The 69447-nt window shown below is 46.6% G+C and overlaps 6 protein-coding genes, 2 long non-coding RNA genes and 1 other non-coding gene across 10 annotated transcripts in view; 2 read left to right on the top strand and 7 right to left on the bottom strand.

Moving 5' to 3' along the window:
* Nucleotides 1-1580, bottom strand: part of LOC120640808 (nudix hydrolase 13, mitochondrial-like) — a 2682-nt gene extending 1102 nt beyond the window's left edge. The window contains exons 1-3 of one of the 2 annotated variants that reach the window (XM_039916726.1): nucleotides 1420-1580; nucleotides 1086-1282; nucleotides 898-981 (exon numbers count right to left, since the gene is read on the bottom strand). In XM_039916726.1, coding sequence (XP_039772660.1) covers nucleotides 898-981; nucleotides 1086-1259 — 258 coding nt within the window. In that variant the 5' untranslated portion in view covers nucleotides 1260-1282; nucleotides 1420-1580. The remainder of the gene's footprint in view (nucleotides 1-897; nucleotides 982-1085; nucleotides 1283-1419) is intronic. The other variant, XM_039916727.1, reaches the window with a different exon arrangement.
* A 22788-nt stretch (nucleotides 1581-24368) lies between these two features.
* LOC120643001 lies at nucleotides 24369-25432 on the bottom strand. The gene is made up of 3 exons (XR_005662826.1): nucleotides 25332-25432; nucleotides 25127-25225; nucleotides 24369-24390 (listed from the first exon to the last, which is right to left on the bottom strand). It is a non-coding gene; the product is annotated as an uncharacterized LOC120643001 (long non-coding RNA).
* A 5868-nt stretch (nucleotides 25433-31300) lies between these two features.
* Nucleotides 31301-34051, bottom strand: LOC120640807 (40S ribosomal protein S27-like). Its single transcript, XM_039916725.1, has 4 exons — nucleotides 33880-34051; nucleotides 33675-33776; nucleotides 33098-33126; nucleotides 31301-31670 (listed from the first exon to the last, which is right to left on the bottom strand). The coding sequence occupies exons 1-4, from the start codon at nucleotides 33880-33882 to the stop codon at nucleotides 31544-31546; spliced, it is 261 nt and encodes an 86-aa protein (XP_039772659.1). The 5' UTR covers nucleotides 33883-34051; the 3' UTR covers nucleotides 31301-31543.
* A 5192-nt stretch (nucleotides 34052-39243) lies between these two features.
* LOC120642999 lies at nucleotides 39244-40551 on the top strand. Its single transcript, XR_005662825.1, has 3 exons — nucleotides 39244-39432; nucleotides 39964-40081; nucleotides 40176-40551. It is a non-coding gene; the product is annotated as an uncharacterized LOC120642999 (long non-coding RNA).
* A 750-nt stretch (nucleotides 40552-41301) lies between these two features.
* On the bottom strand, nucleotides 41302-41382 carry TRNAL-AAG. The gene has a single exon. It is a non-coding gene; the product is annotated as a tRNA-Leu (tRNA).
* A 3089-nt stretch (nucleotides 41383-44471) lies between these two features.
* LOC120640805 (pollen-specific protein C13-like) lies at nucleotides 44472-45603 on the top strand. Its single transcript, XM_039916723.1, has 2 exons — nucleotides 44472-44984; nucleotides 45082-45603. The coding sequence occupies exons 1-2, from the start codon at nucleotides 44483-44485 to the stop codon at nucleotides 45411-45413; spliced, it is 834 nt and encodes a 277-aa protein (XP_039772657.1). The 5' UTR covers nucleotides 44472-44482; the 3' UTR covers nucleotides 45414-45603.
* Nucleotides 45604-45718: 115 nt separating this feature from the next.
* On the bottom strand, nucleotides 45719-48363 carry LOC120640804 (probable glucuronosyltransferase Os04g0398600). The gene is made up of 4 exons (XM_039916722.1): nucleotides 48072-48363; nucleotides 46871-47259; nucleotides 46516-46757; nucleotides 45719-46429 (listed from the first exon to the last, which is right to left on the bottom strand). The coding sequence occupies exons 1-4, from the start codon at nucleotides 48211-48213 to the stop codon at nucleotides 45916-45918; spliced, it is 1287 nt and encodes a 428-aa protein (XP_039772656.1). The 5' UTR covers nucleotides 48214-48363; the 3' UTR covers nucleotides 45719-45915.
* A 2756-nt stretch (nucleotides 48364-51119) lies between these two features.
* On the bottom strand, nucleotides 51120-54859 carry LOC120640806 (cytochrome b-c1 complex subunit Rieske, mitochondrial). The gene is made up of 2 exons (XM_039916724.1): nucleotides 54553-54859; nucleotides 51120-52094 (listed from the first exon to the last, which is right to left on the bottom strand). The coding sequence occupies exons 1-2, from the start codon at nucleotides 54725-54727 to the stop codon at nucleotides 51448-51450; spliced, it is 822 nt and encodes a 273-aa protein (XP_039772658.1). The 5' UTR covers nucleotides 54728-54859; the 3' UTR covers nucleotides 51120-51447.
* A 221-nt stretch (nucleotides 54860-55080) lies between these two features.
* Nucleotides 55081-60587, bottom strand: LOC120640803 (glycine--tRNA ligase, mitochondrial 1-like). Its single transcript, XM_039916721.1, has 9 exons — nucleotides 60243-60587; nucleotides 58225-58607; nucleotides 58026-58143; nucleotides 57568-57762; nucleotides 57236-57460; nucleotides 56770-56829; nucleotides 56531-56611; nucleotides 56055-56460; nucleotides 55081-55588 (listed from the first exon to the last, which is right to left on the bottom strand). Exons 1-9 carry the CDS (start codon nucleotides 60558-60560, stop codon nucleotides 55341-55343), a joined length of 2034 nt encoding a protein of 677 aa, XP_039772655.1. The 5' UTR covers nucleotides 60561-60587; the 3' UTR covers nucleotides 55081-55340.
* Nucleotides 60588-69447: the final 8860 nt, after the last annotated feature.

The following is a 69447-nucleotide window of genomic DNA, read 5'->3' as shown; positions in this document are numbered from 1 at the left end:
GAAGCTGTCCCAAGTCCCAACAGACAGTGTTCTGACGACGAGCCAGCCGGAGCCAAAGCCGAATAAACTAGAAAGCAAACCAATCATTCACAAATCACACAATCTGGGCTCCCCAACTCGATGATAAGGCTGTAAAATAAACAGCATGCCATTGCACAATTGCCGTGCTTATCCTGAACTCGTATGTGTAATTCAGAAAGTGTTTTTATCCATCAACAAGTCAACGCCCAAGTCGTCTCTCCTCTCTCCTGTAGCTTACGACTAATGACAATCCACCATGGCAAGGCAACCTTGTCAACAGGGAAATTTCCCTGTCGCTTTCCCCCATCGAGCGTCGAGTCGCTGTCGTGTTCGAGTGTTCTTGCTGTCGGCTTGTTCAAGTGTACATGTCTGAACGAAGGCCAATTCAGCCACTAGCTAGTTTCCTTCTTTTATCATCATCAGTAGGAAGCCGGTTCAGCTAACAAGAGACGACGAGCGAGCAAGCAAAGCTGCGCCCTGAGCTTTCATCAAGTGAAAATTTTTTTGATCGGGTGACGAAGGGGGTGGATAATCTCGCAACGAATCAGCAGCAGGTTGGTTGCTGTTCGCCCACGTAACGACGCGGGCAGCAGGCGCCCGTCGCCGTCAGGGGTGCGGTTTTGTTTTCAGGGTGTCGAGACTCGAGAGCTAGCTAGCTAGTAGATTGCTTTCTCAGCTCTCACATGGCGACGAACACAAGCAGCCATGAGCAGCCAGTAGACGGCTGGGAACGTGATCCACGCACGCTTTGGCATGTCGTGTGTCACCAGTGGTCGCTCTCGTCTCGTCGCCATGGCGGCCTTATTATCTACTGTCTGAATAATTAAGAGAGAATTCATGAGGAGGAGGGGAGGATCACTGGACACGGATGCTTACGTTGATGGCGCCCTTGACCCCGGCCTCCTCCAGCGCCTCGCGGCAGGCCGCCTCGTGCACGTCCTCGTCGTCCTCCCACCCGCCCTGCCAGTGCCAGAGGAGGAAGAAGGCGATGCGATCCCGTCAAGCTGAGCTGCTGATGACCTGAGAACCCATCGTGCTAGCTTGGATGGTCGTCGGTTACGTACCTTGGGGAAGACGAGGTCGTCCCTGTTGGGCGTGGAGACCATGAGCAGCTCGGGGTGGCCGTCGGCGCCAACGCGGTACGGCACGCACCCGGCCACGAGGCGGTGCTCGCCGTCGTAGCGCTGCCGCAGCCGGCCCTTCCTCGCCACCAGGATCTTCTTCTCCCCCGGCGCCATTACACACTACCGCTGCAACCAAGCTAATTAACCAGAGCAACCAAGCAAGCAGTCAAGCCGAGTTCTAGCCTTGCGAAGAGCTAGGAAGCTGACACGGAACCCCCATGTTCATCAAGCACGCCCAAGGAATGAAGGATGCCAAGAGCGAGCGAGCAATCACCTTAGGAAGGACGGGCGAGGTTGCTCGTGATGGTTCTGAAGATCAAGAACACTAGAAGAGAGGGTCGAGAAAGAAACAGAAGCTTTTTCAGTGGCTCGCGAAGAACGTCGTGTCGCCATGGACGGTTCCGGTCGGATTTTAAAGGCGCGAGGGGGAGGCCGGGTCAGGGTGCGGTGCGGTCAACCGCCATTAACGCAGCTGCACCGGCCAACCGGCCGGAGAGACAAGGCCACTATTCTTTCCTCCTTACCAGAGACAAAACAAGAATTAAAATTAAGCTAAGGCCGTGTTTAGATGTTTTGCAAAAAAAATTTGCGATGAAATCTTACTAATTTCAAGTACTAAATGAAGTCTATTTACAAAACTTTTTGCACAGATGGGTTGTAAATCACGAGATGAATCTAATGATACTAATTAATCCATGGTTAATTAATAATTAGCGGATGTTTCCTGTAGCATCACTGTTACAAATTATGGATTAAATAGGCTCATTAGATTCGTCTCGCGATTTACAGCCCATCCATGCAAAAAGTTTTGTAAATAGACTTCATTTAGTACTTCAAATTAACAAAATTCTTTGGCAAAATTTTGTGTTTTTGCGTTTACGGGTGGAAACTAAACATGGCCTAAGCTACTAAAGAATCGCGGCCGAGCCAAACCACTGCAACTAGTATACAATAATTATCGGTACCTCTGGACTAGGGTACCCTCTCTTGCTGTGTCTAGGCGAGAGCCTCGTAGTTATCCTTGACTACGCGCTGACGGCCTGAGCAGCCGGACCCCCGCGGTCTGGCGCCCTTCTCACCCGGTCAGCGGCCCCAGACCCATTCCTTGCTAGGGAAGGGTCCGGTGGCGCCGCGTGTCCCGGAGAAGGGAGCCCTCAGCCAAAAAAGCCGGGGGCTCCGGACCTCTCACGGGGTCCCGAACCCCAATATACTATTCGGACCCCTCAGCGGGGAGGGAACAGACACCCCGCTTGGGGCAGGTCCGGAGCCGCCACGTGTCCGCAGGCGCAGGCACGCGCGCAGCCGCGAAGCTTCCTCGGGAAGACTCGCCCACCTACCGCATTCAATACGGAAGACGTAAGTGCGCTCTGCCACAGCAGAGCCCGAGGTGACTTTTGCCAGGCTGCACTGTTGATCGCGCGTTACCAAGGCACACAGTGCAGCCGCTGGCGCCGCCCACGCCACGCATGTCAGTCTGCTACGCCAGTTGGACACGACGACTCGCCTTCGCCCATCGTGACGCCTACGCAGTAGACCCAACAGTATATGCCGCAACCTACACTACCTCAAACTGGCGCCTCACCGACGGGACAGGTGAATCCACTCCTCGGTCAGAGAGTCCACAGGGCAATGAAGCGTATCCGGGAAGAGCTTCTCAACCACTGTAGCACCATTAATGCCTTCTGCGCAATATACTATACATCCGCGTTGGACCCACCTGTCGGGGTCTCAACGCCTGTGTACGCGTCCCCTTGGGCTATAAATAGGAGATGCCCGATTAGAGAAAAAAAAGGGGGCCGAAGAAGTCCCGGCAGAGGCCAGTACCCAGCATGGGTAGAGGATAGATTCATTCATATGCAAGAGCAATACAACTCACTGTGAATGTAGGGTATTACGCTCCGGCGGCCCGAACCACTCTAAATCCTCGAGTGTTCTTGTGTTCTTTCTCCCTAGGTAGACCTGATGAATCGCTTAGCGCTTCCCCGAGTACTCACCCTCTGGGATTAGACGGGTGCACTACGCCACTCAGCTGTGGGTCTCCACAAACCACGACATTTCCTCTGTCGGTACCCTGCAACTGGGGTACCCACTCCTACTATGCTGTTGGCGCTCCTTAAGTATTCATTTTATCCCCTGTTTAATCTTGATAATGGCATGAATTTAATATCAAAATCACTAACCATCCTAATCTTGGCCTAATTATTGGTCGTTTTCGCGTTTGCACATATATTTTGGAGGTACTTTGTTTTTGCAAGTTTTTGACCAATTTTGGAGCATGAAATGACAAGGCCCACGATCACGCGATGACACGAAGAAAGACGAAGGCCAAAGCCCGAACAAAGGACCGAAGGCCATGATGATTAGAGGCCCGTTCGTGCACATCCACCCTCCAATGAAGCCCACAAGATAAGATCAAGATACTTCGGGGCTAAGTAAAGCAAAGAGAGATTTAAGGAAGGATTTTCCATCCTATCATTTTCCTCGAAGAAATCTCGAAGATAACGACGTCTAATGGGGTGCAATCGTGAAAGGCATAAACTCTAGAAGACTCCAGGAGACTTGGGGAGAAAGGAGGACACGAGGCGGCGAAGAAATGGGCCAGGACGGCCTGCCTGGGTCCATTGGGCCGGCCGGCCGGCCCAGCCCCTTTTTGAGGCGGTTCGGCCTCCCCTTTGACCTAGGGTTTCCTGAGGCTATTTAAAGACCCCTCCCCAAGGTTCACGCAGAGATCAATTCGGGAGACAACGCCAAGGAGCAGAGAAGATAGAGGGACACCTCTCGGAGAGCCGAGGGTCATGCTAGTTGTCTAGGGGCTTCCCTAGCCGACGTGGGAACCTTGCAAGGAAGACCACGTCGGAGTTCTGGAGCTAGGATCATCATGATCAAGGTAGGGCCCCGGTTGTGATCTTGTGATGTACAATCATTCATGGTGAAGTTATTTGTGATTTCGAATGTTTAGCGACCATGTTCTCTCTTTCGATTTCGTTCTTTTCTTTGGGTTTGCTTCATCCTAGATCTATTATCGAGATAGATCGCTTAGCATGATCTTGTAGTCATGGTGGCTAGAGGTTAATGGCGGAACTACCTAAGGGGGTTCGACTTGCTTCAGGGTACTTTCATCCAAAGGGGGGCGTCGTGACAGGGCGGTGCCACTGTGTAGGTGGGGTATCGAGGGATCGGATTGGAGATTTTGTGTTTAAAGATGCTTTTCATTGAGATTCACATCTATCTTACTTCACTACATCTATCTAGAACTACAACATATGCATGATCTAGGTGATCTAGATTTGTTATCTCTAACTTTCTCTTGCTACCTTCGGTGTTTGTCGTTTTTAGTAGATTAGATTCGTTTTTCACCATCTCAACACAAAGGAATCTCTATGCTAGAAGATTGTTTTTTGTATCTTTGGTTCCGTGGATTGATAAATCTTGGGGGAATACTCTAAGTGAAAAGCTACACGAATCGTGCGCTTGTGGTATACAAATCGGGGGCGCTAAGGAGCGTCAACAAGCTTTTCTGGCGCCGTTGCCGGGGAACCATCGATTTAAGATCCAATCTTACTTGCATTCGTAAATATTTCTTTTTCTTGATTTTTCTTTTTGACCTTTTTAGATCTCTTATTTTTTTGCTAACTAAAAAAACAGATCTATTCCACGAAAATCAATCTAATCTAGAGTTTGCTTTATTTTTTCTTTTATGTTTTAGATCTTGTATATTCATCTTTTAGATCTGGTATATATTTTTCTTTTTCACTAACCCCTAACAGGAGATGGACGGGAGCCTCTCCAACAAACCCGAAAATTTTGTGGATGATCCAGAAAAAATTTACAGGCAAAGGAGACGAGAAGCACGATCAAAAAAGCCGGAACTAGTAGATCCAAAAGTCGAAGCCGATGGTTCATCGTCTTCACCTCAAGCAACTCCACCAACAAGTCCAAAGGAGGTGCCGCTTCACCAAGGGATGGCGCTACCGGAGCAGGAGCGTACGATCGGAGAGCTATGCACTCCAGACATTCGGGACTTGCCGATCCAAAATCTCGACAACATCGGAGTTCCGTTCGAGATCAAGACTTCAATCATAAGGATGGTGCAAAGCTCGCCCTTCACTGGAAAAGAAGACGCTAATCTACATCTTCAAGCGTTCCTCCAACTATGTCGCACCTTCGGCATGCAAGGGATGACTCAAGATCAAATAAGAGCGTGGCTCTTTCCGTTCTCTCAACTTGGGAGAGCGTTGCAATGGTTTCATTCTCTACCACCGCGCACGGTGTAAAATTGGGAGTCCTTGATGAAGGAGTTCATGACGGAGTTCTACTCGCCGGGCAAGACCCAGATTCTGCGCAACAAAATTGCAACATTCGCGCAAGCCCCGACGGAGACTATTGCGGAAGCCTATGAGCGCTTCAACGACTACATCCGCGTCGTACCTCATCACAAGTTCTCAAGGGAGGATGTGGTCCAGAAGTTCTATCAAGGCCTCACTACTGCATCAAGGGGGATCATTGACGCATCGGCCGGAGGTTCTATCATTGAGCTCACGCCTACTCAAGTTTTCAAGCTATTCAAGAAGGTGGCAGACAATGACGCATGGGCATCATCGGGGCACTTACAACCACTCTAAGCCGTGGGTGCCGCGAAGAGTGTATTGCATGTGGAACATGAAGAAGTGCTACAAAGGAAGATCGACTCGCTCATGAGAAGGTTGGAGAAGATGGAAGTGGAAAAGAGAGAAGCCCAAGCTATTGATTTGAAGGCGGCCGAAGCAAGGTCTACATGTGAAGAATGTGGAGAGTACGGCCATATCCAAAAGAATTATCCAGAGGAAGCCAAGATGCTCGACTAAATGAAGAAGGGAGAATGGATTCTGCCACCCAACTTCCGCTACGGGCAAGGTAGACCCCAATTTAATGCAAGCTCTTCCATTCAAAACTCGGTGCCTCTTCGTATACAATTGAAGGAGTTCATGGAGGAGCAAGGCAAGATCAACAAGGACACCGTCACCAAGTTCAAGGCTATGGACAAGATCTTGGAGAACATTGATGGCAAGGTGACGGAGGTCGGGAGCTCTAACCTTCAAGTACTCAACATGATGAAGATGCTAGAGACGCAAGTAGCCCAGCTCGCCGGACGCCTATCTAGCAATGAAGGAAAATTGCCCGGGCAACCTCAAAGTCCGGAGACGACAAAGGCAATTCAAACTCGCTCGGGAAAGGAGACCGAAGAACCCGAACATGCGGCGGGAGCAAGGAAGCCTAAGCCAAGGGTTGAAGTGGAGACCATCATCAAGGAGAAGGCACCTACTGCTATGCCAGAGATAGTCACCGAAGAGCCGGAGTTTGAGCTAGATGATATAGACACCAAGATTCTACCGCCAAGGCCACGATACCGCAAAGGTAAACATGAAGATGAGCAATTCAACAAATTTGTTAACATGGTACGCAGGTTGAGCATCAATATGCTGCTCTTGGACGCTCTACAAGTTCCGACGTATTCTCGCTACTTCAAAGACATCATGGGAAACAAGCGCGAGATACCGCCAAGCACTGTCAAGCTAACCGAGGAATGTAGCGCGGCCATCGCTAATGAAGCTCCTGAAAAGAAGAGGGACCCCGGATGTCCTACCATCCCGTGTTCCATTGGATCTCTTATGTTCGAGAGAGCACTTTGTGATATCGGTGCAAGTGTGAGCGTCATGCCAAAGAATGTGTTCGAGAAGCTACGCTTACCGGAGTCGGAGCCCACCGCCATGTGCCTAGAGTTAGCGGACAATTCCGTTCGCTATCCTTTGGGAATCGCCGAAGACGTGCTCGTGAAGATTGGAGAACACTTAGTCCCCGTTGACTTTGTGATTCTCGATATGGGAGAAGGGAGCAAGGTGCCTCTCATACTTGGGAGGCCTTTCCTCAAGACCGCAAGGGCGAACATCGACGTTGGCAATGGGGAGATAAAGTTCGACATCAATGGCACCACAAGCGAATTCAACTTTTGTCCACGCCTCGAGGTATGCAACATGATCAATGTCAAATATGTTCCGCCTCATCGCCGTGTCACAGAGGAGAAGCCAAAGAAATAAGAGGAGCCAAACAAGAAGGAAGCGAAGAAGGAGATAGAAGTCATCGCGTCCATCGCGACAAAGAAGATCGCTGCACCCGTCAAGAAGAAAGCTAAAAGCCCGCCTGTGAAGACCAAAAAGACGACTAACCTAGAAGACAAACCCGCACCACGGATTGTGCGGAAGTGGGTACCCAAGACTGCAGCGCCATCATCGAGCGTTGGTCCGAAGTGAAGACGAAGAAAGTCTAGCTATAGACTATAAACGAAGCGCTTTGCGGGAGGCAACCCGTTCGTCGAGTCAAGAATAAAGCTGCCGGGAGTTCAACCCGTTTGTCGAGTCAAGAATAAGCTGCCGGGAGGACAACCCGCGAAAGGTTTAGGTAAGTGAGTTGAGAATTTTGCTACGCAAGGACATGATATACTTTTGAACAATTGGTCGTTCAGTCGAACAATTAGATTTGTATTTTATTCACTCGGTCATTTCGATGTTGTTTCTTATTTTAAACCAATGACATGAGCCATCCTATGATTTATTTGCCTCTTCTTGAGAAAGCCACATCCAAAATTCCATACCCATTTTTGGCGACCGTCCTGTCCATGACAGCCGGACCAAGTTGAGATAAAACACACGAGTAGAGCCGCGCTATGTTTATATTATTTAAATTCTTGATGCGTAGGTTCGCACAAACATAGAGAGAATTTTCAGTTTCATTACCATAGGACTAGAATTTTCCTAACCTTAATTATTCTCTTTTTCAAAAATCTCTCTCTCATTTTGGCAAAAATTAGAACCTAAACCCAAGACCCACGGTTGAATTCGAGATTGTTCGCTATCAATTCGTGAAAGTGAACGATTCCGGTGCAACCAAAATTAATGTAGTCGGGAAATATTTTTCGACTTACAAATGTAAAGATGTTTCAATTCCCCTCTGATCATTCATTTAAACTCATTGCATGCTTTGAGTCAAATCTGAAATTTCGAAGTTAGAGGAGGATTAAACATATAAGCATGATTTGGAGAGGATTTATGTGCTTGATTAACATCTATTGATCAAAGTGAGTTCACGGGAAGGAATTGTGCTCTCTACCTACCACCACATGCAAATGATCCAAAGAAGGGAGCAGCCATACATGGGAAGGATATGTGAATTTCAGCAAAGATGGCACCATGTGATGAATGATGAAGCATGGGATAAGGTGAATGACACAAAGTGAAGAAATAATGTTGCAAGTGGACATCAAAGGCAAAGAAGGAGTGGTTCACAAGATTTGGACGGTGCAAAGCATGAAAGATGTACTGGACAGAAGCAAATAATTGCACCAGAAAGCCACCAGAGAAAATTGAAGTGGAGGAGAGCCAAAAATGCCCTAGGCCGAGTGCTCTGGTGCTCCCCTTTCACAGGTACGCTCCTCACTCAGTTCCTTGATTATGTTCTTCAAGTTCTTCACCCAGAAACATAAGTTAGAGCTCTGAAAAATTCGTCCACCAAAATCAACTCCAAAAATCTCCGAAAATTCGCCACAAATCTTAGTTTGCTCCATTCTTCGATATATTGTTCTCCCGCCGGCAAGAAACCCCCGGTGTGTTTGTTTTTGAGTGTGTGTAGCAAGGAGTCACCATGAGTGGCATCATGAGGTTCGTCACCGGGAGGAGAAGGACGCGTTCATCAACATCTGACGCATCGGCAAGTTCTTCGCGGAGGCACTCGGTCTCCGAGTCTCCGCGGAGCATGGAGGAAGACAACCCTGCACCAAGGAGCGACATGTTGCTCTTTGGTGGGATGAGAGACCCGAGAAGCTCCTCCATGAGATTCACCGAAGGGATGCCACCTCCTCCATGGCTTTCGACAAGGTCATCCGCACCACCACCATACAAGCCCAAGAATTCAGAATATGAGTTTATTATCTTGTCGAAGGAAGAAGAAAAAAGGCTCAAGTTCATGAAGGGAAGGCTGCGAGCAAACTATGATTTTGATGATGAAGCATTGGAGAAGTTGGAATTTCATCATGACATCTATCAACTCTTGGAGAACATCGGTTGGAAGTTATTTTCCGACGGTGTCACGGTAGACATGCAAGATTGGAGATGTTCATGACATTGGAGAAAACAACGGAAGTGGTGGATAATGAAGAAGTTCCATGTCTGAAATTTCGGATCAAGAATGAAGAAAAAGTCATCACCTATGGAGAAATAGGGAGTTTGCTCGGATTCAAAAGTAATGCATATGAAATGGTGCAAGTTAAAGATGGAGAGATTGATGAATTTTGGACAAAGATAACAAAAGATGTCAACCGCCAAAGGAAGAATATAAGTAATGTGACCCTCAAAATATTCCACTCTTGGTTGAGCAAAAGAATTCTCGGGAGGATGAGAGAATCGAAGGTCACCGACCAAGAATTAAATTGGATGTATGCTGCATTGGTGAAGAAGCAAGTGATTAATCCCACCTACATCATGGTAGAAAGGTGGATTTGTGAAGCATCATCTGGTACGGGAGAAGTTGGTTCGGGGTGTTATCTCACAATGATAGCCCGAGCCATGAATTCGGGGTTACGAGTGATCCAAAAATATTATGTCCCGGGAAGAGATATTGGGATTGAACATTGGAGGCAAGGCCATTATATCGGAGAGGGAGGACTGATTGGCGAGTTAAAAATATTGGAAAAAAGGTGAAGAAATCAAAAAGAGGAAGGTTAATTGAAGGAACATCGGCATCGGCACAACAAGAAGACTTGGAAGTAGACCTTCCACCGCCAAGTTCCGCTTATTGGAGGAATGAATTTTAAGGTGCATCAAGTGGACAAGGATACCCGCAAGGATGGACGAGTCAATGGGAAGGGAACCAAGATCAAGCATGGGGGCATGCTGCAGCGGCGCCCCCACCATTTAGCAACTACGGCTACCCACCCCCATCACACCATGGAGAGATGCCCGACCCGTCATTTGGAGCACAATTTTTTGACCTCCCTCAACTAGAACAAGGAATGAGAATCATAGGTGCCTATGCAAGAAGAAACATGGAAGACATAGACGCCATCCGGAGGCACACAAGCCAACTAGAAGATGGAACCGCAGGAATTGCATATCAAATGGGATTTCTAGGCCTGGCTCCACCGGAACATTTTGATGGAGGAGCATTTCAGCAGTATTATGACCAAGGATACAACGCAAGAGCCAATCAAAGAGAGTGATCGACGACAAGACCATGAATAAAATACTCGCAGTGTGGTTTGGATTTTTCTATTTCTTTTCATTTATTTTCAGCATGTGTGCAAGCTTGTGTGTGCGTAGTAATTTTCTGTTTTATTTATTTTTCAGCATGTGTGCAATTTGCTTTCTTTTGTTTTCATGACCATGATAAATAAATGCATCACCCACGCTTTAATGTTATGGTTAGTAATGATGATAGAAAGTTTGTGCCATGATAAAATATGATGATCGTTGCCGCCTTGTCTACTTTCTTGTGCTTGGTTTATGCATGATTAAACTAATACTCTCTCTAACATGATCTGAAAATTAATTAAATGCCAGCTAATTCAATTGTGGAGGTTATGATAAATTAAGACCCATATCTTTTATTCTTACTCTCTTACTTAAGCTTGTTAAGGAAAATTTAATTTGGATTTAATTTTAAGCTAACCTTGTCAATGATACCTTTTGCAATTGTTCTACTCTTCTACAAGCCTAAATGATACATCATAACAAACCATAGAGCAAGAATTATTTTCAGGTGAATTAATTCAGGATTTATCTTCTTTGGTACGAGACTAAGAAGCTGACCATTTTCTATTTTTGCGTACCTCTCTTTTGCTAGCCGTTCTATTCATGCATTGTGAGTTTCTATACCGGGAACATTGCAAACATCGCTGGATATCCACCCTTAACCAAAAATATCTTTTTGTGAAACACCTCTTTGACCGCAACCTATATATTGAGTATATATTTTTATTTCGACGGCAAAACAGTGGAATCAAGAGCAAAATTCAGTAAAACATAAGCTTGGGAAGCATCAAAGAGTTCACAGAAGAAAAATCCAAAGAATTGGAGGCCTACAGATAGTAGGCCGGTCGGCCCAACACCCCTAGGCCGGCCGGCCTGCCCCTTTTCCTCCTCTGTTGGCTTCAATCTTTCACGAGGAGATGCTCCCCTGAATTCCAAAGTTGAGTCCAGAGAATTGATAAAGGTTTTGTGCATTCACTTCATCAAGTTATCATCACTTCATTGCTTGAGGACAAGCAAACGTTCAAGCATAGGGGGAGGTGGAGTAAGTGCATTGTGTTGCCAACGGTTCTGAGGAGCAAAAAGAAAGAAAGAAAAATAAAATAAAATAAATAAATGATGATGAAAAGCTCCTCGGTCCCGTTTGCTTCATTAAACTCCAAGTACTTTGAAGATTATTCTATACTCAATTATTCCAACCATATGCAATCCGATAACAAGGACTTCAGTTGTGCCTTGGGATCAACCGTTGCCATTTGCACATGTCCACCATCTAAAGTGTGTGTTCCATTCTCTCCCTCTCCATAAAGAAATTATTTTCCAATGGTCTTTTTGACGAGTCTCGGTAAATCCATAAGAAGTATTTCTTGTTTTGATAATATCTTAATTATAATATCTTTTGTTAGGACTAACTTTTCCAGAGCTCCAGATAAAGCCTCACACATACATATGAGAGAAAGAAAGGAGAAAGTTCTAGCAAGTTTGAGAGACAAGATGAGCTGAGAGTTTCCAGGAGCAAATTGCAATGAGGTTTAAATTATTGATCTTAGTTTAGCATTACTTATGGAACTTACTTTCTTATTTCTGAGACTTATTTAATTTTGAGAGCATGTGCTTAATAATTGTGGGGAAGCATTTAACTTGTATCTACCTTCCACATTGAAAAAGCTGGTTACAACTTGAACTATTAACTGCAAAATATTTTTGGGAGCATTGTGTTTTCTCGTGTATGATCAAGTGCAGGGATTGGACACTGAAAGGCAACGCTGATTTTTATCAAAGACTTACTCGAGGACGAGCAAGGTTTAAGCATGGGGGGAATGTTGGCGCTCTTTAAGTATCCATTTTATCCCCTGTTTAACTTTGATAATGGCATGAATTTAATATCAAAATCACTAACCATCCTAACTTCGGCCCAATTATTGGTCGTTTTCGCGCTTGCACATATATTTTGGAGGTACTTCGTTTTTGCAGGTTTTTGACAAATTTTGGAGCATTAAATGACAAGGCCCATGATCACGCGATGACACGAAGAAAGACGAAGGCCAAAGCCCGAACAAAGGACCGAAGGCCATGATGATTAGAGGCCCGTTCGTGCACATCCACCCTCCAATGAAGCCCACAAGATAAGATCAAGATACTTCGGGGCTAAGTAAAGCAAAGAGAGATTTAAGGAAGGATTTTCTATCCTATCATTTTCCTCGAAGAAATCTCGAAGATAACGACGTCTAATGGGGTGCAATCATGAAAGGCATAAACTCTAGAAGACTCCAGGAGACTTGGGGAGAAAGGAGGACACGAAGCGGCGAAGAAATGGGCCAGGCTGGCCGGCCTGGGTCCATTGGGCCGGCCGGCCCAGCCCCTTTTTGAGGCGGTTCGGCGTCCCCTTTGACCTAGGGTTTCTTGAGGCTATTTAAAGACCCCTCCCCAAGGTTCACGCAGAGATCAATTCGGGAGACGACGCCAAGGAGCAGAGAAGATAGAGGGACACCTCTCGGAGAGCCGAGGGTCGTGCTAGTTGTCTAGGGGCTTCCCTAGCCGACGTGGGAACCTTGCAAGGAAGACCACGTCGGAGTTCTGGAGCTAGGATCATCAAGATCAAGGTAGGGCCCCGGTTGTGATCTTGTGATGTACAATCATTCATGGTGAAGTTATTTGTGATTCCGAATGTTTAGCGACCATGTTCTCTCTTTCGATTTCGTTCTTTTCTTTGGGTTTGCTTCATCCTGGATCTATTATCGAGATAGATCGCTTAGCATGATCTTGTAGTCATGGTGGCTAGAGGTTCATGGCGGAACTACCAAAGGGGGTTCGACTTGCTTCAGGGTACTTTCATCCAAAGGGGGGCGTCGTGACAGGGCGTTGCCACTGAGTAGGTGGGGTATCGAGGGATCGGATTGGAGATTTTGAGTTTAAAGATGCTTTTCATTGAGATTCACATCTATCTTACTTCACTACATCTAGCTGGAACTACAACATATGCATGATCTAGGTGATCTAGATTGGTTATCTCTAACTTTCTCTTGCTACCTTCAGTGTTTGTTGTTTTTAGTAGATTAGATTCGTTTTTCACCATCTCAACACAAAGGAATCTCTTTGCTAGTAGATTGTTTCTTGTATCTTTGGTTCCGTGGATTGATAAACCTTGGGGGAATACTCTATGGGAGAAGCTATACGAACCGTGCGCTTGCGGTATACAAATCGGGGGCGCTAAGGAGCGTCAACATGTGTCAAGGCTCGCATAGTTATCCGTAACTATGCCTAAGGAGCTGAGCAGCTAGACCCCTAGTTTCTGGCTCCATCTCACCGGACCAACGGTCCCGGACCCGCTTCCCGCTCGGGGACGGGTCCGGTGTCACCACGTGTCCTAAAGGTGGAAATGCTCAGCACCTGTGGCCGCGAACCCAGACCCCCGCAGGTGGGTCCGGGACCTCCACGTGCCTATCCAGACCACCGTGAGCTCTCGGCTCAGCTAGCTGCTCGGGAGGGGTCCGGAGCCGCCACGTGTCACGCAGACGTGGGCGCGGGCGCAAGCCTTCCACTAGAAGCTCCTTCACCCACCCGCATTAAGTGCGAGTGGTTGAGGCGTGCTCTGCTGCCGCTGGGCACGGGGCAGCTTTTGTCAGTCCACACTGTGGATCACCAGCCCTCCTGCCGCATTAAATACTGGTGGTTGGGGCGTGCGCTGCCGGAGCAGGGCATCGGATACCCACACACGGGTTGGACAGGCGTGACATGACAACACGGTAAGCCCGCCTGTTTCCAAGGCGGCTCGTTAGTTACCAAGGCAAGCATTAAATATTCAGCACCGCGCGGATGGGCAACGAGTCATGATGACCAACTACTAACTGAAGCAACAGTGCACGCTGCTACAGCGGACTGAGTCAGTAGTTCGGCGCTTCATCATGACCTCGACGCGCGGCTCCAGAGGCTAGACTCTACTCCGACAGGACAGCTCAAGACCATCCCTGGTCAGAAGCTACGCACGAAAGCCGACGACAAGATCTCCGGATCTGAGGCATTGAAGGCCAAAGTGTAGTTTATAATACATCGTCGGGCCCACCTGTCGGGGCCCCGCTCAGTGTACGTGCTCCCCTTGGACATATAAAAGGGAGAGCACACCCGCTAGAACACAGGTTCACACGGACACAAGGTTCCACAAGTTTTCACACATGCAGAGACAGGCATAGCTCCTCCCCCAGCTTGCGCACAAGCTCAGGCAATACATCACACAGTGGACGTAGGGTATTACGCTCCGGCGGCCCGAACCACTCTAAATCCTTGTGTGCTTCCGTGTTCTTACGCCTCTAGATCGAGCATTCCTTGACTACCACCAAGCACATCCTACACTTAGGATTAGGCGGGTGCATTCCGCCACCCGGCTGTGGTTTTCCACACCACGACATTTGGCGCGCCAGGTAGGGGGTGCTTGGCTTTCGCTTGATCATCGGCTCGGCATCACCATGCTTCAGGTGGCGAGCGCCCGGGGGCCAGAACTCGCGCGGCAAGCGCCCACATCAACAGGATGGCGACAGCGGGTCATGCTCTCCCAGCTCGTCATCAAGCAGGTCTGCGGGGAGCACAGCTTTAACAAATCCCAGCTCACAGCATAACTCACTCATGTGAGGAAGCCCGCTCCGGCGGAAAGCCGACTCCGGTCGCACCAAGCCCGCTCCGGCGGAAAGCCGACTCCGGTCGCACCAAACCCACTCCGGTGGAAAGTCCACTCCGGTCGCACTAAGCCGACTCTGGTGGCTCTCTCCGACGTTAAGCCGACCCCGGTCGCACCCCCGACTCTACATCTCTGTAAGTCCTACCCTTAGAGGCCCAGCAGGGAATAAAACCTTTTCCTTTGTAATTAGGTAGTACTTCCGTGTGGTCCAGTCCGGTGAGCCTCCCCCGTGTAGGGGTCCGGACCTCTGCGAACCAGGTTCAGAGAAGCGTACTCACCCTCCGGGGAGGTCCGGAGCCGTGTAGCCGCTTAGCCTGGTTCCGTACCCTAAGCCTGCATGCTCTATCTCCCTAGGGCGAGTACCGTAGTACCTAAGACTGGGGGCCCGGAGGTCCGGACAGCTCCGGCCTCATAAACCCGTGTTATGGCTTACATCGCACATCTCATGTACATCTAGTTATAAGGGAAAATTTTATTCTCAGTTCGCATCTAAGGATGTTACATTCCAATTTCAATCTACGCATTCTGTTTGCGCTAAACCCCATGTGGCTTCTTACTCTTGTGCGGTGATTGTGGTCCGAATTGAGTTGGCTAGCTAATGACTTAGCTCGAGACCCCTCATGGAAGAGAGGGGTTCGGACCCCTAGGAACCTACAGGTTCAGGGAAGCGCGCTCATTCTCCGGGGAGGTCCGGAGCCGTGTAGCCGCTTAGCCTAGTTCCGTACCCTAAGCCTGCACGCACCACCTCCTGTGAATGAGTGCCGTAGTACCTAGGACTGGGAACCTGGAGGTCCGGACTTTCTCTTAACCTAAAGGCCGGCCCCTTGAGCTCCGTTCACTGAGCCTAGCTGTCTATCTCAAAGGATCACAGCCAACAGAATTTGGGACCCGTGGGCACGCTACTAAGCATCTACCTTGAGCCATATGCAGGTCCAAACGTGATCATGCAGCAGGTGACCCAAAGGATGGACGATGCAGGACAAGACCCTTGTGGCGCGCACCGCTAGGCGCCAGAAGCAGCCAAGTTGCTCACAGTAGTGGCCCCACCTGCGGGTTCGTTGCCTCTCCCGAGGCGGGCCCGGGGGCCTCTGTCGGTACCCTGCAACTGGGGTACCCACTCCTACTGTGCCAAGACTCGCGTAGTTATCCGTAACTATGCCCTAAGGAGCTGAGCAGCCGGACCCCTAGGGTCCGGCTCCATCTCACCGGACCAACGGTCCTAGACCCGCTTCCCGCTCGGGGACGGGTCCGGTGTCACCACGTATCCCAGAGGTGGAAATGCTCAGCACCTGTGGCCACGGACCCGGACCCCCGCAGGTGGGTCCGAGACCTCCACGTGCCTATCCGGACCCCAGCTCTCGGCTCAGCTAGCTGCTCGGGAGGGGTCCGGAGCCGCCATGTGTCACGCAGACACGGGCGCGGGCGCAAGCCTTCCACTGGAAGCTCCCTCACCCACCAGCATTAAGTGCGAGCGGTTGAGGCGTGCTCTGCTGCCGCTGGGCACGGGGCAGCTTTTGTCAGTCCACACTATGGATCGCCAGCCCTCCTGCCGCATTAAATGCTAGTGGTTGGGGCGTGCGCTGCCAGAGCAGGGCATCGGATAACCACTCACGGGTTGGATAGGCGTGACATGACAACACGGTAAGCCCGTCTGTTTCCAAGGTGGCTCGTCAGTTACCAAGGCAAGCATTAAAGACGTAGGGTATTACGCTCCGGCGGCCCGAACCACTCTAAATCCTTGTATGCTTCCATGTTCTTACGTCTCTAGATCGAGCATTCCTTGACTGCCCCCAAACACATCCTACACTTAGGATTAGGCGGGTGCATTCCGCCACCCGGCTGTGGTTTTCCACACCACGACAATAATCATTCATGAGGAGGAGGAGGAGGAGGAGGAGCTAGCAGTGGTAGTAAAGAATGCGAGCCCCATTAATTGAACACTTGAACTGGGCGGCGCCTTGAACCGGCCTAATGGTTGGAATCGAGGAGGAGGGAGAGAGGGTCTGGTGGTGTGGTGTTCTTGCCCTGCTGCTCTCCTTCTAAATCTTCTTGGACTGATTGCTGATTGCCGATTGGGGTTCGTTCCGGGAACGGTGATGGACGACAGCCGGTGGATTTATAAAAGAATGGGTGACCCAACCCAGGCGGCCAGGCCTCGTGCGGGTTGAGATGGTCGGCCATGGGTCGAAAAAAGGCCAAGAATTCCGGCTATCCAGGACGTGCCACTACGGCGAGGGCGCACCAGTGGATGCGTAGCACGCTGCAACCGTCAGGTCACCACACATTTCTTGTTAAATAGCACAGCGAGTGACCTTTGTTTACTCCGTGCGACCGTGTCGAGCAGCACTCGAACCCAAGTGGTAGGTGCTCCACCGAGCTGCCTTACCAACGCGCTACGCGCTCATCACATCTTTCTTTTTTCATTGCCTAGAACTCTGAAATAGAAACAACTTCTTAACTAAGCTTAAAGTCCAGGCTGAACATTTTTTATTTACTTTTACTTTAGTCAGTTAGGAATCAATTCCAATTTTCTTTGCATCAATTTTTTTCTCTAGTTTCTCTTGTGGGGAAATAAGTCCATATATTTTTTTCCTTTTAAGCTATGGAGGCTAATAAACACAGTGTAGTTTTTTCTAGAAGGGCTTTTTCCATAACCACAACTTGAAATTTCCTATCAAACTATGAACCTTAATCCTTGAAAACAATGATTACCTTATTTGTTATATAAAGGAATCTTTATGCAAAAAAAAACGAAATAAGGTTCCAGCCTCTGCGCTGAACTGATGCACGCAGCCAATATGAACAAGTCTCATCACAACCAATGATTACTGGGGAGCATAGATCTTATTAGCAACTAAATCTTCAAACACATCAATATAGTCAGTTAAGTTGGAAGTTGGAACCAACATAACCACTGAGCTCAACAAATAATGTTCATGTTGATTGTCACCATCATGTACATGATTGCTTCAAGCTGCCAGCCAACATTATACCGGATTACCGGTCCTATACTAGTCCAAATGAGAGCACCAAATTTCCCCAGGAATTTGTTTACATACAGATCAATATTTTTCCTCTGTAAATGAATAAATATTTACTTGACTACCTACTCACTAGCAATGTTTCCTTTGCGCATAACATTTTGTGAGTACGAAACTTGGGCACCGTTTGGTCAAGTCAAGACAGTACCCATATCTGTCCAAGGAGATAGTTTCAGCTTGTAAGTTTTTTGAAAGACCCAACTCGTAAATTATTTTCACTGATCTCCTATGGATATCATTGAATTTTCATTGGCCCGTCACATGTAGTGCCCATCCAATGCCCTTGGGAGTCATGAGATTACACATTAGAGTACACAGCTGCACATTATAAATTGGCCCATCTGCTCATCTGGAAATCGATACAAAACCAGCGACTCGATTCCGTGGTCGTTCTTCATCAGCAGATATTGTTTATGAGTAATGCTCTCAGTTTATCACGAGGCATCAAGTACACTGTAACTCAGTGACAAATCTTTTTCGGAACTTTTATATATATATTCTAAAAAAAATTGCATGCTAAAATTTGCTTGTGAAGACTTCCCTCCCATGGTGTCAGTATTCAAACATCCATGTGTCCTTATTGCAGATCCACATCTCAATTGTTCGCAATGAAAAGTCCACATCAGACATAACAATATGCAATAGCAAGTTGAAATTATGCATTACTATTTGATTGCTACCCCCTTGCGAAACCTTTTGGTGGATTTGAAAGCAATGTGATGTTCCGGTTTTCATGTTAGTGTCAGGGGTAGACGACAACTTGTACTGTGTTCAAGTTGCATTTGTTTCGAGTGGCGTTCGTAGAACAAACGGTAGCAGGAATACCCAAACGAATGTGCCTTGTAAATCCAAACTCGATCAGCTCCCCGTTCAGGTTCAGAGCCATAAGCAACACATTGCCGACAAGAGATAAATGAGGAATGTTGAGTACTCTATCCTGCTTGTGATGAGTGAATTGTCAACCGTGCGGTGTGATCGTGCGCTTGGTCTTTGGATTGCAGGTACACGGGCGTCGAGTGTCGACGGGGAGCTGCTGTGGAGGTGCTGTGGCCGATGGACCGTGCGGTGGACGGCGGTGAAGGGCAGCCGGGACCGGAGCTCGGACCGGGCGTCCACTCCTGGATCGAGGGCGCAAACGGCGACGGAAGGCGGGTTTCTTGGTTTGCGCCACAAATCCAAGGAGGCGGACGGCGGTTGAAGACGCCAAGTCGTGGAGGCACAGGCGTCGGTCTCGGGACTGACGGAGGCGACGGGCGTCGACGGCGTCTAGGGCCTCGCTGCGGGCGAGGAGGTGACAGGCGTCGGGTGGCGTCTAGGGCCGTCAGAAGGCCGAGACGGGAACGGCGTCTAGGGCCACGGCGTGGAGGCGGGAATCTTCCCGCGCGTGAGGTTTTGGTGGTTTCCTCAAAACCGGCCACCTACCCGGGTTTCGCGGACCCTCCAAAACCGCGGACTGGATCTTCATCAAGACGGCGGCATCGTGGAGAAGACTTTGTTCCGAAGAAAGAACCTCGGCCGTCGGATGAGATCGAGTACAGGGGGTACTGCAGGCCAACCGGTCTGACCGGTCCCTGGCACCGGTCTGACCGGTCTAACCAACCGGTCTGACCGGTCCAGCGTACCGGTCTGACCGGTCCCGCGGGTATAAATACCCCTTCACTTGTGTTAGGTTAACAGTGGCTTTTGTATTGTGTCCGTGAATTCTATGTTTCTCCAGGCCACCGCCCCTATGTCTCTCTCCCTCCGTTCTTCTCTTTAGGGTAGATTTAGTTGATGGATTGTTGAGACCTTGTGTGGGATTTGATTGGGAAAGGAGGCCCTATCCTCCTCGTGCCCTCTGGGCTTTTGAATCGATTCAATCCCCTGGTTTTTGTGCCTTGTGCAATGGATTTTTGACTTCGTTTTTGGTGCACTTGATTGCTAGGAGGTTACGAGTTCTTTGCCGTGATTCCCGTGCTACTAGCCCTGTCTTAAATCCTCTGGATTCACTGGCTTGTTCGAATTCGATTTCCTGAGTTCTTGAGAAAACCCCAATCTCTTTTGATCTCCCTCATAATTCTCAAGATTCGTTGATCTTTAGGACGAGATCTTTTGGGGATATGTTCACGGGGTAGGGGCGAAGCATTCCCCCAAGTTTCATCGATTTTCGTGGTCGTTTGATCGAGATTCACCATTTGAATCCAAGTTTTCGGGGTTTTCTGGGTGCCACCGGTCAGACCGGTAGGCAAGACCGGTTAGACCGGTCTGCTAGTTCGTGAACAGCTGTGACCGGTCAGACCGGTCCTGTGCACCGGTCAGACCGGTACAGGCATATCAGTTCTGCAGTTTTCCGTTTCGCTTCCGTTTCACTTCGTGGTTTCGCTCGCTCGTTCGAGGCTTTTTGTGGTCAGAACGCTTGAGGGCTTGGGCGATTTTGGGACATAGGCCGACGATTCGAATTTCGAAAAAAATTTGATCGGCTCCCATTCACCCCCCTCTAGTCGCCGGCTTCGGTCCCTCAATAAACCAGACAAATCTTTTCGCCGTCATGAGAGCAACATCTGGGTGGGATTTGCCACAATTTCTTTGCTTTGATCTTCTGCATACCACTCGAAGTTACCACCTGCTGCTGACTTACAAGCACAATAAAACTTTAAACTCTAAAAGAAGAACAGTGAACACATCGACCTGGAAATTCTCATGGGATCTTTTCCTCTGTTCCAAACAAGACCTGAATTTATACTGAATAAAATAGGAACAACGATTATAGTTGAAGCTTTCCATGCCTCAACTTGCGCATGCATTCATCATTTGTTAGGTTTGCATCTGTCACCGCTGTGTAAATTTTGGAAAGGAATGCGCTTTATAGTTGTGCCCATTGCCCAAACATGGTTATTCTTTATCAGAAGAGGCGCAGCATTTTGCTTCCACGGGACGGCTTCTTTCAGGAATGATCGATCACCTAGATACTACAATACTATATAGCTGCCCTGGAAATTTCCGGGAACCTTCGTGCGATGGAAATCGGTGATGATGATGAGGTTGCTTCCCCACTTGAGAAAGTAGGGACAAAGGTAGCGCTCACAAAGTTTTGCATCTATTCTCCTGCTATGAAGTTGCAGTTCATCTCTAAAGGTAAAAAAAAAAGAAGAAGAGGGAAAGGAGAAAAGAAAAACTTTGCTCCATGATGCACCTAAAAAAAAAAGATGACCTCCAGAGATGTTGAGAAAAAAAAAGGTAAAATAGACATGTTAGTCCCTCAGCTTTGATTCGAGGGTCAAGTTCATCCCTCATCCGCCAATATAGCCCCTCAACTTTCGTTTTTAAGTTACACTCATCCTTATGCTGATATTATACTCTACAGTAACATGAGATTTATGCAAAAAGTTCTCTTTGCCCTTGGTTCCTTCCCCTTATAAATTCATTTAGGAACTGAAAATCATAAGTGTTTAATTTGGAGCATTGAATTTAATTTATCCATGCATCATATTGTATTGCGAACGCATGGAGAGAGTAAATTCAAACTACTTATTGCATAACTAGATACAACCATATAAAAAGTTACGGAAAGTTGAGCGAACAATTTCTTATGGAAATCGAGGAGATAAAAAAAACCAAAGGTAAAAAAGACTTTTTATATTTATCTCATATTATCATGGAGCATAATATTAGTATAAGGATGAGTTTGATCTCAAAATAAAAGTTGAGAGACTATATTGGTAAATTTAAAAGTTGAGGGACGAACTTAACATTTGGTTAGTTGAGGGACTAAAATGACTATTTTGCAAAAAAAAAAAAGAAATGGAATCACGATGCATCTTAATCAACTCTCAATGCAGCACAAATCGACAACGCTTCACTGGCGATCCTCGCATGAACCGACTACGAATGCGAATTATTTGGACTAGCAATCTGCGTATATCGGCGAGAGTTTCTGAATCTCCCATGCCGTGTTGTCATATGCTGGACAATGTTCTTGGTGGCTTAACAAACTGCCGGTGATCAGGCGCCTGCCATATGCCCATATATCTTAATAGAGTAGGAAAGAAAGGAAGTCGTAGACGGGTTACGATGGGGTCATCACGGTCTGCATATACAATCTCGCCCGAGGAACGACAAGCCTGAAGCACGGGGGGCCGCCGCAAAGGCAAAGGGCAGAGGCAACGGCAATGGCCGGAGGGAGACGACGAGACCATGCGGCCAGTGGCGAGGCGGACTTGCCTTCCCTTCTTGGCGTGCGCCTGGGAGCACTCTGACTCTGGCAGGCACCACCAACTGCCCGGGCTCCGGCACATATTCTAGGGCCAATCCGTGGGCTTCATGCACACTGTTTGGCTCGAGTAGAGGCCGATCTGGTCACCTCGCCGCCGCCTTTGTGTTCCCCATGCGTGCGCCACGCCGCAGCAGGTCTGCCTGGTTCAGACGTCGCCGGCCACGGCAGGGGCGCGTTCACATCATCACACGGCCAATCTCATTCAGGCTGCCAATCTCGCAACCTGCTACCACGAGAGAACGTCGGCCAGGCTGCCCATCAAGCAACCCATCATCACACGGCATTACACAGGTTAAGAGCAACAGCAGCAATCGTGGCCCAAGACCAAGGCACACAGAATAGAAGATTGGGTCATCCAACAGCACCAGGAATACCAAATATCACAAGGACACAGGGCTAGTCTGACCTTCCTTACCCAATTATAGAATATAAGGTACCAATGTCGCGACGTAACTTATCTAGCAAAAGATTCAAAGAGCATGGGTTCACATAGCAGCCATTGGCAAAACTTTCAGACTATATCCTGGAAACTAGCAGCAGCTCTGTCAGCAGAGCTTTTGCATTCCCAATGATTTAGTCGCCCTTGCGGCGGAAGGAGCACCCCTCGGTTAGCCTGGCCTGCCCGCCTGTCGGCTGGCAGAGCACCGTCTGGCAGCTCGGGCAGACCACCACAGTCTGGGAGTGGCTGAACACGGTAGTGCTGCAATCACAGTAGAGGGGTTCGGTTCAGTGTCTTCTGCCAAAACAATGGAAATGGGAGCAGATTCTACCCCTATGTTACAAGCAACAAACATCAGGCAAAAGCATTTTGCAATGGTATATGCATAGGCTGCATTTATGTACAGCTAAATCCATTGACATCACAACCACAATTGAAAACAATATATAGGTCAATGTGAAAAAAAAATGTTCAAGTGTCCAAGAAGGCTAATTAGCTACCACTATAAAAAAGAATGGACACTGCGGTCATTCAAGAACCATCAAGGCATCAACCAAAACTAGTTGGTTGCAATGACAAGGCGAATGGGGAACCCTTAAACAGAATAGGACGACCAGGACATCCATATGAACATTATTGTTAGTTGCTCCGAGACATAGTTTAACTGTGGAAACATCCCAAGTGTCCAAGATGGATTATCAAGCTTATTATAAAAGGCAAATGGGGGCTAAAGAACCATCAACCAAAATCCAGTTGGATGAGACGACACAAGGAAAATGGGGACAACATTTAAGCATGAAAACAAATACAAGCGTCCAAGATGGATTATTAAGCCTACTATAAACAGCAATTAGGATTGTAGCCATTCAAGGAGCAGTAACCAAATCAGTTGAATCCCTGACTGTAATGATAAGGGTGATGTACATTGTACTCTACCATGACAGCAGATCAGTGACAAGGAAAATGTGCTACCCTAACATTTGTAATGTAACAGAAATGGAGATAGCATCCCAGTAGGCCATATTTCAAGCGCATCCGCTTGAAAGATCTATGATCTAGACCAAACCCATTGAAATCAAAATCAAATACACTAGCATGAAACAAATGTCCAGCATTCCAAGAGAATGGTAATTAGTAAGGTAGTATAAAAGCTCAACGGGGACTAAATTCGTTCAATAACTCCACAACTTGAATGCAATGAGAAAGGTGTACAGTGTACTCAGTCAAGCTACCACAATAGCACCAGACCAGGAACCAATGACAAGGATAGTGTCGCACCTAATACTTGCAACAAAAATGGAGATTAGTAGTATCCCTAATAAGCTACAAAAATATCAAAAGTGTGCATGCTTGGTTAATGTGCAGCACAATAATCTAGTTTCGAAACACTGAGCAGTATAGATTGACAATTACTTCAAAAAAATAGTGCAACCATAAGATCACATAACATATCAAGCGTAAACAAGAAAAGGCAAGGGGCGGACAATAGATAGAAAGCTTTCTGTCCAAATGAAAAAACAAAGGCATATTGATCAAACTACAAGAGCAGCTTTGGCACTTGACATCCTGCAAAAAGATAAGCACATCATCACTACGTTCAACAAGGCTATAGAATCACACATACATCATCATCAGCGCCAGCATGACAAGAGCTACAGGAAAGCTGGTATAGGTTACAATACTAGAGCCGTAACGCTCAGGAATTTCCCTCAAATGCGAGCTAAGCTTGAATCCCTTGACAATGTTGCTTGGGGTGAATAAAAACTAATCAAGGGCATCCAATGCTAATTGCAAGTTAGCAACTTTTACTTTCCGACCAATTTCTGTTGCACAGAAAGAGCTTTGAATCGAGATTTCTATCTAATCTATCATGAAGTCAGTAACACAACTTCCACTATGTTTTCAGCATTCGCTGTCATCACCGACTTTCCTACATTTTCGATATCGATTAACACATATCCGAATGCATCTACGCTATGATACACGGATACTTCGCAAAACTCACGTACCGGTATCGGATACCGTATCGGATACCCGTACTCCACGGATACTCCCGGATACATATCCCGTAAGTATCGGACTATTTAGGTATTTTCAAATAATAAAAATAAATCGGATACTCGTGGGATACCTGTGGATACATGTCCGATACCTTCAAACCCTAACAACACCACTCAATCGTTCGTATAAAGGTCATCCGTACTGTAATTGTCGGTGCACTTGCTCTATAACACAATAGTGGTGTCCTCGACTAGAAGAAAAAGGCTCGCTACTTTACAGAATGAAATGAACGCAATAATACCATGAAGGAGTTGGGGGACTGGACAAGGCGCTTCTTCTTGTGCTTGAGCTTCTCCAGCTCCGCCGGCGGGTTCAGCAGGTCGATGTCGTTCTGGAGCACCTGCAACGCCGCCGCCACGAAAATGACACCGATCAAAACCCTAAACCCGACGAGAAAAAGCATGGGAGCCGAAAGGATTCCGCGGGATCGGGGCCACCGTGCGTACCATGGTGGCAGGCGAGGGTTCGTTCCGGCGTCTCCAGCTCTCCGCGCTCGCTGGTCTTTGGATGGGGGAGGGTCTACGGGGAAGAGAGCGGCGGCGGCGGCGGGAGGCAGAGGCTGAGAAGGCGTCTAGGGTTGCGGTGGTGTTTATAGCAGAGTGATGGGGGAGATCTCCGCCGTCGATCGTGCGCCTTATTCTGCTAGGCCCGCATGTCAGTTGATGACTGTTGACGACGGGCTTGCTAGTTGCTACAAGCGGCGCAACTACAGAGGTTGGAGGGATTCATTCTTTTTGCAGCGAGGCAGTTGGGTTTTTTTTTTGTTTTTCACTGGCTTTTACCGTCGCAGCCTCGGCAGGGGTAGTAGTAGTTCTATGATATTATTTGTTCCTGTGATAAAAAAGTACTGTTGATTGATTGTTGGCTAGTGATTGGTGCTGATTTTATATGAGAAAAAAGTACTGCTGTTGTTAACCAGCAAAACAGAGTGTAATACATTGGTATTTTTTTATTTACACCGTGCTAAAGCATATGAGGTTGAGCCTCAAGCTTAAACTGAGTGTTAGTTGAAAACTAGCGGGTACTAGTTGTATTAATTGAACTGAGTGTTGTTGTGACCTCTACGGCACACATTCACACCCATTGTGAAATTTCTATGGGCACCCATTCACGCCCCAAACATGGCCTCTTCTCTAGGACATCAGCAATGTATCTTCACAAACTAGTAAGGTGGCTCCTAGAAAAAGTAGGTAGTACTCCCTCCATTCAATTTTAATAAATATATTATCAAAATTAAGAAATCTAAATTTGATTGACGTATTCAGTCTCCACTTTGGACTTGAAGTTTCCCTAACATAATAATCCATTCTGCTTCCTCTTTGCAATTTGATTGGTCCATTGATTTTCAATGTGGGCTGCGGTGCGTAAAACGAGGAGCCTCCCTCAATAAAGAACCGCAAAAACCAATAGAGATAAGTTAACTTGATAAGTACACTTGTGATTTTGGTCATGTGTCATATGAAAAAATATCAATCAAAACTCGATGGAGGAAGTAGTTGTTAAAAGCTTTACTATGTTAACCTGCAAAGTAGGTAATAAGATGAGTCTCCTCGCTACTAAAAAACTTAACTTTGACCTTTAAAAAGGTCTTCGGATGCAGCATCATTAACGTCTCGAATTAACTGAAGCAAGCAACTTTTATTGATCGAGACGGTCACAATCAACCACCTCAGTTAATCGATTTACGGAGACAGTTGGCAAAGAACTGCCTCTAACAATCCATTAATGGAGGCGGGCTTAGCCGACCTCCAAAAATACCCACATATACGCGGGCGGACCCTGCGGACCTCTTATCCCAATCCACCTAGGTTAATATTCTCGACGCCCACCAAAAGCCCATATCTCAGTCCACACCAAAGAGAGTTAGGATTTCACTCACTTCTCCCTTCCTCAGCCTGACGACGCGTCCCCCTCTTCTGCATTACGCTGCGCCCTCCCCAGCCCTAAGTCATGCCCTCCCTACCCTACCCCGCGCCCCTCTCTTCTGCCTGACACCGCACATTTCACACATACTCCCCTCTCACTCCTGGCCGGTGGCGGTGTCCAATCTCCTTCTCCGCGTAGAGGGTCAACGCTTCCACTCCCTCTTGGGCGGCAGCGGTGGCCCAGCAACCTGTCTTGCTCAGATCCGGTGGCAGCGGCTCGGCTCCAGCGGCAGCGGCAGCAGTGGCGCGGGCATGGCTGAGGCGGTGGATCCTGCGGGAGCTGCAGGGTGGAGGCGGCGTCGGCCTTCCCCTTCTTCATCATCTACAGCGAGTTGGCCGGAAGCAGCAGATCCATTGCTGAGGTGCCCTCCAGCAGCGGTTCCGGTGGGGAGAGGACACCTCCGGCTACTGACCAGGCAAGGAGCACTCAGATCCATCGAGCGGGCGCTCAGGAGGTCCCCTCCCGGCCGCGTGCAGGGTCAACGACGCGCATGGACGCCGGATTCGACTCGTGTTGGTGGCGCATAGGGATGCGGCGGTGGCGGCGGCCGGGGCGGTGGGACGCACGTGGCGGCGGTTGGCGGCCAGCGCAGCAACTCTGGACGCGTTGATGGGCTTGGCGGGGCCATGAATGGGCTCAACAGGCTCGTCGAAAGGCTTTTTTTATTTTTTATTTGATTAACCGAAGCGTGTAACAAACTGCCTTGGAAAATATGTCATTTTCCATGATCTTTAAATGCCTCAGTTAATCGTTTTTGCCCGACTCGGTTAAAATTTTTGTAGTGGTACTTATAAAAAAAAACCTTCCATTATTTCATCCATAATATGGCGTGTGCACAAAGAGAATCAATGAGTTTTTTTATTGCTTGCTATCCGGTTGTAGTGCCGTTGCCCGGTATTTTTTATTTACTGGTTCTGCAGTCTTAACTCCTGGTAGAAGGACTGCATTTATTGCTTATTAGTACATGATTTTGGAACATACCGTGGCTGCCCCTTATCAGAAGAGGCGCATCGTTTTGCTTCATGGGACAATTTCTTTCAGGAGAATGATCGATCACCGTACTACTGGCTACCCTGGAAATTTCCGGGAACCTTCGTGTGATGGAAATCGATGAGGATGAGGTTACTTCCCCACTTGAGAAAGTAGGGACAATGGTAGCGCTCACAAAGTTTTGCATCTATTCTCCTGCTAGTGCTAATGAAGTTGCAGTTCACCCCTAAAGGTAAAAGAAGAAGAAGAGGGACATGGCTGGATAGCCTAAACTAATAGGTAAATGAGCAAGAAAAACATCTCCATTGATGCACCTTAAAAAAAAAGATGACCTCCAAAGATGTTGAGAAAGAAAAGAAGCAGAAATGGAATCATGATGCATCTTAATTAACTCTCAATGCAGCAAAAATCTACAGTGCTTCACCAACGATCCTCACATGAATCAACTACGAATGCGAATAATTTGGATCAACAAGCTGCGTATGTTGGCGAGAGTTTCTGAATCTCCCATGTCCACCCAAACCATGACGCCATGTTATTATATGCTCGACTAGGGGTGTAAACAGGTGACCAGTACACTCAGGGGCGGATCCAGGATTTGGGAGGTTGGTATTCAAAATTTCAAGTAGTATAAAAAAATTGACAGCTCAAAGTACATATTAGTAGCGCATAATTGAGAACTGATTCGTACAAATTGTTCATAATTTGACATTGTTCCTCATATAGATAATAGACGTACTAAATGATCAACATATCAAAATGGAAATATCTGAAATAAATAGTGGATAAAATTCTAAAATAACAAATAGCATTGATATTGATAAGGACATATGGAGTGAGGGAGAAGAGGCCCGAGCGGGCTGTGGGGGGCAGGTCTAGGCCCATTAGTTGGCTTTTTGGGGGGCTGTTTGACCCATTTCGAAAAAGAATAGGGCTTGGATGTTATTTTCTAATTTTTTCAACACACATACATGTATATGATCATATATATTTGATTTTTAAAAAAATAATTGGTATTCAATGAATACCCATGAATATCAGGTGGGCCCGCCCCTAAGTGCACTTGCAATCCTTTTTAGTTCAAATATTTGTACTAGAAAACTAGTACAAATATTTAAACTGAAGAGGATTGAAGGTACAACTGAGGGTCATCAATTTGTATCTCTATGCTCGACAATGTTCTTGGCTTTTCTTGGCTTAACAAACTACCGATTATCAGGTGTCTATCATATCTCTTACGTCAAGTATATTAATCTAATCTAATAGATGATCTCATGCATTGCCAAGATTGTCTTACAAGCTGTCTCATAGTAAATGTATATTGTTCATAGAAAAAAAAATGTTGTAAGTTGCATGCCAACAACAACTTGTACAGTGGTGAGAAAGTTGTTTCATAGACCTAAATTTTAGCCTATGAGGTGGTTGTCTTGCAAAAAAACCTCTTGTTCTCTCTCCAGCACCTAATCAAATATTCTATATGGACTTGCATGAGATGACCTATAAGATAACTGATGTGTACCAATATACTTGCCTAAAGTAGGAAGAAAGTCACCGAGGCCCCCCAAAAGGGATTGGGGTCTTAGATCCTGGGAAAATTCCTCTTCTTAGGCTATCTCCAACAAGGAAACTCAAAATCAAGACCTATTTCACGTTTTAGGTAGCGCTACAGTGTATGAGTCACCCTCCCAAAAACCCCTTTCTCCAACAGAGGATGCATTTCTTCTCTTCTTCCCCCGCCGCCCACTCCTCGCTGCAACTGCTCCCCGCCGCCTGCCACCGACACCCTACCGCGCCGTTTCGCCATGGGGGCCCCGGCCGCCGCCACCCCGCTCCCCGCCGGCTGCGCCCCGCTCCTCCGCATCCTCATCTCTGCATCCTCACCAAGCTCCGCTCGTCTCCCTCCCCGCCTCTCTGCATGCGCCACCCGCCCCTCTCCCCGCCGACAAGCTTGCCATGGAAGACGGGGCAGCCATGGCTCGGCAGAGCGGGCCACGCGCCGCGTGCGACCGACGGAGCGGCTGCGGCGGGGCGAGTCGCGCTCGGCGCGGCGGGGCGGCCATGGCGCGGCTGCGGCGGAGCGGCTGCGGCGAGGCGGAGAGGCCATGGCGGCGGGGGCTACGGCGCGTCCCTTCCTCCTCCGCGCTGTCGCGGCGAGGCGGAGTGGCCATGGCGCGGCGAGGCGGAGCGGCCATGGCGGCAGTGGCTCCCTTGAGCTCCGCTGTAGTGGCGCTCCCTCCCCTGTCCGCAGTGGGCGGCGGTGTGGATCCGCTCCATCCCCGTCCACTCCCTCGAGCTCCGCCGAGCAGGCGAGCGCCGGCCGCCTTCCTTCGCCGCGGGGCCGAGTGCCGCCGCCGGCCGCCTTCCTTCGTGCCGGGGGGAGAGGAACGCGAGGGAGGAATGCGTCGAGGAGAGAGGGATGCATTTTTGCGTCCTGCCTCGCTCGGTACCCAAAATGGGTGTCGCGTTTGGATAGCCGGTTGGAGAACGATTTCGGTTGGCAAAGACACTGTGCGTGACCCAAAATGCGTTTGGGTCGCGGTATGCGTCTCCTGTTGGAGACAGTCGTCTCCTGTTGGAGACAGTCTTAATACCCATATTCTCCCTTCATTGGGAGCAACCGTAGCTTGGGCAGATAGGGGTCTTAGATTTTTGGGAAATCCCTTTTCTTAATACCCCTATTCCCTTCGTTCGGAGCAGCTGGAACATAGTAAATATATAATTCCATAATATTATTCATAGAAAAAAGAATGCCGTAAGTTGAATGACAACAACAACTCGTACAGTGGTAAGAAAGTTGTCTCATAGTCCTAAATTTTAGCCTATGAGGTGGTTGTCTTGCCAAACAACCATCTTGTTTTCTCTTCGACATCTAATAAAAAATCTTATGTGAACTTGTATGAAATGACCTATAAGATAACTGACGTGTAGCAATATATTTGCCTAGAGCCGGAAGGAAGTCACGGTGGGGTTATGATGTGGTCATCACGATCTGACGTGTAGCAGCAATATAGGTGCTTCCTTTCCCGCCCGGTGGTGAGGCGGAGCTTCCCTTCCCTTCTTGGCGTGCACCTGGGAGCACACGGACGCCGGCAAGCACCACCAACTGCCTGGCTCCAACACATAGGGCTTGTTTGGATTGCACCCTGCGGACTGTTTGGCGAGAGCGTCTCGAGCAGAGGCTGATCTGGTCGCCAGCAGCTAGACCAATGCAGATTGAATTCAGAGACGATGCCCATCGATCAGAATCCTTTATGCTCTTCCAGGTTCAGGAGGGAATGCCCAGATGCAGAGCCTCACACCATACAGCACAGCGATTGCTTGGCTGCCCATCTTGCAACCTGCTACCATGAGAGAACGTCCGCCAGGCTGCCAATGAAGCAACCCTCTACCACCAGTCGACAAAACTGCGCCGACACTCTACTTGTAACCCTCATCACAATGCATCACAGGCTCACGGCAACAGCAGCAATCGTGGCCCGGGCCCAAGTAACACAGAATAGAAGATTGGGTCATCCAACAGCACCAGAAATAACAAAGGATTCATCGACGCCAAATATCACCAGGACAGATAGCTAGTCTGACCTTCCTTACCCAGTTGTAGAATATAACGTTACCAGTGTCGCGATGCAACTTATCTAGCAGAAGATTCATAGAGCATGGGTTCACATAGCAGCCATTGGCAAAACTTTCAGACTACATCCAAGAAACTAGCAGCTCCATGAGCCTTTTGCGTCATGAAGATTTAGTCGCCCTTGCGGCGGAAGGAGCACCCCTCGGTTAGCCTAGCCTTCCCGCCTGTCGGCTGGCAGAGCACCGTCTGGCAGCCCGAGCAGACCACCACCGTCTGGGAGTGGCTGAACACAGTAGTGCTGCAATCACAGTATAGGGGTTCCGTTCAGTGTCCTCTGCCAAAACAATGAAAATGGGAGCAGATTCTACCCATATGTTACAAACAACAAACATCAGGCAAAAGCATTTTGCAATGGTATACAGACAGGTTGCATTTAAGTACAGCTAAATCCATTCACATGCAGAATTGAACACAATATGGTCAAGTGTGAAAAAAACAAATGTAAGTGCCCAGTAAGGCTAATTAGCTACCTATCAAAAAGAATGGACACTGGGGTCATTCAAGAACCATCAAGGCATCAACCAAAACCAGTTGGTTGCAATGACAAGGCAAATGGGGACCCCTAAACAGAATAGGACGACCAGGACATCCATATGAACATTATTGTTAGCTGCCCCAACACATAGTTTAAGTGTGGAAACATCCCAAAGTGTCCAAGATGGATTATCAACCTTAATAAATGGGGACTAAAGAACCATCAACCAGAATCCAGTTGGATGTGACGACAAGACAAATGGGCAAATATTTTTAAGCGTGAAAACAAATGCAAGTGCCCAAGATGGGTTATTAAGCCTACTATAAAATGCAAATGAGTATTGCACAAATTCAAGGAGCAGCAACCAATCAGTTGAATACTTGACTGCAATGATAAGGGTAATGTACATTGTACCCTACCCAAAACAGCAGATCAGTAACAAGGAAAATGTGTTATCATCTAGACCAAACCAATTGTTCAAAATGAAATGGAGATAGCACCCCAAGTAGGCAATTTCAGCTCGGAACAAGCTATCATCTAGACCAAACAAATTGTTCAAATCAAATACACTTTGTTTCAAAACATAAGTCAAGGTTCAAGATAGTGGTTAACAACAAGCTTGTATAATCTCAATGAGGACTAAATTCATTCAATAATCAACTGAATCCTTGCGGAAGGTGAATAGTGTGCTCAGTCAGGCAACCATAACAGCACTGGACCAGAAACCAATGACAACGATAGCTTGCACAGCTAATTATTGCAACAGAAAATGGAGATTACTACTATCACAAACAAGCTTCGAAATAATCAAAAGTGCATATTCCTGATAGATTTGCGGAAGGTGTACAGTGTGCTCAGTCAGGCTACCATAACGGCACTGGACCAGAAACCAATGACAAGGATAGCTTGCACACCTAATAATTGCAACAGAAAATGGAGATTACTACTACCACAAATAAGCTACAAAATCATCAAAAGTGCATATCCCTGATAAATTTGTAGCATAATAGACCAATTTCGAAATGTTCAGCAGTATAGATTGACAATTACTTGAAAAAGAACTAGAGCAGCCATAAGACCACACAGCATATCAAATTGAAACAGAAAAAGGCAAGGGGCGGACAATCGATAGAACACTTATTTCAAGAAGCAAAGAAAAATAATATTATTGAAACTACAAGAGATCTTACATGCTGAAGCAGCCCTGGCACTTGACATCCTGCATAAAGATAACAAACACGCACATCATCAGTATGATCAAAAGGACAGAAAAATCACACAGAAATCTTCAGATGCCAGCACAACAAGAGCAATGGGAAAGCCGGTGTAGGTTAAAATACTACATAATGTCCCTGAAATGCAAGCTAAACTTGAAATCCTTGACAATATAGCTTGGGTATTAATCGATGGCGTTCAATGCTAAGTGCAAGTTAACACTTTTTACTTTCCAAGACCCTCTTATTGCACAAAAGGAATTTTGACTCAAGATATCTAGTCTATCCTGAAGCCAGTAAATAAAGCCCTCTCCATACACCGCAAATAAATTTTACAGCATTCGCCATCAGCACCTACTTTCCTATATTTTGTTTTCAATACCAATAAATATGCCTACGAACGCATCTACGAGCTCTACGCTCGTATTGTGATTTTCAGTATCTATGAGCACTTGCTATGCAATGATTTAGTGGTGTTCTCGACAAGAAGAAAAGGGCGCACTACAGCCTGAACACAGGAGCCAAAGATTTCAGCTAGGTGATGGAGTGGTACCATGAAGAAGGAGTTGGGGGACTGGACGAGGCGCTTCTTCTTGTGCTTGAGCTTCTCCAGCTCCGCCGGCGGGTTCAGCAGGTCGATGTCATTCTGGAGTACCTGCAACGCCGCCGCCACAAAAACGACACCGATCAGAACCCTGAACCCAACGAGAAATGCACGGAGCCGGAAGGATTCCGTCGGATCGGGCCGCCTTGCGTACCATGGTGGCAGGCGAGGGTTCGCTCCGGCGTCTCTGCGCTCGTTGGTCTCTGGAGGGGAGGGTCTTCGGAGAAGAAAAGCGGCGGCGGCGGGAGGCTGGGAAGCTGAGACGTCGTCTAGGGTTGCGGTGGTGCTTAGGGATGGGGGAGATCTCCGCCGTCGATCGGGCGCGCCTTAAACTGCTGGGCCCGCACGTCAGTTGATTTGGGTTTGCTACACGTAGCTGCTACAAAAGGCCCATGCGTCTATCAGTCTGGGTAGTTGCTACAAGCGGCCCATCTACTGGCTACTGAGGTTGAAGTGAATTCATTATTTTTGCAGAGGAAGTTAGTTCTTCCTTCTTTTCCCCGTGGCTTTTACTGTCATTTTTTCGTGACCGTGCCTAAGCACGTTTTACATTAAAAATAGAAGAGAACAAAGTATAACAAGCGAGTTGGTTACAGAGTAGTGGAACCAACCCATCACACCGACACATCCTAGATGATTACATGGTTAGAGACTTGGCGACCCGGCGACCTACCTAAAGCCCGAACGACCGGCTCTAGTTTACTAAATCCCGCCTGAAGCCAAGAGATGATCTCATCGACCACCCATACTATCACCTCATGTAAAGTTCTAATACTAAGGTCAAAACTTCTATTGTTCCTTTCCTTCATATCATCCAACATATTAAAATTACCATCGAGTCAAAGCACTACCATTCTTCTTTGTGAATGTTTTTCCTAGCTTGAGTCCACCAAGCGACCAGCCATTGATCTTGAATTGATGGAGAGAGAGATGACCAGCCAAGCCGATGGAACAAATGGAACCAAAGTTCCCTTGAAAATGGGCAACACAATAACGGATGGTCGATTGTCTTGGGTGCCTATGAGTAAAGGGCACAGGAGTCATCGTCTTGTAGGCCATGCCTTTTCCTCCGGACTGCAGTCCAACATCAGTCATGCAGCACTAGCCAAATGAAGAATTTGCATTTGGGCAGCGCCCGCGCCTTTCCGACGTATCATGGCTCCTTCAACCGGTTGTTGCCTGATAAAGAAAGACTTGTAGGCAGAAGAGGTGGAGAAGACCTTGTCTGAAGTCCATTTCCAGCAAACTCTATCCAGTTGATCCGATTGCAGTTGAATTGCCCTTGTCATGTCCCAAACAAGAAGATAGTCAAGAATGACATGTACCGTAAGAGCCCCGGAAATGTCTGCAATCCAACGATCACCTTGTAGAGACTGGGCGACCGTTCTCACTTTTCTGACTCGAGGACCAACTGCAGCACAAAGACAGGGGGCCACATCTGCCAATGACTTCCCATTGAGCCACCGATCAGTCCAGAACAAAGCAATGTTGCCATTACCCAGATCCACGTAAATCGAAGCCTGGAACATGGCTTCCACAATGGGTTCCTTTTCATCTGGTAGCAGATGCCAGGGGCGGGAATCATTTGTATGTTTCAACCACAGCCATCTCATGCGTAGCGCATATCCGAAACACTGCAGGTCGATGATGCCTAAACCTCCCAGTTCCGGCGGACGACAAACTCTGGGCCAAGCTAATAGGCAGTGCCCACCTTTGGCCAATTGGGTTCCTTTCCAAAGAAATGCCTGTCTGATATTATCAATGCATTTGATGGCCCAAGGAGAGAGGCTGACAGCAAGAGCCATGTGCGTCAGAATTGTAGATAAGGTGCTCTTGATAAGGACGGTTCTCCTAGCACGATTCAGGAGACTGGCCTTCCATGATTGTAATCTATTTGCCACCTTGTCTACCAACAGTTGTAAAGCGGCCTTGTTCAACCGTCTTAAACCAAGTGGAATACCGAGATAGTGAATTGGAAATGGGTCAATCTTGCCTGGAAAGTTAGTTAGTAGCCTGACTGGACTGTCGCCTCGAGATCGCATTGGATTGGTGAGATCAAGCATTTAGACATGTTTGTTGTGAGGCCAGATGCACCAGCAAATTAAAAATCTCCAAGATTCCCCTAGTCAGTATCAGATTCTGTTGCACTCGGGATAAAAAGATCATGACATCATCCTCATACATGAAGGCTCTTTCCTTGATCATAGGGTGCAGTGTCCGCAGGAGCCCCCTTCCATAGGCCAAATTCAGTAGAGCATTTGGACCCTCCATAACTAGCACAAATAGCATAGGAGATAGAGGGTCTTCTTGACGTAACCCCTAGCATGACAAATTCTTCTTCTAGGGGACCCATTCAAGATGACTTTTGTACTTGCGGATGAGAGGATCCAGTCAAGCCACTGTCTCGAGAAACCAAGGTGCTGAAGTAAATTGAGCAAGAATCGCCAGTTGACTGTGTCAAAAGCTTTGGCGATGTCGACCTTGATGAGAGCTGACGGTATTTTTTGCCTGTGCAGCAGCTTGGCTGAAAGTTGCACGGCTTTATAATTCTCATGGATGAGCTGGGTTTGGATGAAGGTGCTTTGACTTTGCTTGACGAGTTCCTTCATGTGTGAAGCAAGACGACGTGCAAGTACCTTGGTTAGAAGCTTGGCGAAGCTATGTATTAGGCTAATCGGCCTATAATCACCGATGGAGGATGCATCCTTCTTCTTGCGAAGTAAAACCATGTACGCCTGATTCACAAAGTAGAAGCTCCGGCCATCAAGCGCCCAAATGGCCTGGAAAGCACGCATGATGTCGTGTTTAATTACCAGCCAAGCCATTTTGAAAAAGAGTCCAGTGAACCCATCCGGCCCTAGCGCCTTGTCTTTTGGCAATTCTCCAATTGCCTGCCAAATTTCTTCTTCACTGAAGGATTTTACTGTAGTGAGGATAGTATTATGATACTCCCTCCGTAACAAAAACAAGCCATTGTATGAATTTCATGATAAATTAACAAAAAGGTAAAATAACTATATTCACCCCTATTTATTACCTATATTTAGTATTAACAAGAGGGAGGACATCGAGAGGTCTCTCGATTTGGAGTTAAATCAAGAGCCCCTCCTATTACTTCCTTCAGTGCATCCATTGCTACAACAGAAAGTAACAACCGAGGTAAAAAAAATAACAAATAAGAGGAATTGACTCTGGCAATCTCTTCTAACTTGAGCGGTCGGTGGTGGGTTCGCTGCCGGCGCCGACGAGACCGACTGAGGCGAAGGAGCAATTTGGGTTAGGGTTTCTGGGTTTGGCACCAAAATTTTAGAACTTCCCTATCTAGCACCAATTGAAACTTTTTGTTCCCTATCTAGCACTCGTCCATTCCGTCAGCCCATACCCTCATCTACTATGTGGGTCCTCCTTTGAAAGACTAAAGTACCCCTTCCTACTCTGAACCCTAGACCGACCCGTGTGAGCAGTCACTAGAGCACGCTGCCGTCGCCCGTGGCCAACACTGGCAGTGCGGATGGCGACCCCGAGCAGATCCCAGGCTCCGGGGCAGAAGCCCCCGGATCCCCGCTCTCTGGATTGATTTGGACGGAGGAAGCCGGAAAATTGTGGCTCCCTCTGGCTCCTCCTTTATCCCTGAGAAAAGATGTCATTCCTACCCTCATGGAAAGCAGCAGGGGGCGGGGATCAGTGCAGTGCGTGCAAGGAGGAGTCGGGAGGCGGGGGCTGATGCCGGCGGTGGGAAAGGCACGACGGTGAAAGGAATGCCACGAGGGTGGCAGGAGGTGGGGCAACAACGACGAAGTGGTGCGACAAAATCGGGGCGGCGGGCATGGCGCAACGATGGCAGAAGGTGGGGTGACGACAGCGAGGTGGGGCGAAGGCACCAGGGCGGCGGGTGCTAAAACGGCCGAAGGAAGGCATTGCGATGATGGTGGGAGTGGCGTCGGGTGCCGGCAGGGACGACAAGGGGAGATGGGCGCGCCGGAGGTGGACGGAGACGAGGGACAGGCAGCAAATGGATAAGGTTTGGGGGGTGAAAAGGAAGAGGGAAAGAAGAAAAATAAAAGGAAAAATAAAAAATAAAAAAGGAAAGGAAGGGAAAGGAAAAAAATAAAAAACAAAAGGAAAAATAGGAAGGGCAATTTAGATCTTTCACCGCTCAATCCATTGAGAAGTCACAGCTGGAGCTGTTTTGCCAAACAATTTCCGAAACAGCTTCAGCCATAGTCGGAGAAGCTGCTCCACTAGACAGCCATAGCCGGAGCCACATCTCTACCAAACAGGCTCATAATATTGACATTGATTTTGCTGCCAGTCAACTGACATATACTTGCATTGATTCCGCATCAGCGTGCCATGACGCATAGAACTGGAAAAAGAATGACAATCTCTTCTCTTCTCTACTACTCTCTATATACTACTAAAAAGAACGATTGGGAGAAAAACTTTTGGTGCGACCCTAACCCCCCCTCCCTATGGTTCTGCCGTGCGAGCTAACCTCCTCGTCCCTGATGGTTGCTCCGTGCGAGCTATTCTATCGTCCCGATCAATGAAGCCCTCCGTGCGATCCCCAACCGGCCACCTCCCACGTCGCCCGCCATCGGCCGTCCCACGCGCGACGCTCGGGCCCCTGCGATCCCGCCCCCTTCCCCGGCGCGCTGCTCTTCCCCTCGATCCCGTCATGCTACCCGCCGGCGTCCTCGTCGATGCCGCCGCCACCGATCCTTCCCCACGATCCCGCCCCCTCCCCCGTCGCCCGCTCCCTCGCCCTGGTGCTGCCCTCCCCCGCAATCCCGTCGCACTGTCCACCGATGTCCTCGTCGACGCGGGTACTCGTCTCGCAGATCGTGTTGATTCTTGGACTGGAACATATTCTCGCTTCTCGGATCTTTAGGTTTTGTTTTGTTGCATGTTTCGCGAATTTTTTATGCCATGGCCGTGCGGCTTTGCGTGCCTGTTAAGCTATTCATGGAAAGGTATCTATACGTTTTTGTTGGTTTCATTGACCAACAGCAGCCGGAGATCTGCAAACGTTGCTTGCTCATGAGTCTCGAGGTGATTTGTTTCTATCGGTGTTCTTTATAACAGATTTTTTCATCCGTTTAGGCTCTGCCGATCGAAATTTGTTTGCTTGTTCATTTGTGTTTTAATGCTCATCAGTAGGATGTATTATTGTTTTCGAGTTCTAAGCCTGATGGAATAGTAACAATTAATTATGCGATGAGGATGTTTGGCCATAGTTTTAATATATTGTAAAATACAAGGATATACAATTACAATCTTCATTATCTTGCTGATGTATACCGTGCATTCCTCTGTATACCGGTCGCCTCCTCCCACAGAGCCGTCTGGTTCGTGGCCGCCGCCGGCGCTGCTGGAAGCTCTGATCCAGGTAATCATGAATAGCGAATCATGAATGATTTAAGGTGGCCATTGTGCAGCACTAGCTATCTGCCCTGAAATAGTTATAGTTGTAGTTCAAATTGAGTGGTCAAACGATTTTGCAGGTTGTAAATGTGTAATACACACCGGCGGGATGGGTGGATTCGTTTTTCCCCTGCTCGGTGGATTTGGATTTTCTCATGCTAGAATTCTGTCACTTTTGTGCTTGCAGTGCGCGCGCGAGCCTCACCAAGTATGTGGTCAATGGTTTAATTTGGGCTAGATCATTCATCTGGCATCCCATCTAGACACTGACCATCCAGCCAAGGTACCAGCTTCTCACTCTTGTATAGTTGCGGTGTAGTTTATACCATTCCAATAAATGCAGTACTGCTGCTATCTCCGTAAATTAGCAATAGCTATTGGTCTATCTCTGCCGCTGGAAAATTTCTCTAAAGTGTTATAACTTGAAACCAGTAAAATTGGCTGCATCTTCAACTGAGATACATGTCATGTTCGCTTTTTTTTTCAAATTTGATTCACTGTTTGCACTAAGTCCAATTACTAGGTGTAATAATGTGTAGACGCGGTGGCTGAAAAGTTCCATTATACTGAACCTGAACAGCTGCATCTCTGAACATTCAAATTTCCACCTGTTTTGATGTGTTCAGTACTATATGTGCCTGCTTTTGAGAAATTTCTTCATGGCAATTTTGTTGGTCTGTTTCTTGTGTAGCACCAATTTACTAACATTGCAGCCACTGGATGTGCTTATAATGCATTGGATAGTTTAAACTTATAAATATATGCAGTACAATTGCGGCTGTGAGATTGATTTTTTTTTTTGCGTGGTGCCTAGGGGTGGTGTTCTTGCTATTGCCAGATAGGAAAAACATAGGAGCCATGGTGTTTTGCTTGCTTCCTGCTATTACTGGCCTCCAGTAATAATGCACTGCTATCACACTTGATTATCATAGGTGAGTCAGAAATCCTACCTATAACTGCATTATCAATTTGATGAATCATTTGAAAAATTTTCCGAAGTAACCATTATCAATACAATTAAATCAGCTTGGTGGGCATGCACGCGGTGTCAACGTGAATGGTGCGGTGGTCGTGCTCGCCGCGGTGGCCGTGGTTAGCATGGAGGCCTGCGGTGGTCGGCGTGGTGGCTGTACAAAACACGTGCACGTGCTATGACATGATGCGCGAGCCTCACCGTGCAGTGCCGCAAGGGTGTGTCCGATCGATGGAGCGAGGACATCACGAAGAGATAAAATTATACACTATGAATATTATTATTGGTTGTTAGGTTTTTTTACAGTTGATTTTTTACTCCTGTAGCAACATAGGGTCACTCACCTATTGATTAAAAAAATCGCTACACGGCAGAACCAGGAGGGCTTCCAGCTAAGATTTGGCGAAAAACATTGTGTCCTACCCGGAGCAATAGGACCAAGATTTCAGGTAAGCCAGGCAAGTGTGTACAAAGAAGTTCAGTTGTCCACGCCCCGGCGTATGTAGGTAGACACGCTGCACCTAAGCTCTCCCGTGTGGTACTAAAACACGCATCTCGCCAAGCATTGCATTCACCACTTTCTTAATTATATTGAATACTTACGTCCGATCTATTTGAGTGTCTTATCTTTTACCACCCGTAGCAACGCATGGGCACACACCTAGTACTAGTACAAACACAAACAGGGGTGAAAATGGTCTTTATTCACCTGGGAGTTAACACCGTTAAAGCCTCAAATAGGAAGTGCTAGAATGGGAATAAATTTGTCAGTTGGTGCTAAATATGGAAGTTTTGAAGTTTGGACGCCAAATAAGGTAGCGTAACTTCTTTTGGTGCTAGATAGGAAGTTTTCTCAAAATATTTACAATTATAGGTCCTCTCTACTTCCGGATGGCTTTGCTACGGCAAGCTTTTTACCATGCATGGAACTTTTTGATATTACCGCGTGATGAGTATCTGTCTGTTATGAACTTGTCACGAATTGATATGTGAAGGAAATACAGAAAAGTGTTGTTACATAAAAAAATATTTTCCTTTTTGTAGCAAATCAATTGGTAAAAATGCCGGTATTTATATGCAGAAAACGTGCTAGTAATAACTAAAAAGGGGAAATGTTATGTGCAGAGGATGCAGTATTATTACGATAAAAAATGATAAATAAAAAAGCAAAAGAAATCATGTTGAGAGTGGGATTTGAACCCACGCCCTTTCGGACCAGAACCTTAATCTGGCGCCTTAGACCAACTCGGCCATCTCAACCGTGTTGCTATTATCTTAAAAGGTAAGTTATTTATCTTTAAAAAAAAATGCTTCTCCCTTTGCACTCTTCTTCACACGTTCATCGTGCCACCCTGCCGCCGGAGCATCCATGTCGTATGGGCGCGCTTTCGACACCAAACCAGCCCAACAAGCCATACCAAGGCCCTGCTGGTCGGACGTGATCGTCCCGTCTACTAGGCCTATATATTACACAAACCTTTGCCCTTTTCGCTCAATCAACATTCAACAGCTAGATAGCTAGCCATGGCCGCTCCGAGCTCCCATGCCGGCGCCACGAGGTGCGCTGCCTGCACCGTGCTGCTCGCCTCCCTCCTCCTCCTCCTCCTAGCCGCCGGCACGGCCAGCGGCGGCGGTGCGGGAGAGCCTGCTGGTCGGGACGCCGGGCGCGGCGGCGTCGAAGGACCAGGACCCATGAACTGCTTCATGACGTGCTCCACGCAGCTGGTCGGGTACATCATGACGACGATTCAGTGCTATAACAAGTGCATCGCCGGAGGGGGCGGGGGCGGCGCCGCCGTGGCGGAGGCGCCCGTCTGCGCCGCCAAGGAGGGGGATTGCCTGGTGCTCGAGCGGCTCTTGCGTGATGCGGCTCGTTGCGGCGCCGGCGGTACCGTAGAAATGGCACGCCGAGCCCCAGGAGTAAAAGTGGGGTCCGGTCCATGTCGATCCACCTAGCGCATATAAACTACGCATAGCTTAATCCCAAGAATTAATTGGATATATACCATTATAATTATCCTATACTTCGAACATATATCATTGCTATTCGCGATGTAAGAATAACATTATTACAAATTTATAAATCTGACCAGCTGGTGCATGAGTCATCGCCTCATCGGGAATCGTGCAACTACCTGTACGGCTGTACCTCGTCTTGAAAAACAAATGTGAGAACAGCTCATGCAAAAGAAGAATATGGAAAGGTAAATAAATCCCAAACGAACACGTCGATCGTTCTATCCGCGCCGCCGCTCCCGAGAACGCGAGGAATGAAGCGGCTAGCTGGAGCACGGCGGGTGGTCGTCGGCCGACGATCGTAGTAGCGAGTAGCGACCAGCAGCTGTGCCGGCTGCATGCGACGCCTTCTTTCCACGCGTTCCTCGTGCCGCCCGCCCTGCTCAAGCTGCATCCATCTCGTATGCGACCAGGACCAGCCATGTGCCATGGCCATGTCCCCTGCATGCTTGCCCTGCACAAACACACCTCTCTCCTGCCCTTCACTACTCCCTCCTCCACTTCTCCCATCGCTGCTGGTTAGTTACACGGCCAGAGAAAACCATGGCCTCTGGCGCCGCCCGTGTCGCGGCCATCGCGCTCGCCTCCCTTGTTCTCCTCCTCCTCGTCACCACGGCCGTCGTCGTCACCGGCGCCGGGACCGACGCCGCCGACGCCACCACCGCGGCAGGAGGCGAGCCCGACCCGGACGCGGCGCGCGCCAGCCGGAGGATCCTGGACTGCACGATGCGGTGCGTGACGGAGGCGATGGGCTGCGCCACGCGGTGCGCGGGCGCGCGCGCCGACGAGGCGCCCGTCTGCGCCGCGGCCTGCGTCCAGGGCGACGTCGGCTGCCTCGCCGGCTGCGGCCTGCAGCAGCAGCCGGCGCCTGGGTCGTCCCCTCCCGCGCTCACGCCGCCAGCCGAGTGAACGTACGTGACCCAACCAACCACTCTGTGCGTGTGCATCGATCTGTGCGGCGGCCTTGTTGCGGCTGTCACACGATTTCCACGGCGTACCTGCAGTAGGATTACTACTTGATGTCTTAGCTTGATGCGTCCAACGCATCAAATTTCTCTTTAATTTGCAATAAACAAATCAACTTCACTGTACATCTGGTATTCATAGTTTGTGATTCCATGGAGAGGAGATGAGGAGACGAAACTGAGAGACTTTTTCTTCACAATGTAAAAGAGCAGCAAAACTCTTGTGGTTTGTTTTCACCTGTTCAGGTTATCTAATATATCTCAGAGGACCCTCCAGTGTTCTTGACCAGATTGCTGTTCCTCTTTTCAATATCACATAGGGGTAAAAGGGTCTTTTCACACTCCAAATACAGAGAAAAGAAAAAGAAAAGGAGAGAAATACACCAAATGACAGTACAATCAAGTGGTTGCTGTTTAGAGCAGGGGCAGAGCCAGATGCTCGAGCCATTGGTGTCAGCTTTATTAGAGATCAGTGTCAGAACGGTGCAGAACAATATTTTCTCACTGGTTTTGGGGGAAGTCGCCATTAAAAGTTAACACGTAGCTCCGCCCCTGGTTTAGAGTCCTATTTTTAGGATGATGATGTTTGGAATGGCAAATTTGCGAAGCGCAACGATTGTAGTCCTATTTTTGCAAATTTCTCCTTGAATAAACCCATGAAAATAAGTATATTTGGCAGTGTAGTTGTCAAGATACGTGCTTCATGTCTGAAATCTGAACATGGAAATTATGTAATTAGCATTTAGCAATGAACCTAAACTCGGAGTTGAGTATAAGGACATCTCAAGCTGCACACTAAAGAGTGATGACGTATGTAATTACTTCCCGATAGGGTGATTTTTAACCTTAAATAACACACTTAGCAACATTAAGGACCTAAGTGCCCACTTGAAGAGTCCAGGTACCTAAATGACACCATAAGACAAATCTGATGAAAGCTGGTGTATTTTACTCTAGGAATAAAGAGCAATAATCTGGAAATGTGAGTAGCTCCTGATGCTCAATTCAGGAAGTGTTGTTTTCCTTGTTATTTCTCGTTGATGCTAAGCATCTGCATGCAAAGCTTTATATAGAACCGGTACTGCAGCTGATGATGCTCATGGTGTTGCCGAAAAAAGCATCTGCTCGATGCTCATGTTGTTTGTCAAAACCTGATTCCACAGTTGATGGATCAAGATATGCATTCGGGGCCATGCATCACCTGGAATGCAGAAATCCTGAACATGAAGATTTATTCTTACACTCGTGATGCGTGCGCTATAAGGGACATGAAACAGCATTTGTCAATGTCCATTCGCATTTCTTTTTGAAAAGATAAGTTCATTGAAATTGCTTCAAAAAGATAAGTTCACTCACATTTCGTGGGACCATGAGTGCGAATGGCAATGCTCGATGGGAGGAGATGTTTGATATCTCGTTCAACTTCTGTGGACAGCAGAGAAAGTCAACCAAAATCACCAGAATTTTCACCATGTTTTGCCTCCCAACCACGCAAAACACGGCCAGAATCAGGACAGCTGCTCCAGCCTCCAGCTATTTCCTACTTCCACGGTCAGCCAGCCAAACCTTTTCCGGCCTCCCAGGTTATAAAAGGACGCCACAGCCCCATTGCAAAAACCAGGCTAGTTTCACTACCCTCCTCTCCCCTTTCCCACCAAATAAAGGCTCCCACCCCTTTTTTCTCCAGCATCCAGGGGAGGGGAAACATTAACCCGGCGGCCATGGCCTCGCTCCGCATCCTTCCGGCAGCCGCCGTCGCCATCCTCTTCTTCATTGTGGCTACCGTCGCCACCAAAGCTCCTGACTATGTCATCCAGGGCCGCGTCTACTGCGACACCTGCCGTGCCGGGTTCGAAACCAATGTCACCGAGTACATGAAGGGTAATGTGCCATCTCTCAATCTCTGGATACAATCTTTTTCCCTGACCCTGCATTTCAAAACTCAAAAACATTGGCTCACCTGGGCTCTTGATTGCAGGCGCCAAGGTCAGGCTGGAGTGCAAGCACTACGGCACCGGCAACGTCGAGCGCGCCATCGACGGCGTGACCGACGAGACTGGCACCTACAAGATCGAGCTCAAGGACAGCCACGAGGAGGACATCTGTGAGGTCGTCCTTGTCCAGAGCCCGCGCAAGGACTGCGACGAGGTCCAGGATCTCAGGGACCGCGCCAGCGTCCTGCTCACCAGGAACGTCGGCATCTGCGACAGCGTGCGCCTTGCCAACCCGCTCGGCTACTTCAAGGACGTGCCGCTGCCCGTCTGCGGTGAGCTGCTCAAGAAGCTCGACTTGGATGATCAGACTGAGTAAGAAAAGAGTACGGTGGCATCACTGGACAGGCTGCACAAACTACAAATCAGTCGCCTGGCCTGCATCTGCATGTAGCATGGATGTGTCAGTAAAGTACAGAGTCAATGATTAACAATATCTGGACAAAACAAAAAGGAAAAATGTAACTATGCTGTCTATCTAATGTTACTCACAGATTTGCGACTGGCCATATTATGAGTGCTGCATTCTTCTTCTTGCTACTCATTCTTCATCTTTAACATACAACCGCTGCAATAGACAGGGCAGCAATACAGCTGTAGCAAAAACTTATCGCAAAAATGCACTTTTGATAGCAAGATAAACACCATTTCATTTCTATCGAAAGATAATAAGTTACATGGTGTTCATAAGGACTAGACAAGGCCAGGGTGTATTTTGCACCTAAAGCACAACATTTCGATTACATCACACTTCATGAAGTATAGACTACTCCTATGGGGTTTCCATGGAAAAGCTTATCCGATAAGAAGATTGCTCTTCGCTACCAGGGCTTCAGATCTCCCACAGGTCCAGCAGTCCAGTTGAGATGCCTATCGCCAGGTTGTAAGTATGTTCCCTCAGGGTGTGGCAGCTTGCGAGCAAGACCGTTCAAGATTTGGTGGAATGCATCCCTCGGTTGGGCTGGATGCGGGAACAACATGGCCTGCTTCATTGATGGATTTGCAAGTAACCTTTGCTTTCTTAAAATGTCATCGATTGGCATTGATGTGAGGATTGTGTCTAACTTCGGGACATCCTTCTCCTCGACAAAGACACCAATTTCCTCCCATGGAATTGCATCCGCAAATGGTAGCACAATATCATCAGCTATGATAACTGGAATGCAGCCAAAGACCACAGCCTCAACCAATCTAGGGCTCCATGGTGCCCAGCCCAATGGGCACAGGCAGAAGACAGCACGCTGCATGTCTTCATAGTAAGTGGCAGGGTGATCTGTGGAAATATCAAATAGAGGGTTGCTCTTGAAATTCTCCCACAGGGAAGCTCGTGCACCTCTGTACAACAATATTATGGAAGTGAATAAAGTGCTCAAACATTAACATAGGATTCAAATATGTTAAAGCCTCAAAGTGATTGCTACCTGGCATAGTACCCGCCCTCAGGGTCATTCCCTGTATCATAGAAAAGTCCCCGGAAGTAAACAAAGATTGAGCGTGGAGTGTCAGGGGAAATCAGATGAGCTTGCATTTTCTGTGGAGGAGCATAGGGTGGGATAATGATAGAACCCTCCTTCAGACAGACATGATTTTCCTGTCCAAAAGTTTGAACCAAAGTAGCACGTCGCAGCAATGGAAGAATTCCACGCTCAATAGCCTTTTCTTCCTGCAAACATCGATACAATTGTTACCCATGCATCTTCTGAGGAAAAAAAATAGTTAAGGCATTAAAAGGCCAAAATATACACAATGGAAACCATGATGAGCATGGGAACTCACCTGGTAATGGAAGCATGCTGCAAAATCATGCGGAACAACAAAGAAGTGATCTGCTCCATCAGTTCTGTTCCAGAAGGGCCATTTGTTTGAAATATATTGGATTGCACTCCTCATCACCCGTGGTGACTTAAATGGCAAGGGCAGTCCAGCATTAGTTAAATCACAAGTAGTATAAACTGGCGTATAGAACCAGTCCGCCTCCTTGGGATTTAGAGTCCGCACAGCACTTGAGAGCAAGAAACGATGCATGAAAATTTCTGCAGCAAACATGTGATTGAGGCACCGTGGATCCTTGGTGACCATCTTCTTGTTGTACTTCCTCGGCAAGTCATAAATGAAAACCTTCAACCTCCCCACAGGATTATCTTCTAACACATCACCAGCACTCCCTACAGTTCCATTGTTGTCATGTCAGTACAGACATTCCAGCAACTCACATAACATATATGATGCAAAAAAAAAGTGCAGCAGAGAAACATGAATGTTGATATTTCCACCCAAAATTGGTTTGGAAGCTCAATAACATGTTGAGCATCCTCTACTTGATTTGAAACTTACGATGAAACAGCCATTTATTATTTTTTAATCAATTCATGTTATTGAGTTAGGCTCCTCTTTGATTCCATACCATTTCAGCCAACTGAACACAGTATACAAAGCTGCATAAAAGCTCTTTTTTCTCATGTTTTGAGAGTGGCTAGGCTAGGGATCAACCTGTCATGAAACTACGAAACGCAAGAAATTTGTGGATAAAATGGGCAAGGAGAACACCGAAAATCAACCCTACAGCTAACAACTAAAGGGTGATGGTAACATTACACAACCTAACGAGAAAAAGGACCGAACTTGATCCTGAAAACTTAAGCTTGATATCACAGAAAAGAGAAATCCAACACAAAAGGCACAAAAAGGGAAGGAAACTGGGCTGAAATGACACGGATTTATTAGCCCTCAAAGGGTCCTAGTCCACAACTCTAAGCAACAGCACCAACGAAAAATATTCAGAAATTGAACCTCCAGCTCCAGGCGCGACGAAGAAATTATCAATCCACAAGCAACGGCCACGCGGGCTTCGGATTCCAGGGGAACAACAACGCGCAAAAGGGGAGAGAAAAAAAAACTAGATTCCTAAATCATAGCAGGAATCAGCTTTGGATAGGCAAAGTTTGGAGATGCTAAAGGGGAAGAAGTTGGGAGGCACCTGAGATGCGCTCGCTGTGCTGCTGAACGGCATGCTCGGCCTCGCCGCCGGCGGCGGCGGCGGCTGCGGCGACCCGCGGCGAGAGGACGGAGGCGGCCAGCAGCAGGAGGGCCACGGGGAGCCACCCCGCTCCTGATCCCATCCCGGAGGGGACGCCTGCGCCGGTCTCGACCTCTAGGGGCGAAGGGAGGAGAGCTTCACGAGGGGATTGGATTTGGGGAACTCGACAAAGAGGAGGAAGAGGAATTGAGGAGCTAAGCAAAGGAGAGATTTTGGTAGGACAAATGGAGAGGAGAGAGGAGAGAGGATGGGTCCCCAGTCCAACTAGTAGTCCACAGTAATCAAAGGGAAGCACTTTCTCTGAATCCAAGTTTAGGAAAGAGTTTTTTTTTCCAGGGACCTAATTCCTAGTTTAGGAAGTAAGTTTAAGTAGTATTAATCCCTGTAATTAGCAATCACTATTATTCTGGTTTTTGCTTTTTCTGATGAACTGAAATCCTGCTTTCAGAGTTTTACCAGCTTGTACTAGACTACTACTAGCTTAAAAAGAACTAGACGTATCCCTGAACGGTACAACCGGAGTACATCTTTATTTGACCAATTTTCAGTGACAACGTTTAAACATGTTTTATACTAGCTGCTAAAATTTATTTCACTGAGTTCTAGATGTAACAAAACTAGTAGCGGGTCTGAAAGTTCAGGTGTGTGGTGAAGTAGGAGAAAAAAACACCCAACTATCAAATAGTGACCCGTTTATATTTAGAACCTGGTGAGGAATGGAATACCACGAATAAGATGATAAAAAAAAGTGGGCACTTTTAACGATTAGTAGTAAATGTACGTGCATCAGCGGGAAAAACAGACCTACTATTATTTAAAAAATGATCCGCTATATTATTAGGGCGGAGCTAGAAACTGTTATCTTTGCAAAAAAAATGTTTGAATTTTAATTTTTTATAGTGAAAATTCTATGAGCTGCCGTTTGTTTACGAGGACCCGGGGATTCGCAATGGAATGGACACGCTTGGCCTTGACGCCTTCCCCTCTTGGACCGTCGGGCTGGACGCGGGCTAAACACTTGACCCGTTCATCATCCCGTTTGCCATGTGCCGCTGCGCTCGAGTACCTTGTTGTTTTTGCCCGGTTCTCTTCGCTATCACGATATTTCATATCCCACCCTACTTTGCCACGTACGCCCTGCTTCGGATCCCTAGAATATTTTGCCTTCGGTTTACGTTTGTGTTCCCGTATAAATATGCGTGTATTTTGCAGACCACGATGGAGGGGACGGCCGCTGAAGAACTCGTGATCGACGATGCTTCCGAGCTTCTAAGCACGATCTGGCCTTGATTCGAGCTCAGCTCGGGTATAAAACGGAGTCAACTCGAGTTAATACCAAAGCTCGTCGAGCTTAACTAGGTGAGCTCCATGCGATTCCAATGATCGAAATGCGTGCAAATAATAATGAAACAAGTGTAGTTTGTGATGATTTTTGAACGTTTTTTGTATTTAAAAGAGAAGAGCGATGCTCTTTCTTACTCCGTTACAGGCAAACCAAACCAGACCGCGACCACGTGGGAGACCGACCAAGTTTGGGCATGCCTCTTGCAGACGCCATCTGGACATTGGGCCATTGGCTGCGCGCAGTCGTCCTGTCATGGTCTCGCACTCGCTGCTATGCCCGTGATGGCAACAGGCCATGACGTGCACGCGGCTCAGTCACCGTCAGGTAGGACCAAAGAACACAGCCTTATCACAGCCAGCAGCAGAACACCACCAGCTAATCCACAATGGCATTGCTCGATCGCAGATCTGGAACGCATGCAATTTTGACCCCACATCCCCAACCATCACCAGTTCAATACGTAGCTTCACCAGGGTTTATGTTATCACTGATACATGGTTTATCAGTGCCCTCCGGTATCGATAATCGATTGAAAATCGGTGAAATATCGCTAAAATCGACTGATAAGGAAGGTCAAATTCAAATATCGATAATCAATGATTTATCATTGATAATCGATGCAAATCGGTCGATTTATCGAAAATTCGGCTGAGAAATGTATTTAGCAGATGGAAAATAGAAATTTTTATAGTATTTTTATTTGGTTTGTTAAGTATGGTATTTTATAAGGTAAATTATACATACATACGTAGCTTACGATAGAATTGCATTAGAAATAAACATGTACATATATTTTGGACATAAATTGAATAAACTATAGATACATATTACACATATCCATGTTATGTATAATTATGCAAACCACACAAATAGGCATACACCAAATGAAATTGCACATAAATACAAAAAAGTACATAGTCCATACAAACCACATTGTCCATATTAGCATAAATTGACACAAGTTTTATGCAAATTGGTAACAGACTCATATGACCACATCCATAATTCATACAGAAAGGCACTTAAAACATCCATTTTTCATAAATGACACTTTTTATAATAATTATGTAAACCAGTTAGACATAGTTTTTTTAGTATAAGCATACATATTATAGTCAACATTGAAGCCTATTGTATCCTAACTGATTTAACAAGTCAACATTGAAGTTTTTCTTCCCACCACTAATATTTAACACTAATCTACATTGCAAATTATCAGTATAACCATCCATTTGTAGCATAATATACAACAATATAGTAAATACCCCATGCATATTTGGTCAAGTTGGTGAAAGGAAATAGAAAATCAACCAAAATTGTTGAATATCAACTGATTTGCATTGATTATCGATGGATTTGCATCAATTATCAGGCTTTAGTATTGGAAACATTTTTTTGTCTAAGCAAACGGTGGTTGTTTTTAATATGTGACATCATTCTAGACTATAGAGAGGCTCTAGTTTTTTATAGAATTTTTTCCACACTAGTTATAAATTTCTTTGAATTTTTGAAATTTGGATCGAAATCCATCGAAAAATCAATTGAAAACCAATATCAGTCAACATCGGTAACGGTAAATTTCACCGATAATCGCGATTATCGAGCTTTTTTGTATTCCATGAGCTTCACATCAGATAAACAAATGGCAAAATTAACTGAGGCTGCTTATTATTCATCACATGAGAATGTGCCAGAAAGATGGCATCCAATGCCCTCCCTACATTACCTCGGAAAAAATGAAGTTCCCAATTCATTTCCAACTTACATTTCAGTAGCACGATAGTGGCAAATTATTTTTACTTGACAAAAATTCACTTTGGTAGATGGCAGTGAACCATCATGGCATGGCCCTGACTCCCACGAAACAAAAATTTTAGCCAACCCAACAAAAAAAAGAAACAATATAACAGCACAGCAGGGATTCACCTCTGCGGATTACGGTAGATAAAATAAGCGGTGCTTTCCGAGCTCTTAGCCTACGAGCAGCTTGTTCTCCTCCAAGAAACTGTAGGTGGGCACCTCGAGGTTGAACGGTGCAGGTCCCTTGCGGATCCTCCCGGAGATGTCGTAGTGGGAGCCGTGGCATGGGCAGAACCAGCCACCAAAGTCTCCGGCGTTCGGGAGCGGGATGCAGCCGAGGTGGGTGCAGACGCCAATGACCACCAGCCACTCAGGATTCTTCACGCGCTCTGCGTCCTGCTCTGGGTGGCGCAGGGACGCGATGTCCACACTGTTGGCCAGCTTAATGTCGTCCTCAGTCCGGCGCCTGATGAAGACCGGCTTCCCACGCCACTTCACGGTCACCGTGGTGCCTGGTTCGATGCTGGAGAGGTCCACCTCGAGCGAAGCGAGGGCAAGCACATCCTTACTTGCTGACATGCTCAGGACAAACTTCAATATGAGGAGACGCAGCAGTGATGCATAAATGAACCTCCCACCACTCAGGACAAAGTAAGCAAAGGCACGCTTGCTGGGATCTCCAGGAGGATATCTTTCATGGTTGTACTCATCATAAACCACCTTTGGGTTAGGGTTCTTCACAGCAGCCACAGTTGCTGGGAGGTCAGCAAGACCAGCATCTTGGTTCCTTGGTACAAGTGTTTCAGTTGAAGAGAAACCTGCAGGACAAGTTAATAAATGTTACATAGCCATTTTTATTATAAGTAAACAAATAGCAAATGATAGCAGGGCATTCAACCTCCAGCGCAAGCAAGGATAAACCAGCACTGCTAACGATAGGAACAAGATCATCCTAAGAGGCATTTCATGAAACTAGCCAACATTGAATAATGAGTGTCCCATAGAGGTCTAACATGAAGGATCTTCATTGTTCCTTTTGCTCTTGTAATTTTAGATCTTCGTAATAATTCACATATGCTACAAAGGTCTCTGACAAATAGAAAATATGATGAATATTTTTAAACCAAGCAAAGCATAATTTCTTTATCCAGTAAATAGTGGCCACTGTTTTGGCCTTTGCCAACAGGTACAAGAGAAACCTATAAACTAATTGTTGTTTTGGAACACATTGACAGAAATAAATCACCAAAGGTGACAAGTCAAACTGTCAAAGTAGTCAGACATATATAAGGTCTCTAGAACATAAGAAAAACAGAGCCGTTCAAGCAGTAAAACTAGACTAAAGAAACAAGACAATGAAGTAAAGTTGGTACGCTACTTCAGAGGTTCAGAGAAGAGTTATTTTTTCCATGAGTAGGTCACTAATTGTATGTTCAAATTAAATGTACGCATATCAAGTTATCAACACGCTTTGCCAATTTGCCATGAGTACTATCAGCATCATCATGATAGTACCCAAACTCACCAAAAAACATATCAACATGGTAAAATCAAAGGGAATGTACTTTATGCAACAGTGAAGAAAGTAAGTCTCCGGATAACAACACCAATCATTCAGGCTTGGTAAGAGACAAATTATTCAAATAGAAATTGAGGCATACAGATAACATGAAGGTGCACATACTAAGTGTCGTTAGCACAAGAAAGCTTCTAAAGAACTCTGTTAAAGCCAGATTGTTTACAACTGAACTGATAAGGCTCTTTACAACATTTGCGGAGATCATTACTCTGCATCTTCTAACTGCACTGTCAAAACTAATCTTTGGAGGTCATTAATTTTCTCAATACACCATTTAACTAGCATATTTTTTAAACTATGATTCCAACTTCTTGTGGAAATAGGAAAAATTTATAGCAGTAGATTCAGACTTATTTACGGAAGATGGAAAAAATTATGGAAGAGCCATATGTGCAGAAGATGAAGGAAAACAAACACATGTCTAGAAAGGTCAGAGATGATGTAGCAACCACTAAGATATAAATATGAAGGCTTTCAGGTCAACCTAGGGCAATCATAAGAACCTAAACCAGCCATCTTATGGGTATCCTAGATTTGCAGATCAAGAGATTCTCCAGAACTTGTGGGTCTACAAGAATATAAGGCAGAGGAATCCTTGTATTTTATTAATGGAGCTTCATCCATAGCAACACTAATCACAGTAAAAAACAGCACATATGCAGGCTTTAGACTAACAAGACGTATCATGTATAGATGTTTGAATCTACCAAGTATAATCACATGGAAGTGGTCACTATCATGGTATACTTGCCAACAGGTAAGCAAAAGAAACATACAAACTTGTTCTTGTTTATCATCACAGACAGAAGTAAATTAGTAAATAACATGCAATATGGTACTGAACAATTGGTGATAGATGAGTGACACACAACATTAATAGAAGCTTCTCGTTAAAAGAAGTAGACTAAGATAGCATGAATAAAGTAGCTATAATGGTCAAAAACTCCAGAAACTAGGCCTTTTTTCTTTAAGCAAGGAGAGACTAGCTGCCCTAGCACAAGCATTTTGGGGGATTAAAAAGAGTATTGACATATTGCTAGAAAATGTCCCTCCCCCTCTTGTATACTCACATTACACAACATTGCCATCATAGCAAGACAACTCATCACCGATTTGTCAGGTAAAATTGCATGTCTACATGATCGGTCCCTTAGAGTTGTCCAATTATTTATGTTCAAACAACGCTCAGTAACAGCAGGTGGAGAAATGTTGCTCCAAACAACATAAAAGCATGGTAAAAACGAGAACATACGTCATGCTTCTAGGGGCAGCAGAAATGGTCACCCTCATCCATTAAGGCAAAGGCATTACTTCAAACGGAAATACAAAATCATCCAAACAAGTTGAGCACAAATTTATCAAACGGCCAGGTAAAGTGGATCAGATGGCAACAGTATACTATGAATGTAGACCACGGACAAGACCGATCCAGGTAAGAACTACCGGCAGTAAGCTAGTACATCATAACAAGCAAGTGAAGAACAAAGAGCCCTAACGAGAGTTACATAACGCTTCGTAATAAGCAGAACCACGCCATCATCGGGGCCTGAACATCACCCATCACGCGGCAAAGTATATACCCACGTATCGGATCAAGGGATCCTCCGGAACACGCGGGACGGGATCCCGATCCCAAAATCCGAGCCGAATCTACACGGAAACACACGAAGCAGGCGGAGGGCACACGGCGCGCTTACCCCTGGCGGCGGCGAAGAAGGGGTGCTCCATGGAGAACCGCGGCTGGCTCCGGCCGCGGGCAGAGTCGTCGTCCCCGCCGGGGGCGCCCGCGCCGGCGAGCGGGTTCCTGGCAGCCGCCGCGGCGGGGCGCCAGGAGAGGGAAGACGAGAGCCTCCTCCCCGCAACCCTCAGCATCTTGTCGTCGTCGTCCTCCTCCGCCGGTGGTGGCGCTCGCCTCCAATCTAATCTCGGCTAGGGTTCGCCCCGCCCGGTCGCCTGGACGCGCGCCGAGGTAGAGAGAGACAGAGAGAGAGAGGAATGGAAAAAAACGGGAGGCGGAGAAAAATATTGGGGGTGCTGGGCTACGCTGCCCGGATTTCTGCAGCCCATTGTGTTACGTGGGCCTAGATATACTTTATTGGGCCTGAACATTTCAGCTAGCCAGCTTATTGAGCTGCACCAATGACAGGTGGGCCCCTGAATTCCACACCTAGTGGCTGATGAGATCTATAATGCTCTCTGAGGAGCAAATGAGCATTAACATGGAGTCACGAATTGTGCTATTTTTCTTTTCAAAAAAAGGATAATGTGCAAATCGCAATCTGAGAAAGGATTCATCAAATACTGCAGTTCCTAAGGTGGAAATGATGAAATCTACAGGTCGAACATCACAACTCACAAGGAAACTATCTGATGAAATTTACAGGTCGAACATCACAATTGACAATGACAACGCATTCTGTTTCTGTTAAGCAGGAAATGTTATGCGGGGGCCTACGATCGTTGGATATTGTTTTGGTTGTGCTCTTCAGGGTTCGGCCTCCTCATCCTCGGCGGCGGAGGCGGTGTGCGCCGGGTACCTCCACATGATGTCGCCCCAGGTGCTCTGCCCGGCCGTCACCTCCTTCACCACCGAGGCCACCTCATCCACCTCCACACGGATCTGGTCCTTGCTGTCCCGGTCACGCACCGTCACGCTTGTGGTGTTGTCAACCGTGATCGCCAGGGGCACGCCCAGCTCGTCCGTCCTTGCGTAGCGTTTTCCTATTGTGTTACCTGCAGCAAAGTATCCACGACATGACTGGAAAGTACAAAGACAATGAACAAGATCACATCCACCAATCACTAGCCTTGCAGTCTGTCACTACCCACTAGGCTAAAGCATGATACCATAAAAATAGTATTGGGAATTTACAATTTTAGATCATCAGGTGCAGTATGGAATGTGCCATAACAACTTATCTAGAAGAACAAATTTACATGCTCCATTTAATTCAATCGTAATATTTTTGAAAAGAAAGCAGAGCAGGACAGTGAGTCGCGAAGCATACCAAGAGGAAATTCGAACCTCTACAAGACATTAAAAATTTAACAATCAGTCGACAAATCGTGTAAAGCTACTTATCTATCTCATTATTAAAAGTATAGTAAGATGCAAAAAATAACAAAAAAACAACAGTAGAGCTCAGATATAAGTGCTGAATAGAAAATAAGCGCAAGTCCATGAAGTTTGGTCGTGTACCTGTCATGTCAATAATATGTGAAATCCCTGCTGCTGTCAAGGCCTTTGAAATTTTCTTTGCAACAACCTCAAATTTCTCAAGCTTGACCAGTGGAAAGACAGTGCACTTTATTGGGGCAACAAGAGGGGTGAAACCAAACACATTTAACTGCTCATCCTCTGCCTTGCCAGGCCTTTGGTAGAAACAGTGCTCAAAAAGGCAGTATATAATGCGCCCAATCCCAAATGATGGTTCAATGACGGAAGGAGTAAATTTCCTTTGGTGTTCTTTTTTCTTCTCAATATTAATTGAAACCATGTTTTTCTTTATCGTAACATCCTTCCCAAGGGTGCACACCTTAAACTCAACCTCCCCCTTGGACTCCAACGCAGCTTTCATCTCCAAAGCTTCAGTCTCACCCATTGCCTGAACGAAGTGAAAGTGAGACACACAATAAAAACATGATATAACAAGCAAATGTGTAAATAAAACTTACTTCCAATGCTTCAAGAACCATCCTTTGGTTCCCTTTGAATGCAAGACCAAGCTCCTTCTTTGATGGGGTTATAACTAATTTCTGAATGTGGCAAAATGAAACTACTATTAGAAAAGCAATTAATTTTAAAAACTGGCAGAAACCTTACAGCTTCACAGCTGGGAGAATGAAAAACAATTGTTATGGAAAAATAATGACTGAAAGCATTTGCGAACAATAAAAGGAAAGGGAAAGCTAACCTCCACTTCTCTGGGTTCTGCAAACTTTTCATGTGCTTCAAGTTTCTCACCACTTTTATCCTGTCCATTCGTCCAATAACGACATTAGAAAGGGGTAGTTCTATCATGATGCTATGAGCAAAAGAAAACTTCAAAACTGAATGATTTATTTATTTATTTTGGTGTAGGACAAACAAATGGGGCAAATGAAGTCAGAGTATCTAACTAAATTAAAATGACATTTTTAACTCTTTGAAAGTAAAACAGTAAAACAAAAGGTCCACTTTCTATAATATTACCTATTTGACCATAATTTTTTTATTTTAGATAGAAGATTGACTATTAAGAAAGGTGACTTAAGAAAAAAGAAATGCAGTGCTCCTCGCTTCTTAGCTTGATGATCAAGCACATAAGTAATGGTGTACAATGAATAATCATTTGATCATTTCCATGACTGCAAGCATTTGGTGACAATACTAATACATACCGAGTGTGCACGCAAGTCATAGGCAGACCTATCAGCAATTCCAACACACTCAATCCATCCATAAGAGCATTCAATCTCTGCATCCCAACAATCAGCAGCATAGTGAGCCATTTCATTTGGCAGATGCTGCCGGAAGCGTAGACGATCTTTATCAATCCCAAGTTGTGTCAAGAAAAGGTAGACCCTTCCAATAAAGTAGCCAAGGGTCTCATTGTTCACAGTTCCCTACAAGTTGTAGCATAAATTACTGTGACATCAACTGCAAAATAAGAGAACAGAACCAGTAATAACATATTGCCACAACATGTAACTGAAGTATATGAATGAAATACCTCGGATACAGCATTTCCAAGTTTAAGTCTTGTGGCTGACTTTCCTGCCATTTGATCCTCTCTTGGAAACATAAAAAATTCTAGGTCAGAGACATCACCAAATTTGGGGTGGGATTTGTCCTCTGGGTCCACAAAGTGCTCAATTTCCGCTAATGTAAACTCACGGACTCTCAGAAGGCCTTGGCGGGGAGATATCTAATGAAGAAGTTTGTTTCAGTCCACAGAGTATTTTGGGAACTAAAGTAGTAAAGTTACAGCTAATTAATGTACTTGTGCACACTTTACTAGTGCAGTTTACCTCAAAGGTAAGTTTATAAATAATATCTTTTGTGCTGAATCTAGATACCTAATAAATAGCTGATTACTCAAGTGTACTTTCACGTGTCACATCACATTTTAGATGGCAAATATGTTAATCAGAGCAAGACTAGCAAAAGGTAATGAACAGAAAATCATGCCTCATTCCTGAAGGCCTGGCCAATTTGAGCTGCAGCGAAAGGTAGCTTGTTGCCATTGTAGTAGTACAAGTCTTTAAAGTTCACAAAGATACCCTGTGCTGTCTCTGGCCTCATATACCTGCAAAACCAATGAAACATATAAGCTCAAACTTGACTGAACATAGCTCTATGTGAATATATTCAGCTATTATTGTCTCACCCTGGACTCAAACCTGACGGCCCAATGGAAGTCTGAAACATGAGATTGAAGGGGTAGGGATCTGACAATGGGTTCTTGGTGTCAGGAGCAACAATCCCATACTCCTTAATCTTAGCACCCAATTGCTCTGCAGAGAGATCATCCAAGATAGCAAGAATTTTATTGTATTCTTCTGCCTGCTCAGGTGACAACGTCTGGTCCTTCTCAAGCTTATCCTTACAAAAATCCTTGAGCAAATGATCTGCACGGTAGCAGTTGCCTGTCTTTTCATCTTTAACCATTAAGTCTGTAAATTTATCCACATGACCAGAGGCTTTCAAGACAACTTCTGGTGTCACACATGGACAGTCAACCTCAAGCATCCCTTCCTCTAACACAAAATGCTGAAAAAGGTGTACATTAGATAGCAAGTAATGATCGATATGAAAATACTACGTTCACAAGTGTTACATTCACAAGTGTTAAAAGTACTGAAGCTATATAGTTAATACATCTGGGCACTGGAACATATCAAGTGAAAGAAACCTAAATTCCAGCAAAATAAAACACTCATTGCAACAATTTTCATGTATTCAAAACTTAGGTAGTCTTTGCCTGATACATCCAATACATATCAGTCTAAACATTTAAAATATTTAAACTAAGGATACATCAACACATGTCAAGATTTATGCAACACACATCCACTCCATTTTTTCTATTACAAGAAAAATGGTAACGGAAACATTTTTACAACAATGCTGGTACCCAGAGCATTCTGACCATCCATGCATCAGATTGGAAAGTTGTGAGTCAGAGTAAGACAGTTTCTCCTAGATGTGTCTGGTATTCAAATACTGTGTAAATTTCACAATATAACATGCATTTTGGCAAAACTACAGATTTATGCCACCATATCACAGAACTATATATCTAGCATTAATTGATTTATAAAACAACATAGTTACTCATCTAAGTCATCTTATCACAAAACTAATAGATTTACCATCAATTGTATCACAAAATTAAATTACATATTCTCCTTCAGAGGATTTAAGCACATATAACCAACGACCCAAGCACACAGCTATCCTCTAGATCCGTAGCTTTGTGATTTTTTCATAGCATTATCAAATGTAAAAGCTATTCATAGAAATTTAATAATGCATTCCTTAGCTGCACCAAAATTGACCTTATAACATAGTAATATGAATTGAGAGCATCCTGAAGCTAATTGTTGTATTAGATGTAGTCAGTGGTGTTGAACTGCTGATGAACTGTTGAAAAGTAAAGAAAAAAAAAAGAAATTTGACGACTTTAACTTGTAGACTAGGATGATTTTTCTGTAACTGTTTGCCCATTCCTCTGACTAGTATACTTTCTCAGTACAACCTGATGGCAACCAGCCCCACAATATTTACACATAAGCTAGGCTCCTTTTATTTATCACCATTGTAAACTATTATTTGCAGGGCATAGTTTAAAAAATCCGCGAATTAACGTTAAGCCTTGAAAATGTTCACTTTGTGATCCCTGAAACAGTGAAACTGAGAAGTGAAAGCTGCTCCCTGATCATCTACAGTCCAGGAAACCAAATTAATCATGCTAAATTGCTAATACACGAACTTAACAAACCCAGAGTAATTTCCAAGTTTAAGATTTACAAAAGAAGCATTGGTTAAGCCAGAGCATCCAGTAGCCACCTTTCCCTTTCACCAAAAGGTAGGCAACCGATTTCAGCAATCAGCGCATACCACACCACAGCGCACCACATGTCGACGTGAAACTCCAACACGGCACATCCACGGAGCCACGCTATAAACCTTACTATTTGCAAACAAAGGGCCAGACGACCTTTCTCGGTGAGACCAGAACAAATAGAACAAAAATTCAGCACCCAGCGGGGCCCCTCGCATCCTATTTCGCCTCAATTCAGAATCAAAATGGGTCAAATGGTGCCGCCTATGCTTCAAATTCCTAGCAAGTTAAAAGTCTTGTGGGAGCTATAGCTATAGCTAGGTACGGCAGTAGTGCAGTACCTGGCGCCAGAAGGCGAGGACGTTGGCCTTGACGGCGCACCCGGGGGGGCCGTAGTCGTAGAGCCCCGCGACGCCGCTGTAGATCTTGAAGGAGGACACGAAGAAGAGGCGCCGCTCCAGCGTGTTGGTCACCGCCGCGCGGAACGCGTCCCGGCTCATCGCCGCCGGCGCGGCCATGGACGCGAGCGGGCGCGCCGCCGAGGCTAGTATTCTGGGCGGGTGGCGGAGGGGGAGCGGGAGAGGTTTTGCGAGCGGCGCGCGAGGGGACGAGAGCGACGACGGGAGGAGGAAGCGGACGCGGCGGCGGAGCAGGAGCATCAGATGGGGGGCGCGGGTGAGTGGGGCTGACGTGTGGGGCCCACAAGTCGGTGAGGAAGAATGATGCTGATGGGTCCGGGCCCACGGGGTGGAAGATATTTTCGAGACAAGGTAGCAAGGCCGAACAGGCCCATTAATTGATGAAGTAGGCCGATGCTAGGCCCGTTATAGGAGTGGATCAAGAAGGCCGACTTGAAGTGGCCCATTGTAGGCCCATATGAAACATGACGCCTAATGTGTGAAGGGAAGGATTTTGGTAGAATTCTGTTGCGTCCAGCATTGATTCAAATAACTCATTTTCCATTTCAAAAAAAAACTCATTTTCCATCTTGAGGAAACTAGAAACACTTCAGAAAAAACTGAGACCTTACTTTATCTAAAGATGCTTGTATTTGCATTCAATATACCACAAAATAAACCACACTTTTTTTATGAATCTGCGCCGCTAAAAATCTTGCATTTCCATTGAATTCCACAGAAATGAACCACAATAGTGATAGTGTACCGTTTTACAGGAGTGTTTTTCATCTATACCGGCCACCATTTGAGGTACACCTTGCATTTATGCCACCAGCCCTATGTCAATGACATGTAGGACCCACATACCCCACATGGCATTAACTGGCTTTAATTTGTGATACACATAAAAATCGCTGCTCAAGTGGTGGTATGAATGAAAATTCCTCCCTTTTATTTAAACTGAACTAGAAGCGTGTCTTTGTGAATTTGGTCCCTAAATGCATGTGTGGCTTGGGATTTTGAGTAAACATATATACAAGTGTTTCCTTTTTTGTAGTGGCTTAGCTTCTTAAAAACATTTTAACAATTAGAGAACGTCCATATATAAGATGGAAGATGATTATGCTATATACAAATCATGGTGTTTCTGAGTGTTGTGCTGTCTAAAAAATAAAATTGTGGCAACAACGAGGGCTTGGTCGGACCATTTCACTTCACTTATATACACATCACTAAAGATAACATTTCTGGCCCCAGAAAAAAAACATTTCCGTGATTGTGGACCGTGATCAAAGCATGATTCTAAATAGCGGGCTACGGGGTTTAGCGGCCGGACTTTAAAAAACAGCTAAATAGTGGCTGAGTGAGGCTATAACACAAACTATAGTTGTATCCTGCCTCGAATAGCTATAATGGGAGATTTAAAAGTTAAAACCTTGGATCAAAGGTACGTCTGATTCGCTAATCAATCTCGATAAGTGCATGCATGCATGCTTGTTGCCTACATGGTAGAGTAGCAAGGAATATCGATCATTGTGGCCGAACCTAGCTATCAGCCTATCACGAGGAGCTTAATTTGGTGGAAAAGATGAGGGAGGAGGCCACATGGCTGGCTGGACAAACTAGTGTGTACAGAATGAGAATTGATTCAGTACTCACGACAGACGATGGAGGCGGCTGGCCGGCCGGCCAAGTCGGCGCAAAGCTAAAAGATTCTCTATATACTAGGTGGACGTGCATGCTCATGGCCATGTCAACTAATACGACAACGGGCTGATGATGATTAGGCTGCGTGCGCTGCATGTGATGTGTTCGGTTCTCCTCCGATCAGCTGATCGAGTACGCTTTGCTTTGCATCCAATCGGGCGGCGCCGAACTGATAAACTTCAGGCAAAAGAAGCCAGATTCTTGAAGCTTTGGCTTCCCGATCCCTTTTTTCATTCCCAGCTCCTTGCTTTCGGCATGTAGTCCCGGCCGGAATCCTTTTTGAGGAATGAGCAGTACTCACTCCTGGCTGTGATGAGTGAATTGTCAACTGTGCGGTGTGATCGTGTACTTGGTCTTTGGTTGCAGGTACACGGGCGTCAAGTGTCGACGGAGAGCTGGCGTGGAGGTGCTGTGGCCGATGGACCGTGCGGTGGACGGCGGTGAATGACAGCCGTGACAGGAGCTCGGGCCGGGCGGCAGCTGGGCGTCCACTCCTGGATTAAGGGCGCAAGCGCCGACGGAAGGCGGGTTTCTTGGTTTGTGCCACAAAACCAAGCTGGCGTACGGCGGTTAAAGATGCCAAGTCGTGGAGGCACGGGCGTCGGTCTCGGGACTGGCGGAGGAACGGGCGTCGACGGCGTCTAGGGCCTCGCTGCGGGCGAGGAGGTGACGGGCGTCGGGCGGCGTCTAGGGCCGTCAGAAGGCCGAGGCGGGAACGGCGTCCAGGGCCACGGCGTGGAGGCGGGAATCTTTCCCGCGCGTGGAGTTTTGACGGTTTTCTCAAAACCGGCCACCTACCCGAATTTCGCGGACCCTCCAAAACCGCGGACCGGATCTTCATCTACGTGGCGGCATCGCGGAGAAGACTTCGATTCGAAGAAAGAACCTCGGCCATCGGATGAGTCCTTGTATCTTTTCCGGTTTTGCCCCTACGGGCCTTCTAGTTTAATTTCTGCTCTAGGGGTAATTTAGTCCTTTCGCGTTTAGAGTTAGTTTGAGATATTTAGGGAGTGGGCAGCCCTCCCTCTCTCACTCTCCCTCTCTTCTTCTGGCGCCCAGAGGAGCACGCCCTCTCCCCTGTCGCCTCTCTCCCTTCCTCTCTTCTTCCTCCCTCTCCTCTCTTAGGGATGGATTTTTAAGACCTTGTATTGAATTTGATTGGGAAAGGAGGCCCTATCCTCCTTGTGCCCTCCGGTGTTTTGATCTTATGTCAAATTCATGGGTCGTATTCCTCTCGTATGATGATTTTCATTTTTGGTTTGATGAGTTTTGATGCACGAGATTTTGGTGGCTTTCTGAGCTCTTTGTGATGGATCCAAACCGCTACTATTAGTGCAAGATCACTAGGATTCACGAGCTCCCTCGAATTGATGTTCTTGCGTTCTTGAGAAAACCCCGTTCTTGCTCGGGAACTCCTCGATTCCTCCCGCATCATGGAGTGATTCGTCAATTCCTTCCATAAATATGTTCATAAGGTCTTTGTGATCATGCCTACAAAATTTGAGCTCATTTGGACTTGATTTGATCCTCCAATCACCAAGTTTTTCAAAAGGTCGCGGGCTGAAAAATCTGTTTCTGCACTCGGACAGAATTCATCATATCACCGGATGAACTGACGTGTTTAAACATATACACGTCGGATCAATCGGTGAGTAGGGGTTTTGGCTGTTAGGGTTTTTGACGAATTGAACCGACGCTCCTCTGTTGCACCGATGCAATAACGCCGGATCATCCGGTGTATTTGTTTTCGTGACAGCTTCTCTGGGTGTTGAACCGTTGCACCGACGAGTTCTTTTTGTCCCTCATCGGTTTAACCGGTGAGTGGAACTGGGTTCTGTCCTATTCTGGGCATCGGTTTAACAGACGAGGTGCTCCCTGTGCACGTTGGTTTAACCGGTGTTCACTACGTTGTTTTGCTGCTTCTCTGGACAACTGCACCGGCGTAAATTGTCGATTTCGTCGGTTTAACTGGTGCACTGTTTTATCGTGCTGCAGGCTCTGTATCATCGGTTAAACCGACGTGCTCAAGTCTTTGTACGTCAGATCAACCGGTGATATATACCGTGCTGAATCTTGTGCCGTTTTTCGCGTTTGCTTCCGCGATTGTTTTCGCTGTTCCCTAGGGCTGTCGTGTGCTAGTGTAGCTCCTCCATAGCTACTCCACACTTCCACACTTCACCTACGACGATAGGGTTGGGTGCATACTTTGGATCTTAAGCCGAGCTTCCGATTGTGATATTTTTTAATCGGCTCCCATTCCCCCCTCTGGTCGCCTTTTCGATCCCTCACTTTTTTATTTGCCCTGTTGCTCCCACCTCTCTGTATGAGTGCAGATCAGGCCCCTACGAAGTTGAGGGAGATGTGTGTGATGGTTGCCTGGAAAAGGGAGTTCATCAGTCACACTGCTAGTAGCAGACAAATGGCAAAACAGAACCAGCAGCTGGCCAACTTGATTCTTGCCAACATCAACATTCTGTCGTGTCCAAGATGGTAAAAAAAACATTCTGTCGTGTGGATTGTCTCAACATTTCCTAAACTGGGCCTTAATGATCCGACTCTAGCGTAATTTGTGCACCCAAATGACCAAATTGCAGCACTTCTTGTGCTGTTCTGTTGACAAATGCCACTAATAACTTTCTAAGGGCCCCAATAAATAATTGGATTGCTCTAGAGGTTCTTTCTGTAACACTTGCAAACTAGACCAGATTCCTCTAGTGGAGTACAAAGTACAGTGCCCGACCACAGGAAAGTATTCATCCTTGCAAACTACGATGCACTAGGTTTCAGAGGAACTGAAGCTTAGAGCGTTTCCTTTTGCTAAAAGAACTGACAAAAAAAGGAAGTGACAAAAAAGATGGTTAATCTGGCAAGGCGCGACAATGACACATATATACTCCAATTATTTACTTAAAGACAGAAAAAGAAAAACGAGAGCTAAAAGCGCATATCTATATAACATATATAGATGCACACCATTAAAAGTAGTCAGTAACTCTATTTCTCTCAGTATGCAAGCGATCAGCGACAAAATCAGCAACACATTGCATTAGCTAGGACAAATAAAGCATGATCAGCAATGGGGCAAGAATATAATAATCCCAAAAGGGAGCTCTCTCGTGCCAATTAAAGGAAATAGCTTTTCGGAAAGGCTAGTTGATGTGGAACTAGTTCCGGGGGGAGGAATGAACCTGGAAAACATTATTCTTACACATCGATCTCTTCCTGCACTTCTTTGGATGCATGCATGCACTTCAAAGTAGCAATGTCGTTGGCAATGTGTAAGTGGCAATATTTATTCCTTCACCACATACTTGGCGCTACCTAGCTCGGTCATGAAGTGAAGGTCTCTTAACTTGAAACGAGAATGGCCCAACAATGGCCGGAACAAATGCCAAAGATGGAAGAGGGTTAGTAGTGCCACATTGTAAAAAAAAAAAAGTAGCGCCACATTGTAGAGGGGAACATCGCCCTAACACATAACACATAAGGACTACTTAGATGAAAAAAGAACACTCATATTGAATTGGAGACTCAAATCCGTACCAAAAGATTCCACCAGAAGGAAACTCACGCTTAGTTGTAACATAAAATAAAAAGTGTTGGGTGCTCCATTGTAGGATAGAATAAAGGAAGCACAAAGACAAAACGAACATCTAAATGTTTAATTGGTTGGTTAATTAGGTGAAGAAAGTATTCATTCATTATTGGAGGATCATGTACAGAATATTCGGACTAAGTTTTGGCAAGAAGCTCAAACTAGTAATGGGATAAAGGTGATAAAGTTTATGACAAAAGTTTAGAAAGAATGTCAAAAGGGGTTATTTTAGTAAATGTTTGGCATAAACCCTGAAGGAGGTGTCTCTTCTGTTATCATCATGGTCACGAATTTGTGCTTCCCCAAAACTTATTCTTTGTGCCTCTCTCTCTCTCTCTCTCTCTCTCTCTCTCTCTCTCTCTCTCTCTCTCTCTCTCTCTCTCTCTCTCTCTCTCCAGTGAGTTTTATGTTGATGTGGATCGACTTGATCACAGCATATATTGCTGTTTCTCCCAAAACTTAAAACCATCACCCCGGACGAAAATATTGTTAGGAATATAATGCGATCATAGAATGTAAAAGAAATAATCAATGATGATATATGAATATACAAAGGTGAGCCCAAAAGAGGTATTGGCATTTTTTTTGAGATTACACGGTTCAACCCAGAAACTGGCAATACGCAGGCGCACTCACACCCCTAAGAACGCACATATGTAAATCTACTCCTATGAGCATCTTCGAACGCTAAGCCGGCAAATCCTTGAGATTGAAAGAGGACTTGGCATGCCCTGACGGTGGGTGAGTACCGCAAGCAGGGATTCATGGGAACCCCTGTTTAGAGATTCGGCCAGGGGTGTAATATGCAATGAAAACTCCCTCAAGGGAAGTGGTAAGACTGTGGTCTTTAGACAGGTTCAGGTTGCCCCTGAGGAGTAACACCTTACGTCATGTGAGTTGTGTCAAATTATTGCCTTGTGAGTTCGGAAGATCCGATCCTTTTGCCATTCTGGGACCTTGCTATTTATAGAGTACAAATTATATTGGGAATATCCTCCTTCTGGTGTGAACGCTCCGCACCGGGTGCGGGTGCTGTCCATCAACTTGCCCTACTCCTTGTCAGCCAACCGATCAATGGGTCGGGCCCACCGCGAGATGTCCGCGGTGCACCCCGGGAGATCCTGGGGCGCGTCCCGAGGTGTTGCGTGGCGTCCCGGGGTGGTCCTCCCCCGACTTGGTGGGTCCGTGCCTTGCCCGGGGTGACCTGGGTCAAACCCGGGTAGGCGGCCGGGGTCAGGTGGAGAGTTACCGTGGGACACGCGGTAAATGAGATGGACCCCGTCCACCGTCCATCTCCCTCCTAATGTGACGCGGCTAAGAGATAAGCCTGCCCAGCCTGCTCTTCGCCGCACGGCTCCTCCGTAATCATGGTGTTTTTACGAGAAAGCCGTGCCCTTCCTTGGGCTTCGCGCTGGCTCCGGTAATGCGGCGCGGTAATCGTTGGGACCACCCGCACGGTAAAGATTTTCTACCGAGCGGATGTCTTCGCTGAGAAGGAATGGGACTTTCCTGGGCCTCCCCGAGCGGCCAGAACCCGGTCGGGCCCGGATGAGCGTGGGGTCCACTGGTGGGCCCTGTTGGGCCCGCTCGGACCCCTGCACTCCCGTGTGTTTTTCCTGTGGAGTGGGGCTCCCCTTCCCCACTACACTGACATGCCCCCACTACCACTAAGATTCTAGATTCCAGTGGGCTCCGGCTCTATATTAATCACATGAGTTGTCAGTTTTCTCAAATATCATCACTGAAAGTAGTAACTTAAATCCTGGCTCTCACTTAAAAAAAAGAGAGAGAAGAAAACAGCTCCACAAGCCTAGTGGGCACACTGTCTCATTTGCATTGTGTGGATTGTGAATAGTGGGAGAAGTGTGGCCACATTTTTATTAAATGAAAACACAAAAAAGAAAATGTTTTGAATTCCTTGTTTCAATTGGCGATATTTTTTGTCAAATATTTGTAAATCATACACGCCCCTCCGATCCCAAATATAGCTAGGTCCATCATTGCGTTTGTGCCAAGTCAAAATTTTCCAATTTTCACAAACAACATATTATATATGAAAATTTATACAGATCGATTATTGAAAACCAACAACTCAGATTTTTATTACTAAATTGTTAAAAGTTTCTTTCATAACATGCTATTCATTTCGTTTTAGGAATTAACTCATATACATACAGTGTACAGCCACTCGATCGTGATCAGTGTCTAGGCCCCGTTTGGATGGAGGCCGAAAAAATTTTGAAAAGGCATCTTTCTATATTTGAAGTACTAAACATTGACTAATCACAAAAATAATTACAGAACTCGTCTGTAAATCGCGAGACGAATCTAATGAGCCTAATTAATCTGTCATTAGATGTTATTTACTGTAGCATTACTGTAGCAATTTAGCACCTAATTACAGTCTAATTAGGTTCATTAGATTCGTCTTGCCATTTACAGACAGCAGTCGCAATGCGTTTTTTATTTCGTCTAGATTTAAGTCTCCATGCAGGTGCCGGAAAAAAAATTTGGAATTTGGAATTTGGAATCCAAACACGGGCCTAGTCTCACGAGTTTCTGCGTATATCTCTGTAGCTACTGGGAGTAGCTGGCGCCGCCCGTTTAATTTGCACGTGCTTCCATTACTGCTCCTAATAATGGCCACTGCAGCACAGACCGGCCGAACGACAGAGTACCCTGCGCGCACGGACGACGACAGGCCACGGCCGGCCACAGGAAGCAGCAGTCGGGCACCGCGCCGCTGCGGCTGACGCAGCAGGCGCAGCGAGCACCAGCAGGCACCAGGTCACGCCGGGCGGCCGCCGGTGTGAAACCTCAGACCAAGACCGCCGCCGCAAACGTTGAAAAGGCAACGAGACGTACGAGCCGTGCCGGGCGGCGCCGGAATCAAAGCCGGGCGGCCGGAAGCTTTGAACAGAGCTCTAGCGAGGGCCGGGCTGATCGCGACCGGTCGACCATAGTCCATAGCTAGCATAGCACTGGCAGTAGCAAGCAGGAAAATGTTGCGTGGCCGCGCGCAGTCCTGACTCTCGACCGAGTACTGATATGATCGCTCTGATGATGGCCGCCGGCCCCGGCCTGAGAGCCGAAAGCTTTGAAGCTGAGACCCTGGACCACTTGTATGCATGCATCTAAATTACATTGGAGTACAGATCGTGAGAGAGGCTGGTGATTACCTAATAACCTAGTAGCTAGCTAGCTAACCTGGTACAAGTGCCAAAAAAAGCTCGCCGTGCCGGCGGCCTGTCAATGCGGTTGTGGTGACCACCGGGCCCTCCGCCGGCGACGTGAACCGGCCGCTTTGGTCGGGGGTGTGGTCGGTCAATTCCGGCCGACGAAAAGTACGTGGAACGAACGCTGAGCCGGAATTCACGAAAGAGGAATTGGGAGTATCTATCTCAGCAAGCTAGCACGGCCGTATTGGACTTGACGCCACTCACTAATCATTTCAGTTGCATTGCATGTGTCACTGCCGTCCGAATCTACTTTGGCTCTATGCACGTAGCAGGGCAGCTTATTAAGGCGGATAGGGGTATGGAGGAACCAACGCAAGGCTTGAAGAGGCTACTGCCCGCCTGGTCCCGAAAGCTTTCTTTGCATGTAGTTTTCAAGTATATGTAAATTGTACAAGCATGCAGCGGCGGAGCATGAAGGTAAACAAGAAAAAGAGGACGGGGCATTTGCGGAATATGTGAGCCAACATTGTTTAATTTGGTTTGCTCCTAAAAGAGACGAAGACATTTTGATCGTCCATTAGGCACTTTACAAAACCAACTTCAGAATCCCTGCGCTAGGAATCCTGACGAATCTAACGAGACCTTTGACCGTGCGATTTGAAGATGG

The sequence above is a fragment of the Panicum virgatum genome, chromosome 7K (genome assembly GCF_016808335.1).
Source record: "Panicum virgatum strain AP13 chromosome 7K, P.virgatum_v5, whole genome shotgun sequence".
Taxonomy (NCBI): domain Eukaryota; kingdom Viridiplantae; phylum Streptophyta; class Magnoliopsida; order Poales; family Poaceae; genus Panicum; species Panicum virgatum.
The sequence above is the reverse complement of the archived record's forward strand: the minus strand, read 5'-3'. Positions and strand labels throughout refer to the sequence as shown.

Bases quoted from the DNA above. Each gene is read 5' to 3' on its own strand.
- LOC120640807 (XM_039916725.1), bottom strand. The intron at 33,127-33,674 runs GTACCACTCCAT...ATCTTTATGCAG, and splicing joins CCCCCAACTCCTTCTTCATG to GATGTCAAGTGCCAGGGCTG. The intron at 31,671-33,097 runs GTAAGATCTCTT...CTGTGATTGCAG, and splicing joins TGCCAGGGCTGCTTCAGCAT to CACTACTGTGTTCAGCCACT.
- LOC120640804 (XM_039916722.1), bottom strand. From the start codon at position 48,213: ATGGGATCAGGAGCGGGGTGGCTCCCCGTGGCCCTCCTGCTGCTGGCC. The intron at 46,758-46,870 runs GTGAGTTCCCAT...CGATGTTTGCAG, and splicing joins CAGCATGCTTCCATTACCAG to GAAGAAAAGGCTATTGAGCG. The intron at 46,430-46,515 runs GTAGCAATCACT...ATTGTTGTACAG, and splicing joins GAGGGCGGGTACTATGCCAG to AGGTGCACGAGCTTCCCTGT.
- LOC120640806 (XM_039916724.1), bottom strand. From the start codon at position 54,727: ATGCTGAGGGTTGCGGGGAGGAGGCTCTCGTCTTCCCTCTCCTGGCGC. The intron at 52,095-54,552 runs GTAAGCGCGCCG...CTTGTCCTGCAG, and splicing joins CTTCTTCGCCGCCGCCAGGG to GTTTCTCTTCAACTGAAACA.
- LOC120640803 (XM_039916721.1), bottom strand. From the start codon at position 60,560: ATGCTCCTGCTCCGCCGCCGCGTCCGCTTCCTCCTCCCGTCGTCGCTC. The intron at 57,461-57,567 runs GTATTTCATTCA...TACAACTTGTAG, and splicing joins TTGGAAATGCTGTATCCGAG to GGAACTGTGAACAATGAGAC. The intron at 56,830-57,235 runs GTATGTATTAGT...ACGAATGGACAG, and splicing joins ATGACTTGCGTGCACACTCG to GATAAAAGTGGTGAGAAACT.
- LOC120640805 (XM_039916723.1), top strand. From the start codon at position 44,483: ATGGCAATGCTCGATGGGAGGAGATGTTTGATATCTCGTTCAACTTCT. The intron at 44,985-45,081 runs GTAATGTGCCAT...TCTTGATTGCAG, and splicing joins TGTCACCGAGTACATGAAGG to GCGCCAAGGTCAGGCTGGAG.